Here is a 72,089-nt window from a genome sequence, read left to right as displayed (position 1 = left end):
ATTCTAAGATTCATCCCATCTTTTGAAGAAGAGATCAAGTCACATTCAGTTTTGCAAGTTTAGCTACAGCATATGTAGGCACACCCACACACACGCACACGCATGAATTACGCTCCCCACATGGCCATCTACCTTCTTTCTGACTCCACCTCACATGACCTTCAATCTTTCTGGCTCTTCATTGCAGGCTCAGCTTCCTCCTCAGTCACACTCCAGTCACTGAAATGCCTCCCTACCTCTTGGCAAGTCATCCTGCCTTCCAGTTTGCCTTCCTCAACCATCCTAGAATTTTATGCATACTATTTTTTATCATATTACATCATACTGCACCTTCATTTTCTGTCGTATTACATATTAATTTTTCATCACATTTCTCCTTCTTTCAGTATGACCTCCTGACTCCCTCTAACCTGAAATCCTACCCATTAGCCTCACAGCTGTGTCTGATGAACACTAAGCAAGTGGTACTCTCTTGCTTTCCTTCATTCAAGCAATTTATTCTGAAGAAAAGAAGAAACAGACCTCCTTCCCTCTCTGATCTGCCCACCTTTAGCACAGACACACACACATCAACACAGACACCATGTTCTCCATCAGGCAGAATCCTATTCCAATAACAACACGTGGTGGAAATTTTGCCTTCTAATTAGATCATTTATGCCCGTACTATCCCTTAATACCCCAACAGAATTACTTACTCCTTTCTCTATGTTGCTCTAGCATTTTCTCTCTGTGATTAACATAATACTTATTGAGCATCTATTCATCTATTTATTTCTAGATACTCAGTTATAAATAAGGAATTTGATAAATACTACTGAAACAATTTGCTTTTTCCATAACCCTTTATACTGTTCCAACAAAGTTTGAACTAAAAAACCCTCTGTTTCTCCAAGTAAAAAGTTTCTACATTTTAATGTGATACTCTAGATCAAATTTTTAATCAATAAAGCCTAGGTTGTTATTTTATATTCCTAATATAAATTAAGAATTTATTGTAATTCTTTCATTCTGGGTCTTTCCCTTCTTTATAACTGCAAGAAGAAGTATTCCTGTGCCATTCCTTCACCTGCTTGAGGTTTAGGAATTTTAGAATGTGTCTCCAGAACTCCAGGTACTTCTGAAGGTAAAGTCTTCTTATTGTCCCCTGCTATAACTACTATATAACTTTTCCACTAGCTTAGCTATCAAAAAATATGTAGGGAAAATTGAAGGAAGAGAGAAATAAATAATCGTTATTTTACTTTATTTATTCTCAAGTTCTTATTGAATCTTGAATTTTCCTTTAATGTTTTCATGTTTTGTTTGCTTGTTTAATTCTGAATCAATAGAGCATGAGGTATCCCATTCCTGAAGGAATTCTTTTCTCAGCTTTTATTACCTTATATCTAAAACAATATGCTTCAATTATTCTTCATACCTCATGATTCCAATTTCATTGTGTATTCTCCAATTTTTGCACTAATATGCTTTTTGAAATTAGATATATTGATATTACAATTTCTCTGCTTGATAGTAACTCACCTCTACCTTTCTACCATAGTTTACTTTATTGCCCATTACCTAAGTCTGCTTTCGCTGTATAGGGCACCTTCTCTTGGCAGTATCCTGCCATGAGCAATTCTTTTGGCTAATTCCTAAGCTTCCTGTTTATCAGAACCAGCCAGTTGTCTAAAATTTATTCTAGATGAACTAAACAGGAAGGACATATTAAGCAAATAATGCTAATGTACCACATTTATCAAAGGAAGTTTTGGAGATCTTCTTTCTCCATTTTCTATTATTGCCCCAAATTGAGAGGGGATAATTTTCCAACTTACCTATTTTTTTATTTTTTACCATTTTAATTTTTAAAAACAATTTTTGTGGTTATATAGTAGGTATATATATATTTATGGGGTACATGAGATGTTTTGATACAGGCATGCAATGTGAAATAAGCACATAATGTTTACCTCTTTCAGAAGTTTTCTCATCTTCCTATTCTGAAGCTACCATCTCCAACTCTAAATTCCTGAACCTCTGACCTAGAGCAACATATCTCTGCTTTTGCCTAAAATATTTATCTTTCAAAATGTTGTGTGGAACAAAGAATGATGCTCACATATTCCCTTAGTTGATTGAACAGCCTTCACAGAGAACTAGTGTTTAAGACAAAATTCAATCCCAAGTTGAATTATTTATCAGAGGGTAACAGATAAAAATCTCAGAAATCTATAATTTCAAACTCTCTGAATTTTATGTGGAAATAGCAAACCATTCTGAATGTATTTCAATTTATTTATGAAGTTCAAAAATTAAGAAGGAGAATTCAAAGATTAATGTATAAATGACATATAAATATTAATATTCTTCTAATAGGAAAGATGCTACTAAGATCATTCTCTAGGGTGCTGTTTTGATGTCAACGACAGCACAATGTGCCAGGTGTTTGTTGAGGTTTATGTGTTTGTTTGTTTTTTTGCCATTCAGTGAAGTATTACTCACATGCCACCTCAAATACAGCTTCCTGTGGTGCTGTCTCTATTAGAAAATACTTTTCTCTTTTCTTATGTGAATTGCCCCTCTCAACTCTCAAACTCAAACATAATGCAATATTGCTGCAATGTTGTTTCAGTAACATGAACACGCTCTGAACTTGACAAGTAAGTTTATTCTTCTTAGATCCATGGCAGTTGTGACATTGAAATGTGGCCTGAACTTACTAGACTAGTTTCCTTGAAGTCTTAGAAATGACATTAAACAACAGAAACAACAGGTGGTGAACTATTCTTGTAAGTTTTTTCTGTCACTGGTCCAGATTTTTCCTCTGCCTCATTTACCAGACACACATCTTTCTGAGCCTCCAGGATTGTTATTAGGGCACCTTGCTGTTTATAGGACATTTGGCTTCTGTGTTTTCATACCTGAGCAAATGTTCAGTATGAACCAACAATTTTATTTCCCTTAGGGAAGTTCTATCCTTTAAAGTGTTACCAGTTTTCATTTTAGAAAATCAAAAACAATTTTTTTTCATTATGTAACTCTGCTTGAAATTGAACAAGATAATATATGGTAAAGTGTAGACCCAGATTTATCCTTCAAGTTCTCAAGTCTGTTCCATAAAAGTATTAAGTTATATTTTTACTCTATGGCAAAGAAGAAAATATTTAATTTTTCCTTCACTGGAATAGAAGCAAACTAGAAACTTATTTTCTGCTGTGTCAGTGTAAAGTGGTGATTTTATAAATATGCCTTTTTTCTTGGACTAAATATTTTAGGTCAATTCTAGAAAGAGTGTTCTAAGGCCAAGTTTACAATTTATACCAAACCTAACAAAATGTGAAAATGGTCCAAATACACAGAAACTTTTATAATTGTGCTTATTTATCCAATGTCATGTACACATTCTCAAAAGACAACACAATACAATTTTGGAAGCAAACAGATGATAAGTTTTATATTTACTCAAATGCAAATTAAATCAAACTGCTTTAATGAATTTGAGTTCTTCAATTTTTTATTTAGCTTGCAGACATTCTAATAATGAATAATCATTTTCTTTGAGTCAGATTTGATTAGCCAACTTGTCTTTTCACATCAAACTCACCTTCCTAAAAAATGTTTGCGAACATATGCATACATTATTTACTATTCTTATTTTAATAGCATTATTACATATGTTGTTTAATTTTGACTAATAACAGCATAATAACAGCACTTGAAATTAAAGACACTTTCTTTTAAGATGTTCAAGTCACATAGTTTATTAAATCAGTCTAAACTATACAGTGAGAAGTGGCGGAAAGAGATTACATTAACCCAGGAAGAATAGAGTACAAACAGATGAAAAGTCACATCACCTGAATATTGGGTCACACAGTGCTCACATGAACTGCCTGAATTAGTTCACTTTTTTGTCTTTTTCTCATCTAACTCAGACACATCAACTTTCTCTATTGATGGTATGGTTACAAGAACCAGAGTTAAAGTCTGAGAGCAAAGTTGCCTAATAGATGTGAAATACTTCAGGTCACCTGTTCTATTAGAAAGATGAAAGGGCAATGATGCCTGGCCAATAAGCAACTATGTACTTTATTTGTACTTTTCGGACAGAGGGTCTGTGGGGCCAGATTGGATGTCACCAATAGGTGGCTGATTTTCAATGCAATAAATATTGAGTGCCTCATATACATCATATGCATATTTAGTGAATCATGAATATTTGATGCATATGCAGTCCTTCCATTCTTTGCTATGTATGAGTAATTTTCTCATTTGTTCCACCATTTTTATCTATTCATCACATAGGTACTCACTTCTGTGTCTCACACGCTATTTTCTTCTGTTCTTAGTATCATATATCCTCCTTGTTTTCACCCCCCCATTTCCATAGCAGAATTAGATATTTTTTATATATTCAGTCTACACTATCACTATATTCTAGCCTGCTTCATTCAAAGAAGGTAAAGAAGCAGCATATGTGGTTTTTAGAATTAAAGTGTTTAAGAAAACACAATTAAGCTTTTTAACACTGTTATATGAAGACACAGGTCAAAAAAGACAGTGTGGTATAATCATGAAGAGTATATGCTTATTGGAGTCATCTCTGAGCACTAATCCCTCCACAGTAGATAGCTGTGCAATCTTAGTGAAATTACTCAGCAATTCGGCGTCACCATTTCTTTCTCTTTCTTTCCTTATTTCTTTCTCTTCCTTCCTTCCTTCCTTCTTTCCTTCCCTCCCACCATCCTTCTCTCTCTTTCTCTCTTTCTTTCTTTCTCTCTCTCTTTCTTTCTCTTTCTTTCTTTCAGATAAAGTCTCTCTTCATCATCACTTTATTCTTTCTTTGTTTCATTGAGGTAGAGTCTCTCTCTGTCACCCAAGCTGAAGTGCAGGGCTGCAATCATGGCTCATGGAAGCCTTGACCTCCCGAGCTCAAACAATCCTTCCTCCTTGTCTCCCAAAGTGCTAGGATTATAGGGATGAGCCACACACTTGGCTCACCTTTTCTTTATCTCTAAAGTAGGAATGATAACAAGGCTGCCTGGTACACAGTAAGCACTCAGCAATATTGCTATTATCTTTACTTGACAGTAATTCATTCTACCAATTCACATGATCGATATTGTGATTCATGCATTTGTCACAATCAAGACGAAAGAAATAAGTTTTTATTAAAAATAAATGGTTTAAATATAATTTGGAAATGTTTATTCACAATTAAGAGAAAAAAAACTTTACACAGAAAGCTTGAGAGCATGATTTGGAGACAATACACTATTGTAAAAATCATCTGTCACCCAGCCAGGTGCAGTGGCTCACGCCTGTAATCCCAGCACTTTGGGAGGCCGAGGCGGGCGGATCACAAGGTCAGGAGATCGAGACCATCCTGGCTAACACACTGAAACCCCGTCTCTACTAAAAGTACAAAAAATTAGCCGGGCGTGATGGTGGGCGCCTGTAGCCCCAGCAACTCAGGAGGCTGAGGCAGGAGAAGGGCGTGAATCAGGGAGGCGGAGCTTGCAGTGAGCCGAGATCGCGCCACTGCACTCCAGCTTGGGCAACAGAGCAAGACTCCATCTCAAAAAAAAAAAAAAAAAAAAATCTGTCACCCAAGAAGGTTCTTGAGCTATCTCTGTAAAACATAAGAACTGAAAAAGTAAGCAAGGGCTAAATTGATTAGAGTTCATTAAAATAAAGTCTAAGATATCTCATTGACCCCATATTGGTAGACATTGCCAAACGTTTGCATCTTTATAAAATAGAGAATACAAACATTTCCATTCTGCTGGGAAAAATCTCAAGTTTCTTACTGTGTTTAGTATATCAAACATTACAAATCAGTTTGAGGCAGGGGAGGTGGTGTAGAAGATCCCCAGGTATCCATGAGTTAGGTCAACATCTTTGCACTACATTATATTATTCCTTAAAAAATCATTAGAGCAAAATATTTTAGTACAAATTCTCATTCTCTTTTTCCACAAAAGTCTTCAACATTTGATCAAAACTATGTTAGGATAGCAGCATTTGGAAAATTAATGTATATTATGAATATTATATGAACCAAAGCACAAATAACTAGCCTATGGATATTTAATTTCAGAATGACCTATAGTAACAGTAGCCAACATATTTATTGAAGTTTATTAAATGCACTGGTACTGAATTATTTTAGTTAATGCTAATACAATTCTACAAAGTGGAGATTGGGGTTTCTGAAAGGGCCTAGTAACTTTCCTCTTACTTCCCACATTCTGTACATGCTGATAAGTAAAAATAAAAAAATACAAAGTTGTACTACTAAAGTATCACCTTGAAAAGAGGCCAAATTGAAGTACACAAAGTTTGATCTGAGAAGAAACTAGGCTTATTGACAATAAACCCTAGAGTCAACTGGAAATGCCTTCACAGCTCCTGGATGGAGCATTCTCTACATGGGGTCACTGTCCCCAAGAGGAAAAAGGGAGGAATGATATTCATCCTTACATTTTATTTTCCCCAACTCATCAATCCAATAATTCACTCTTGTACCCACTGGCAAGAGTGAGTAAAGAGACTCCTCAATTTTTCCAAAATGAGTTATAGCCACAGAAAGCTTTTCTTATTTTTTTATTATTATTATTATTATTATTATTATTATTATTATTATTATTATTATTTTGAGACAGAGTCTCACTCTCTCACCCAGGCTGCAGTGCAATGGCGTGATCTCCGCTCACTGCAAGCTCCACCTCCCGGGTTCATGCTATTCTCCTGCCTCAGCCTCCCGAATAGCTGGGACTATAGGCGCCCACCACCACGCCCGGCTAATTTTTTATTTTTATTTTTTAGTGGAGAAGGGGTTTCACCACGTTAGCCAGGATTGTCTGAAACTCCTGACCTCGTGATCTGCCCGCCTCGAACTCCCAAAGTTCTGGGATTACAGGCGTGAGCCACCGCGCCTGGCCAGAAAGCTGTTTTTTTTTTTAAGAGTAGATGACAATATTATTATCCATATTTTTGAAATGATGCCTTAAAGATATTTGGTATTTTGTTTGGGTCACATAATAAATGGAAGGGGTAATTTTCAAATCAAGGGTTTTTGTTTTCTTGATACAAAAAAAAACACTGCTAAATAACATGCTGTACTACCCTTCTAGACACAACTTTAAAAATTTATATACATAACAATAAAATTTGCTAGATATTGTGAGTTCTTACATACATCAAGTCTGCTTCTTCATGTACAACCATAATGATGTTGCATAACTCTGTGAAGCACTATGGCTGCAAAGTGGCAGCTAGTGAAGAATCTGGAAGCTTGTTGCACTTGACCACATAAGTGTAGAAACTTGTAGCCACATAAGGATTGAAGGATTAGCAAAGCACATTGGGTTTTGGCAGCTATGGATTTGTAAAGAATAAACAGCTAACAAGTAGAACTTCCCAATCGCTAAACCTTCATTACATACATATTTCTCAATTTCATAACCAGGAATCCAAACTCTTTCTGCTTACTGGAACACAGGCTCAGAAGATAGGTGTTCATCATTTTTTCACGGAAACATTTTACATGGTCATTTAGGTATAATTGGAATAGAAATAAAAATAAGAACAAAATATATAACTTTAATTCTCTTTCCCTCTCCCACCCCCCCCCCCAAATAAAAACCTGTTTTATGAGTTTCATTAAGTGCTGGATTGGTCATTGTCAACTTGGCATTATCACCACCTGTCTCTTCTAAGATCAGAAACTGTGTTTCCCAGAACCCTTCCCTTGTACATTTTTAAGTTTGAATTTGTCAAAGTGAAGAACATTCATGAGTTTGGGAAGCTCAGCAAATCAGAGCCCATTATTATCAGAGGCCAGAGTGGTTAAATGCAACAAGCTTCCAGATTCTTCACTAGATGCCACTTTGCAATCACAGTGGTTCAGAGTTCCGCAACATCATTATGGTACAAGCATTTCATGCATTCTTCTCCTGCAAAATTTCTTATTCTGCCTCAGTACTAAAAGGCTGATGCCAGGTTGGCTTTTTCCCCAGTAGTACAGCCATAGGTTTTCAGATATTTGCTCCCCTAGCTCTGTCTTAATATAGGACAAAGATTCTTATATTAAGCACCATATTCACATAATACTTAAGCCTCATTTTCCTAACCAGATACAGATATATCATCCAACTGTGTTAATCCTGGAATAAACAAAAAAAAATTGTGAGACAGAAAGCAAAAGCTACTAAGATTTCAGCATGGTACTCACCCAATATACTAACATAGTGCACATAATTTAAGTGTATGTTTTATGAATAAGGCTATGTTGCTTAATTAGTGTATATAAATTAACAGGTATTCACATCTCAATTTTGGAAATGAAATAAATTCACTATTTTCAACGTGTAAAGCGATATTACCTATGGTAATAATTTTTGGTTAGCATATATTTTTACATTTGAGGACAATCCCTTTTTGTGTGAGTATATGAGGGAATTCAGTATAGATACTCTATGAACATTCCTTAATATTATAGATGTCTTGATAGATTTTTTTAAAACTCTACAATAAAGTAATTACTTGTTTAAAAAATTGATCATGATTTTAAAACACAGGACTCAGTTCAAAGATATAATTCTTTGCTCATGGATGTGCCGACTATGCATTAGATAATGATATTTTCATGAACAAAGATGCACAATATTTATAGACTGTGTCAGGAATCTATTCAACCAATATAATTCCATTCACTTTCAGTTCTTGCTTGAATCACGAAGTTCAGAAGTTTTTATTAGCCATCAAAATTACATACTTCATGTTTATTTGGAAGTCAAATGGTACTTATTGAGTTTTAAATGCCACTTATTTGTTACAAGTAAGCTCTTTAACTTTTAGGAACACATATGTTAGCAGGTAGATAATTTGCCTAACTCTATTTTGAAGATCTAAATTGTTTACAAATCGCTCGGCTTTTGTTGACTCATCATTAATAAGCAGAAGTAAAATCTGTCAGCTGGTATTCTTGATTCCCTAATGTTCTTTTGGAGGTGATCATTTGAATAACCAGGTTAGAATTCAGTATGCAGCTGTGTACATAATGAACTGATAGGTTTAGTTTACGCAGTTGATGTTTGTTTTGCTTCAGAGTTCTCCTTAGATACTACGTATGATTCTGTTTTATGATGCTGCCACTGCCAAACCCTATTGATATTTGAATAAATATTTAGTACCAAATTTATTTTTTATATTCAGTGAATACAAAAAAGTGAAGCCAAAGAACTATACGATAAATGATAACTGGAAGTCCATATGCTGTCATTTCTGTCAAATTATATTTAGCATAAAAGCAGTTTCAAATCACATCCTGGCAAAACTCACATATTAAAATATTCCATTTTTAACAACATTGAGTTTGATCTATTTTGCTTTCTGTTACTTCCAATAAAGTTCGACCACTTTATATATCCAGATTGGTTGGACTGTGAAAAAAATGAATAGATTGATTCTGACCAAAATGTCAGGTTACAAGATTATATTCAGTGCTCCATGTGAGTTTGCTTAGGGCTGTCAGCTGAAATTTGCGTAGAGAAGAAAAAGATAAATTTAAATTACATTTATAAATATCAAACATTGAATTGAAGATTTTATTTAAAGTTCTTATTGGGTATTACATTTCTTAGTTTTCATTTCAGTAAAAGTATTTACAAAAATGGTACATTATAAATACTATGAGCTAGATATTATCTGGCTTTCATCTGCTTTCATCGGCAAGCCATTGAATTTAGTGGCCATGGCCTTTGATGCGCATAGACCTGTATTTTAAAGTTATAGTTAAAGAACGAGTCAGGCCGGGTGCAGTGGCTCATGCCTTTAATCCTAGCACTTTGGGAGGCAGAGGTGGGTGGATCACTTGAGGTCAGGAGTTAGAGACAGGCCTGACCAATATGGTGAAACCCCGTCTCTACTAAAAATACAAAATTAGCTGAGTGTGGTGGCGCATGCCTTAATCCCAGATACTTGGGAGGCTGAGGCAGGAGAACTGCTTGAACCCGGGAGGCAGAAGTTGCAGTGAGTCCAGATAGAGTCATTGCCCTCCAGCCTGGGCAACAAGAGCGAAACTCCGTCTCAAAAAAAAAGAACAAGGTCAATCTCTACTCTTTTATTTAATGGGAATGAGATAGTACACATCTTATGTGCAGTGGGGAATGCTTTTGAAATCATAATTTAAACAATTATAATTTAAACAAATTTGTAGTGTAGTAAGGCTAATTGCTACATTTCAAACAAGACCTTTGATAGCACATGTTGAAAATCATTGCAGTTTGTAGCGTTCTTACAATGTACAAAAAGCTTTAATATATTTTGTCTCACATCAGCCTCATAGCAATTCTGTGAGAAAAGCAATAGAATATTGTTTAGCCACATTCTGCTGCGAAGAAATATGTCAATGAAATTAATCAAGTCATTCAAGATCACTACAGTCATGTCAGAGTCTGGATTAGTAGACTGTGCTTAGTCTCTAAGACTCCAGATCTATCCACATATACAGGTCCATTCTGCAATGCACCTGATGGTACAAATTGAAGAAACGACAAAAACCTTTTTAGAAATAAAGAAACCTTTTGAATTGCTTATAAGGAAATCATTACAGGAATTTAATGTGAATTTCAATGAGTGCCTTTTTATTAAATGAGTATTTGTATGTGCTTCTTTTCTTGCATATATAATTACCAATGTATGGAAGACATAATTTACAATATAAAATGAGCATCTCATCTTGCCCTTAATGTCACGAAAACTTTTTTTTTTTACTATACTTTAAGTTTTGGGGTACATGTGCACAACGTGCAGGTTTGTTACATATGTATACATGTGCCATGTTGGTGTGCTGCACCCATTAACTCCTCATTTAGCATTAGGTATATCTCCTAATGCTATCCCTCCCCCCTCCCCCCACCCCACAACAGGCACCGATGTGTGATGTTCCCCTTCCTGTGTCCATGTGTTCTCATTGTTCACTTCCCACCTATGAGTGAGAACACGCAGTGTTTGGTTTTTTGTCCTTGCGATGGTTTGCTGAGAATGATGGTTTCCAGCTTCATCCATGTCCCTACAAAGGAGAGTTCACGAAAACTTTTTAAAGTGAAGCCTCTTCTTATTTTAAAGCAAGCTCTGAGTTTCTGGTTTTAAATCTATGCCATGGAACTCAGAGACAGATGGAGGTCTGATTCTTCGGGTTTTAAAATCCAGTTTAGGGTTGATTTAATCCACCTGATTTGGATTTAAAAACTTAGGTCATAATTTCTTTTTACTTCTGGAAGTTAACAACTGAGATCAGTCGATAGTTATTTTTTCCTAAAGACTGAATGAGTAAATGTTTTCGGGGTGTGTAAGTGTACATAATTTTTTTTTTCCAAAATAAGGTAAGTTTTCCAAAAGGTTTATCAATGACTGTAAGTATTCTTGCACTATTATTGATCAATGACTTATGTATGCTCACTGTCTGCTTCCCTCAGCAGGAAAGAAACATGAAAAAAAAAAATGCCTCTCTGTCTTTTTCACCTTAAAAGTTGCACAAAGGGAAAGGTCAAAATAAGGCCTTTATTTCCTCTGTTAACATTGACTAATCTAGCATGAAAGTACAAATACCAAGTCTACGTGTCTGATAAGATAGTGAGGCAGAACCTAATTAGCTATATTTTAGAAACTCAAAGGAAAGCAGCACTAAAGAATGTTATTTAGTCTATGTCTATATATAATTACCAAATTAAAATTAGTAGCTTTAATTGGTCCTGGAAATCTATACTTTCTGTGTGATACCTTACTTCTGAACTCAAGAAATACATACGCATATACACACTTACACACCGCAGATATTTTCACACGTCCTGGAATCGTCTCATCCCATAAAGAGCTAAGTTACCTCACCTTTGTTTTCCTGGTGTCTCTCCAAGATTTTCTAACAAGGCAATAACAACCATTCCTTATTACCTTGCTTGGATAGCTTATATTCTTCTTGGTACTTATAAAAGCCTATCCAATCTGACAACTATCTTATTAATTTTACAATATATACCACTATATCTTCTATAAGAATATCCTTCAATATGTGCCTTCTCAGAGAATGTACACATCCAAAAGAAATGTCTTTAATGGTGAAAATTCTTCGATATCAAGGCATCAAGGCAATCTGATAAGGGAATTATTAATACTAAGGAACAGATTCTATGAGACTGATCATTCACAGAACTGTATAGCTAAAAGGACCTCAGAAACAATTTTGTCTCTCTTCCTTATCTTAAAGATAAAGAAACTAAAAGTCAGTAATATTTCATGCATTCTTTTCTACAAATATTCATGTTTCCCATATTAGTTCATTCTCAAGCTGCTATGAGGATATATCTCGAGACTGCATAATTTATTTTAAAAAAAGAGGATTAATTGACTCTCAGCTCCACCTGGCTGGGGAGGCCTCGGGAAACATACAGTCATGGTGGAAGGCACCTCTTCACAGTGCAGCGGGAAAGAGAATGAGTGTCAGTAGGGAAAATGCCAGACACTTATAAAACCATCAGATCTCATGAGAAATCACTCACTATCACGAGAACAGCATGGGGGAAACCATCCGCATGATTCAATTACTTCTCACTGGTTCCCTCTCACAACACATTGGGATTATGGGATTGCAATTCAAGATAAGATTTGAGTAGGGACACAGCCAAACCATATCATTACCCATCTATAGGAATTACATAACATAGAAGAAGACCTTGCCTTGATCTGTACTTGGTTACCTATCAGTTGGTCTAGGTCATACATGTTACTTGTCTAGAACTAATTCAAGTCCTTATATATAGAATACAAGATGCTTTACAGGTTACCTTCAAATCTGTCATTACTGGGTACTACCCAACCATGTTCTCCATCTCATCTGCCATCACTGAGTACAACCCAGACATATTCTCTGCATCCATGGAGAACACTTTATACTCAAGGTACAGCAAACTCTTCTCTTTTTTATGTTTTCACAGAATTTGTTCCTCTATTTAAAATGCTAAATCTGGGTGTTTCCACATTCTACCTTCTCTGTAAAACATTTTACAGCTTTGAAAGCAGATGTATTCTTGCTATTCTGCTCCCATAAAACTTGGAAGAAATCTCACTTACAACATGAGTCACATTGACTTGGGGTAACCTGTTTGTTTGTCCCTCTCAGTTTACCAGAGGATTTTCAAACTTAGGGCCATTCCATGTTTATGTCTCTATTGTCCAGCATACTGCTTGGCACATAGTAAGGCTTCATTAAATGTTTTCAAGAACCAATAAACAAGTAAAACCAAGAGGAAAAGCCATGTATTTATAATATAAATCTAGAGAGCTTTCTCTACTGCATTGTGTTGACTTGATTAATCCTAAAATCCATCTTGTGGTGGTTGGGTGTCTTCCCTATGCCAGCCATTAATGTATGAGGCCAATTCATTCTCAGTTTGAACTTCCCTTAACTCAAATGGCATGAATCCAAACCTTTATTCACTTCAATTGGAAAGTTTGGTTTGAATTAAAATGGCTTTATTTATTTATTTATTAAACACACACTTCAATGCCTACTAAGCTCATTTGAGGCAGGAGCAGCTGTCTCAGTGGCTGTTTCTGTTCCAGTTTTATTTCACTGCTCCATGTAGATACATAAGCTTTAGAGAACTACCAAATAGGCATTTCAGACAAGCCAGTGTGGCTCTTCATCATTTTTTCCGTGATTATTTTTTGCATATTTAGTAGTCTAACATAATAATAGTCTAAGTGCAAAAATGCATTTTTTCCTATGGACTGCATTTACTCAATTATCTCAAGTTTGTTACTTGGCCTTATTTCCTATAACTTCAGAGAAACCAATTACTAAGTTATAGAGTATGAAATAAGGACATCGTTACTAGGCATGTTATGATAAATATAAGAATAAGTATTTGCGAATTCCAATTTTAATATAAAATTATTTAATGAAGTCACCTTGATGATTCTTACAGAATTACAGGATTTTCTATTCCAGGAAGGAAACCCTACCACCCCGCCCCCCACCAAAACACCATGCATTTTAAAATAAACAGGTATTTGCAGATAGCATATTTTTCTTGCTAATATGTTGTTAGAACCAAATCCAGAGAAAGTCCATATCGTAACCCCCTCATTTCAGAGAACAGGAAAAATTTAAAGAAAGTAGTGGAACAAGCCAAATAGAATTCATAGCATCAAGAAATTAAGTCAGTGCCAATTTTTTTTTAGCTGAAACAAGAATTAAAAAAAAATCAGTGGACATATGGCTTGGAGACATATGGCACATCATTTTTTACTAAACCTAGAAAAGGAGAAAAAGAATTGTTTCACCCCTCACCTCTCATTTTTCTCTTCTAATTTCAATGAAATATACATGGAAGTAAAATATTTAAATTATTTATCTTTTTAGCACATATGGTGAAAATAATTTTGCATGACAGATTTGGTCAGTTTTTTCTCAAACTCTATTCATTTCAAACATGGCTAGTATTTTTACACTGAACCTGGCAAATATAGGAGTAATTTGGATCTTTTTCCACAGGCTATAAGCCAGCTGGTTCTCTGAAGCCTTCTTTCAAGGTATTTTGATAAGGAGAAATGCTCCATTTTCACAGGTGACTAGTAGTTCTGTCCTTCCATTAGAAATTACCTGCAAATACTATATTTTATCAGGTGTAAAGTGACAATTTTCCCTTTCAATTACAAATCTCAGAATATATTCAGACATGAGGCCGACCAAGAAAGAAATTTAATAACATTTTCATTGTAGAAACAACTGTTTCCCAAAGATCCACATGAAATAAACAAGGTAAACCCACCATTCCCCTATGAAAGTGGTAATTCCCACCAAAGGTAGCATTGAGGCTTTTAATCATACTCTCCAAACCGTTAGGACTCTGTCCTTCTGTAACCAGAAAGTCAGCCTGATATAACTGATGAGAGGAAACTCACAATGAATGTGTTTAGAGTAGCAATTTCATCACAGTCAAGTCGCCAAAGGAGCAGAAACAGGGTTCTCTTTCATCATACCCAATCAAACACATTGGGTATACCCTTGCTTTTCTACCTTTGCCCTACCAGGATGCCTTTTTTCTTTAACCTTTCTTTGTCTATGGTGTAGTTGGACTTGAAAGCACAAGTATAGTTTCATTCTTCCAGTGAAGCCATAACATTTCTGAGAGATGATTATCTTTCTGAACACTTGGGGATACTTATTCTCCTTCATTCCTTTATTTATTTATTTATTTATTTTTGCAATTAGCACATTTACAAACATCATTTAATTATTTAGTTTTCAATTCTCTGAGTATTTACAATTTTTTCAGCTTTTATTAAGATTTAACTAAAGAAGTAGTATATATTTATGATGTACAAAATAATGCTTTGATACATGAATACATTGTGTAATAACTAAAGGTAATGAACACATACATCCCCTCACATATTTATCATGTTTCTGTGGTAAGAACATGTAAAATTTAATCTGTTAGCAATTTTCAAGTACATATTATATTATTATTAACTATAGTCACCATGCTCTGCAATAGATCTCCCAAATTTATTCCTCCTGTCTAACTGAAACTTCGTACCCCCTGACCATCAACTCCCTATTCCCCACCTGCCAATTCCCAGACCCAGGTAATTACCATTCTACTCTCTGCTTCTATGAATTTGACTTTTTAAGATTCTACGTATAAGCAAGATCACGCAGTATTTGTCTTTCTGTACCTGGCTTCTTTCAATAGTATAATGTCCTCCTCCAGGTTCACCCATGTTGTCACAAATGACAGGTTTTTCTTTCTTTTAAAAGCTGATTAGTATGCCATTGGATAGGTAGGGAGGTGGATAGATAGATAGATAGATAGATAGATAGATAATCATATTTTCTTCATTCATTCATCTGGTAATGAACACTTAGGTTGATTTTATATTTTGGCTATCGCGAATAATGCTGCAACGAGCATAAGAGTACAGATATCTCTTCTCTTTTATTCTTGTTTATTCTCTTTACAGACTTCTTGTTCCCCTAACCATATATCAAAGCCTGTTATATTCTTCTTTATGTCTGTAGTACTCAGAACAGAGTCCTACACACAGTAGATAATTATGAACAATATTTTTTTCAACAATTCCTCTTTGAAGCAGTATTGCATGACGGTTAACAGCAGAGCTCTGAAATCTTATTGCTTAAGTTTGAAACCTGGCAACACCATTTATTCACTGTGTAACCTTGGGCAAATTAATTTTCATGCACCTAAGTTTCCTCATCTATAAAGTGAATATAATAATCACAGATTCTTCTCAGGGTTCTGGTGAGAATCAAATGAGTCAATACATAAATAGTGCCTAGCACTAAGTAAATGTTTTATAAGAGTTAGAAACTACAAAGTTAGAAATTACAAAACAAAAGGAACAGCTTCTGTATGAAGCTGTGATATATATCTGGCACTGTACTGAGCCCTATACATATATTATCTCATATAATTTCCAGAAAAGTATGATGAGCTTGATATTATCAGGATTTTAATGGTGAAAACATTGATGATAAGAGGACACAGAAAATAAGGGAGTAAATAGTAGAATTGGGATTAGAATCCAGATATGCTTGCCAAAAATAAAGACTTTTTCCTGTAATACACTTTTATCTATGAGTATATATTGGTTATTTTGCTTTAAAGTTTGTAGAGCCTTTTACATATGTCATTTCAAGTGAACTTCATAATGATGTTGGGGTAATCATAGTATTATTATTTTTATTTACTGATGAGAAAATAGATGCTGGAGAAAACAAGTTTGTTTAAGCTCAAAACTCAAATTATGTATTTCGAAGACAAGATTGTGAACCAAGTATCTCAACTGCCAATCCAGTGGTCTCTCCACCACATTAGGCAGGATGATGCCTCTATCTCTTTGTATATTATCTGTGAGCGCTGCTCTCCTCTTTATTTAATGAGTGTGAGAACTTTATATTTCCCTTGAGAACATCTTACCTGAATTGTGTAATGTTGCCATAAATGGCTGATTTTCTTCTCTTAGGTCACATGGAGGCAAACTATTACTACAGTGCTTAGTTTGGCATGTTTCAAAGCTCCTTAAAGCCTGCGGTTTGCAAATCACAGAAGACCCAAAACTTTGTGCAAGAATGACCATCTATTTCTTTCTAACTGCACACATTCCAGGTAATATATCCAGACCTCATTGTCAGAAGCAGTTTTTAAATGCCAACTATATCAATCACGCCTATGTCCTGTTTGCAGAACTGTTATATCCATTAAGGTAGATACAAAACAAGCAACATTATATTTTTAAATCTATAAAGCAAATAAAAAATTTGTGTACAATTACTTAAACATTTTTAGAAGCAAAAAAGAACATTTTATATTACTAACTGAAAATCTATTTTAAGTAATAATTAATCATGGTACTTAGCAGTAAAGTTGTTTTTAGAAATAAATCTATAATATTAAATTCATATATTTTTCTTCTAACAAAAATGATGAGAAAATGCTATTGAACTTTTTTTGTTTTCTGTTTTTGAGATGGAGTTTTGCTCTTGTTGCCCAGGCTGAAGTTTAGTGGCACAATCTCAGTTCACTGCAACCTCCACCTCCTGGGTTCAAATGATTCTCCTGCCTCAGCCTCCTGACAAATCAGCTGCCTGAGCCTCTGATTTCTGTCCCTAATGTAGCTGGGATTACAGGTGTGCACCACTGCCCCTAGCTAATTTTGTATTTTTAGTAGAGACGTGGTTTCACCATGTTGACCAGGCTGGTCTCGAACTCCTGACCTCAGGTGATCTGACCACTTCGGCTTCCCAAAGTGCTGGGATTACAGGCATGTGCCACTGCTCCCGGCACTATTTAACTTTTAACAATTTCTTTCTTGATTTTATCATCTTGACTACTAATAACCTCCAGTGTACATTAATTTATTCATATTTCTGTATCTTTATTTTATTTGCCAACTCATCCCAAAGTCAGTTTTATTCATTTGACCAGTGATTAATAGGTTATTTGTTACCATCTTTAAGCGGGTATATGTAATATAAAAATTCTTGCTCAGGAAATGCAAAGATGACTATAATTTTTTCTTATTACCATCATAAGAGTTGTATATGGTGGCATAAAAAGAATAATACAAATTGTAACTGCATTATGAATATTGATCCAAGAGTTAATGATTGAACCTTTCACTTAGATAGCTGTTCTCTGAACTCTCCTCAGAAATACCAACTACAGTTACAATCCCATTAGCATTAGTTTCATATAGTTCTATAATTTTTGTGTAAGAGCTATGTATAGTTTTTCAATTTGTTTCATTTTTGTACATATACCCAAGCCAAAATAATATGTAATGAACTAATTCAGATAGACATTCCCAGATACAGTAATAATTCTTTACCTTTATATCCAGCAATGTCCTTCTTCCAAAAATCCTCTTAGTGCAACAGTTATTGTATATTCAGAGATCTTGAATACTTTAAAACCTCTAGTGTCCAGCCAATTTTTCCTCACTCAATTAACCTTATCATCTCCCACGAAGTGTGGATACTCGAGTTGAATAATAAAATAGAATACATACTAAACTCCGTCATACAAAATGTGTAGCATTTCAAATTGGACTAAAAATAAACTTTCTGTAGTCTATACCAACAAAGTTAGCTAATTAAACACCAAATATTTACAAATGTATCATCTTGAAGATTAACCAGGATTCCAGAGCTTGTAGTTCTCCTTTTTCACAGATGGGATCAGTGGAACCACACGACTTGCTCAGCATGGCTTTCATGCCTGGGTATTAATTTGACCTAAAGGCAAATGTCATTGAGTAGCTCTAGTCCCATGCTCCTGTTAATCTGAGGTCTGCCATTGATATTTACTGTTGAATAAAACCAGAACCAGACAGCAGTAAAACTGTAGTAGTAAAGTGGAGAAAAACCAGATTTTATTCAGGAACTATTGCCATGGGGAAAAGCGACCTCAGCATGGAACTAGTCTCAATTCCAAACACAGCAAAGACAAGTGGGGATGCATAGCCAAGGAGCAGGTTGGAGGTAGGGTGATTGTGTAGTAGAAAATCACCACTCACAGCAAACATCCAGAGTAAGAGGAGATTCTGGATAAACTGGTTGAAAGGATTCTAGCTGAAGGCAGGCCAGGATGATCAGATACAAAGGGTAGGTAGGAAAGAGGAATTTGACCAGATATTAGGGTAGGAGATTCTCACTAAACTGACTTAGCAAAATTCTTGTTAAAATTATGTTATGCAAAGATGAACATAGAAGGCCAAAGATCAAAGAATGTGATTAATGTTTGGTCAAGGAGAGAGCCGTTGTCAGCACTCTATTAACTTGACAAGACCTTCACATGAGTAACAGGGCAACTTAGCTTTCCTATGTTTAGTTCCCCTGGAGGGAGTACTGTCCTATCATGAAAAATCAGGGATTAGGCTGCTTACTAATAGAAATTCATTTTAAATGTCTTCCTGAGAAGACGGACTTTCCTGAGAAGTAGATCCCAGGCAAGATGTATGTAAAAGTGTTTATTGAGCAGGTGATCCTAGTAAACCCCAGTAGGAAGTGGGGAGTAAAGGAAGGGAAGAAAGAGAATAAACAGTACTTTATCAAAGGATACCCCTGTGGGTGCTGGAGCTTGGTCCTCATGGGAGCCCTTTGGAGACTATGTAGCAAGAGAGCCAGAGTATTTACCCACTAACTCTGGTAAATCATTGGTTGAGAGCTGTCCTGTGGAATGGTCAATTCCTGATATTTCAATCCTGCCATATGCATCAATAGAATGGCCTCCAGTGGCCTTAGCAAACCCTCAAAGATCCTCTGTTGTTTTGAATAGGAAGCCATTGGCCTATAGAAATATAGTGGGTGCCCAGAAGATATGATGAAGCACTGATAGAGTCTACAGTATTTTTAAACTATTGTCTTTCTTTTATATACTCTGTTCTGAGATTCACCTGCTTATAGTAGAAACTCGGTATTTCCTTGTGTGCAATTAATGGCAACTATCAGCCTAGTCTGTAGCAGCCTGTTGTGGCACTACATTTTTTAAAGACAGGCTTGTTGAGGTATATTTTACATGTAGTAAAATTTACTTCAATTGTAATATGTCCAGTGTTATAATTTTGGCAATCACATATAATCATGTAACCATGATACAGTTAAGATATAGAATATTTCTATCAGCCCCAAAAATATGCTTCTTTGTATTCAATCTCTTTTTCCCACACCCTGACCATAGAAACTATTGATTTGATTTTTGTCCCCATAGTTTTGCCTTTTCCAGAATGTCATATAAATGGAATCACTCAACACATAGTATTTTGAGTCTGGCCTCTTGCACTTAGCATAATGCTTTCAAGAGTCATTCATGTTGTTGCCTGTAACATTAGTCTGTTCTTCTTTATCACTGGAAAGTATTTAATCACATGAATGTACTAAATTTGTTTATTCATTCAATAGTTAGTGGATATTTGTGGCCATTTCCACTTTGGAGGAAGTTGCTATTGCATTTAACTAACAGAGATGAAAAGGAAAAAATAACTTTACTGATGTCATTTCAAGCATGTGATCAAGGTTTACTTCGTGAGTAATTTCATGTTGATACCATATACCCCCCAATATAACGTGCCAAGGACACTTCACCTCTATGATCTTGTTCACAAAAATGCATACCCCTATCTAATCATGACAAAATATCAGACAAACTAAAATTTAAGAACATTCTACAAAATGTTTGACTTCAAAACTCTCAAGGTCATGAAAAACAAACAAAAAAAGAGTCTAAAAAAAGAGTTACAGACTGAAGGAGACTAAGAAAATATAATGACCAGAAGATCAAACCACACCCCTTCTATTGTCCAAAGGGAAGGGCATATCACTCAGATCAGGCCAATTGCTCTCTTTCTTTTGGAAAATTAAATTTAGAAAAATACGGTATGAGATCTGAACTAAAAGATTTCCAATAAGAAGGCTCCAGACTAGACTGTTCATTGGTAATGCTGAAGACACCACAGATGCCCTGGCTCCAGTCCTTACCACACTTTGATTGCTTATTTACTTCATTCTTCAATTCCGTGAGCCATTCTGTATTAGTTTAATAAATTATCTTTTTTGCTATAGTTACCCAGATTTATTTGTGGTTTTCACCTGAAGAACCCAAATGCCTACAGAAATTTTCAGAAATCCTCCAAAGTAAAACTTTAATAGAAACATATGTAACCCAAGTGTCAGCTGGGATTTTGTCACCCCTTGAGCACTACTTTATTGTTCCCAGGCCCATTACCTGCCATGTGGAATAAAAAAAAACTGGCTTCAAGATTTCCCTAAGTTTACAGGGAGCCAGAGTTTTTATTCCAACCTTTGGCTATGACCTCTGATTTACCTTTGTAATGTCTTTTCATTCATTCATTCATTCAGATATGAAACTCATTCCATTTATTTTTTTAATTTATATTAGACCAGCCTGTTATATAAAGTATGTGTATATGTCAAAGACATTATTACTAAAAGTGATGAAAAAATTATAGGGGTTACAGTACAGCAACTCAACTTAAAAGCTTGTCATAATGATTTTGAGTACTAAAGGGCCCTAAGATATTTCTCCATTTTATTCCCTGCCTTCTGCCTTGTCTGGCAATAGGACACCCTATTTCCTTTCTGCCCTCCTCTCTTCTCTCTTCTTTCACCCCTACTGGCACCCACCAATTTTCCTCAAATTTCCATTCATTTCTGAAAGAAGAGTTTGGTAACTCCTCTCATGTCTTGCTCCTTAGTGACACAGTGATTCTCATTACCTCATCTGCCCACAGTGGTTCCCTACTCACTAGTAGTTTATCAAAACCAGGTACTTTGTTGTTTTTCTTTTGTTTGTTTGTTTTCTTGTTTTTGTTTTGAGATGGAGTTTCACTCTTGTTGCCCTCAAGGGTGATCTCAGCTTACCGCAACCACCACCTCCTGGGTTCAAGCGCTTCTCCTGCCTCAGCCTCCCGAGTAGCTGGGATTACAGTCATGCGCCACCACGCCCGGCTAATTTTTGGTTTTTTATTAAGGTAGAGAGGAGGTTTCTCCATGTTGATCAGTCTGGTGTTGAACTCCCGACCTCAGGTGATCTGCCCGCCTCGGCCTCCCAAAGTGCTGGGATTACAAGCGTGAGCCACCGCGCCCGGCCAGATAACCAGGTACTTTCTTAAGAGGAAATGATTTTTGTTATTCGATCTCGGCTCACCGCAAGCTCTGCATCCCGGGTTCAAGCAATTCTCCTGCCTCAGCGTCCCGAGTAGCTGGGATTACAGGAGCCCGCCATCACACCCGGCTAATTTTTTGTATTTTTATTAGAGACGGAGTTTCGCCATTTTGGGCGGGCTGGTCTCAAACACCTCAGCTGATCCACCCGCCTCGGCTCCCAAAGTGCTGGGATTACAGGCATGAGCCACCGTGCCCAGCCTAATTTGGGTTTCTTTATTAATTAATCTTGAAAGTGACATTTTGGTTTATCTTTGTCTAGGCGAATACTTTTCAAAACTAACAGAAAATTAAATATTTTGAAAGAGCATTTTCTATCTCCAAATAAGTTAAAACATACTGCTAAAAAATTACAGTGTCTGTCCTATCTTAAGCTCTGTGTCTAAAGCATACACAAGTCTGTCTCATAAAATAGAATGTTAAACATTTATTAGATTTTTCCTTGAAGCATGAAATTTACATTCATCTCCAAGATTTTTTTTTAACTGCTAGACTTGTTTTGATGAAAAAAGTTTTCTCCTGTTTCCCTCATTTTTGCAATATTCATACACTTGAATTTTCAATGTAGGCATTTTTGAAAAAGCCAATTTATTTCATCTCAGTCAATTGGACACAATGCATCATCAGTTCTCCTAGAGTAGGATTTTGGTTTTTTATCACTGAATTAATCCTTGGAGAACTGAAGTGCCAACCTAAACTTGAGGCTTTCATCTCAACAGTATATTCAACCAAAACAGTAGCTGCAAGAGGTTTCAATACAGAAATATTGAACTTCACTGCATTCATAAATGCCTATCTAAAATATAATTTATTGCTGAATACCTAGTCTCTTGCCCATTATTACCTTTTCAACACACACTGATTCATGTGCGATCTCTGAAGTAATAAGTCTTAAATAGATAAAGAAGTGTACTTTCTCTCACCTTCCCACTTGTAAACTTATAAATGTAGACTCATGCTATCAAGTCATTTGAATGGAATTATAATGTCTTCAGAAAGCATTCACTATGAATTTAAATGCCACTCATATTTTAAAATAAATACTGCTTAACACTTGACCATATGAACATGCTTTCAGTGTAACACTGCTCAACTTTTGACCAAACTAAATAACTTGAGCTTTGGTTCAGATTCCTTATTTAACATTCAATGCTTTCTACAATCTGGTGCCAACATAACTTTTCAGGTTTATTTCCTATAATTCTCGTGAATTGAAAATTAGTTCTGTTTAAACTGGTCTGTTTGTGATCCTCTAAACACCTTGAAGTTTCTCACAACCTGCTTTTATCCTTACATTTCTTCCATCTGAATAGTCCACTTTCCTCTCTTTACCTTAATTAAATTTTATACATACTCCAAGACCTAAGTCTATTTCCACTTCTTTGGATTGTTTTTATTTTATCATCTAAGGTGAAGTGATCTCAACTTTTCCCAAAATCATGTAAATATTACGTCCATTTAAATAAACATTGTTTTTGTCTGTTGTTATATTACTTGAAATAGTTTGGGAAGATTTTCACCATATTTAGTTGTTAAGTCTGTGATGTGATACTGTAGGCTAGATGCCCTATGCAAGCTTAGGACTTTAGGAAAACCTTTCCTAAGGGCTAGGCTGTCATCCTTCAGAGAACCAGAAACTGAAGCACTGATTTGCACTCACTCTGGAGGATATGTGAAATCTGCTCTAACTTCTAGGCTGTGTGCCATAAGACAATTAACTATGGATGGAAGAAGAACTCGGGAATACCTTACAGAGAGAGGCAGTCATTCCTCTGGACAGCTGCAATGGAAGTAAAACAAAGTTCTTGTCTATAGGATGTCATTGGTGTTAAGATCATTGGGAGAGAAAACGTATCAAAATTTCAAATACGGTTTTAAATTTTCAAATCCAAACTGAAAAATATAGATGCTCTGAATTGCAGACAGAAGGTAGTAATTGAGCTCTTTCTCACATGGACAACTCTGTGCAGCATGTTTCAAAATGGGGGAAATTTTTTATTTGACCTTAGTTGATATTGAGAAGGTCAAAAGTGATTTATGTGTTTTCCACTTACACAGATACTATATTAAAATATTGCTTGTATTTTTGTCTTGAATAATTAATGTATACTCTTACTCAACTTCTGATGGCCCCCCATGTTACTCTTCGAATATATTATACATTGTTGAGCGGTCATTTTTTCTGCGCTCTCAGACAGCAGTGATTGAACTTTATAGGTCTGTAGTTTCATTGACTAGTAAAAGTATGTCGATTAGGAAAATATCTAGTTCAAGAAAGAATTAAATATATATTGGTTTGGGAAAGCATAAGAAAAAATCTCTTTATTTATTCATTCATTCATTCTACAAAGACATTAACTGCTTGTCATATGCCAGGAACTCTACTAAGAACTGAGATAATTTTTATAACTTGTGTTGTCCTACCTCAATTTCCTCATCTGTTAAATGAAGATATTACTAGTGATTACTATTCTATGAGTTTCTATTGTGGTTGTAACAGATTTCCACAAATGTAGTGGCTGAAACAATGCAAATTTATTATCTTACAAGCTCTATAAGTCAGAAGTCCAACGTGGGTCTCATGGGGCTAAAATCAAGTTAAGGTTTCAGCAGGGATACATTATTTTCTAGAGCCTCTGGAGGGAATCTATTTCCTTCTCTTTCAAGTTATTAGCAGAATTCAGTTCCTTACGATGTAGAATTGAGACTTCCATTTCCTACTTTGCTTCTAGCTGTGGGTTATTCCCAGCTTCTAGAAGCAAGTGCATTCCTTGCCTCATGGACCACCTCCTCCATCTTCAAAGTTAGTCATTTGAGTTGAGTCCCTACTGTCTCTTCTGTAGTTGCATCTGTCTGACTTGCTTTTCTGCTTTTCTCTTCCACTTTTAAAGACCCACCCAGATAATCCAAGATAATCTGCCTTTATAAAGTCTTTAACCTTAACTTCAACTGCAAAATCCCTTCTACCATGCAAGGTAACACAGTCACCAGTTACAGGAATTATGGGATGTGGGTATCTTTGGTTATCCATTATTTAGCCTTCTACAACCTCCTACGTTTATTATGAATATAAGTTGTATTTATTCCTTAAGGCACTCATACCATGGCATGGCAGACATGAATTGTTCAGCAACTGCCAGTTATCTACTGCAGTGGTTGCTGCTGTTACCATTACTATGATGTACCTTCAAACAGGCCATATATTGAAAAAAAAATAACTGTAATGAAATAAAAATAATTGAAACCTATAAAAAATAATCTAACTGTATATTTCAGGGCTAGATGAGCTTTAAACTAATCTATTTTGCAATAACCCACAAAGGCAGATATTTAACCAAAATGTTTTATCAGTGTTTAACCATAATATATGAACTGGTTTTCTCCCTGTTTTTCCTTCAGTCTGAAAGAGGAAACACTGTCATTGGCATTGATTAAGAATGGATATTTCTCAATAAGAATTCATAACTATTATTATTAGGCTATTAAAGTGGTCAAGAAACATAATAGTCAGCAAACATCATAAAATTATCCATGTGCTCCTTGGGTATGTTCCAATATTAGACTCTATATAAAGACAGGGAACAAGAATTTGACCTAAGGAGCAAGAATCTTAGTAATAAAGATCAGATAGTTTTTCCAAAAACCAAAAGCTATTCATAGAAAAACAGTAAATAAAAATATTTTCTTCTTAGTTTTGTGAAAAATACAGGATCACTCTCACAAAGTCATAATAAAAATTTTAATACTTAGATTAGCTTTTGTGGAAACTAGAATATAGTTATGACAATTTTTAGCCTTGTTTTACAGGAAAAAAAGGACTAAGAAGGTTAAGTGAAGTTTCTGAGATTAACTCTAAGTCAATGCTACCACAAGAAATGGGTGAAACAATAGATATTTCTACCTCTTATCAGTTGCCTAACTTGCACAATCTCATCCCCTTAGTGAGAAGGCCATTAGCCTCTGCCCAAACTTGCCCATATTTATAGATTGACTGAAAAGATGAGGTGGCAATTCAGTCAATAACCTTTGACACAAATTCAGACAAATCTTATGCTCCTCACAATGACAAATTACTCTAGAAAATTAACTGTCGAAAGTGCAGCAATATGATGAAGATTGATTATTTTACTCTTGCAAGTCTGCTTTGAGTTAGAGTAACAGCCTCATTTAAACACAGATGGCACTTATAGGAAAGGACAGATCAAGTCCTCATATCAGCTGAAAAGAAGATGAATTTTCATGGGATAACAAGGATGATGATTCTTTTTCCCAGAGAAGGAGCTTGTGTTTCGTGAGTACCTCTTTAAGATTATCTTTCACAGTCTCTGCAAAGAGGAAGATCATATTTTTAAACATTTTGCCACCACTTCTGAATAAGCCACATAAAGGTAATTTTAGCCACAGGCTTCAACTTTTGTAAAAAGGAGAGTTTGAGAAATTTTCCTTTAACTTTATATATTTTACTGATACCATAAAATTAATTTAAATATTTGAAATTGCATGCAGTATTTTCATAAAAGACATAGAAAGCTATATACTAGAGTTAAACTTTTTTCCCAAATGGTATATATAATAGCATATAAGCTAAAGTCTATGAGAAACTTGAGTGTTTCCTTGAAATTCGAGTGGGCATATGGAAAGGGATATTAATCATTTCAAACAAAAGATCAGTAAAACTGTCTTTTCAAAAATTTTCACAATCTATTATTTATTTTATTTCACATTAATACTTTATACTACCAAAAGCCTTATAATAAATTCTTTTATAGAGGAACTATTTGAGAATTTTACAGCATCCCCCTAAAAAGTAACTGTAAGCTCACTTAAGTATCACAAAAGCAGATCTGAAGTTACTTCTCTAAGGGAATGCTTCCCACTGTATGTTTGCCCCATCAGAGGCCTGCAAGCAAACAGAGAAAGAACAGGAAAAGGAGCAAATGGAACCATGTTACTGCAGAGGCAAAAAGTAAAAAAAAAAAAACAACCTTGTATCATGGAGGGTTGCTTGGAAGAGGATCTTGAGCTGGGAGAAAAGCCGGGGGGTGATGAACTACAGACAAATGACATCAGAAGGATACTGCAGAACTGGATGTGGTGGAGAAGAGCTTTTAAGAGAAATAAGCAATTCGTAAGCAGCAAACTCTTAAGATAAGCAAACAGGGCATTATTGCCGCCCTGTGCAGGCTAACTACTAACCAAAGGAGTCGGATCTTATCAATCGCAGTCTTCCAACAAGAGAAGAAAATACAGCAGCAATCATCAGAATGCATGGGTTTGTGTAGTTAAAATACCTGGACACAATACCTCCTCTGGGAGATTTCTGACTGGGTTGTTTTGGCAGAATGTGGTATTAGCAGAATGTGGTATTAGCAGAATGTGGTATTACCATATGGATGGTATGATGTACAGCTATTAAAAAACGAATATAAGGCTGGGTGCAGTGGCTCATGCTTGTAATTCCAGCACTTTGGGAGGCCGAGGCAGCAGATCACCAGGTCGGGAGATTGAGACCATCCTGGCTAACACAGTGAACTCCCCCGTCTCTACTAAAAAATATATTTTAAAAAATTAGCTGGGTATGGTGACTTGTACCTCTAGTCCCAGCTACTAGAGAGGCTGAGGCAGGAGTATCGCTTGAACCTGGGAGGCGGAGGTTGCAGTGAACTGAGATCACGCCACTGCACTCCAGCCTGGGAGACAGAGTGAGACTGTGTCAAAAAAACAAAAACAAAAACCAAACAAAAATAAAAACAACAACAACAAAAATGAACATACTGTGATGATTACTAACCATACTGGAAGAAATTATCAAAAATCTAGCAATTTTCACCTTTTTATTTGATTATCCTTTATTATCAAATCAAATGTGATGATAAAAGATAGTGCAATATGGTAAAGAAAGAGAGAGAGACGGAAAAAAGGAAGGAAGGAGAGAGAGAAAAAAAAGAAAAAAAGGAGAAAGAGAGAAAGAAAAAGAGGAAAAAGAGAAAGAAAAAGAAAAAGGAAAGAAGAAAGGAAGGGAGGGAGGGAGGAAGGAAGGAAGGGAGGGAGAGAGGGAAGGAAGGAAGAAGAGAAAGAGAGAAAAAAGAAAAAAGAAAGAGGAGAGAGAGAAAGAAAAAGGAAAAAGAGAAAGAAAAAAGAAAAAGGAAAGAAGGAAGGAAGGGAGGGAAGAAGGGAAGGAAGGAAAGAATGAAGGCGTGGAGGGAAGGAGGGAGGGAGGGAGAGAGGGAGGAAGGAAGGAAAGGAAGGAGGGAGGGAGGGAAGGAAGGAAGGAAAGAATGAAGGCGTGGAGGGAAGGAGGGAGGGAGGGAGAGAGGGAGGAAGGAAGGAAAGGAAGGAGGGAGGGAGGGAGGGAAGGAAGGAAAGAATGAAGGCGTGGAGGGAAGGAGGGAGGGAGGGAGAGAGGGAGGAAGGAAGGAAAGGAAGGAGGGAGGGAGGGAGGGAAGGAAGGAAGGAAAGAATGAAGGCGTGGAGGGAAGGAGGGAGGGAGGGAGAGAGGGAGGAAGGAAGGAAAGGAAGGAGGGAGGGAGGGAGGGAAGGAAGGAAGGAAGGAAAGAAAAAAAATCACTTGGTTAGTTTTACAAACCAGAGAATCTCAAGCTTATTGCCTGGAGATTCTGATTCAGTAAGTCCAAATCAGGGTTCCAGTATTTTCTACAGAGGCTGTGATTGACTCTTATCACTTGGCATGTCTGCTAAACACTGGTGTAGTTATGTCTGAGAGTCAGACAGATGCAGTTCTTGCAAATAGCAGTTTCATTATCTGGAAAAAAAAAAAAGCCTTTGGTTTGTTCCTCAATTCTCTGATTTGAAGAATGGAACTAAACATAGTACTTGTCTTAAATTAGGTAATTTATGCAGAATATTTGGCCCATTACTGGAATAAACATAATACAATATTGTCATGCTGATCATGTTATTGATGATAGAACACTACTACCTCTCCGAGTTTCTCTATAGGAATGTCCTATTCGCCACTTCCAAGACCCAATGAGAGAACCAAGTTTCAGCAAAGCCACCTTAGCAGATACTGCCCCAAACATCTGCTCCCTGCAGGCACTTGGTCTCTGTTACAGAGTTACAGAGTTGCAGCCAAAAGTAAAATGGGCCTTTGGGCCTGAGAACGACCACATACCAAGAGCTGCATTGATGTTAGAAGAGAGAGAGCACACGGAGATTCAGCTATAAGAGATTACAATACAAGAAGGACTTATTATTATATTAGGGCTCCAGCCTGAAGTCAGACACTTACCTGTTGTATCTTCTCCTACCTTTCACCACTGACTCACCTTTGTCTGTTAAAATCCCATTTTATTGAGGGATTGTAATGCTGTTCTTTATCCATTGTAATTTATTCTCCCACAGTGAATCTTTTTAGAAGACATTTAGCTATATAGCACATCAATACCAGTAAGTTCAATGCTAAGGACCAAAAATTCCAATATTTACAACTGGCAAATTTACATGTCATTGGAACTATAACAAATTATTTGCCTTACAAAATAATTCGTCCAAGGAGCCCTTTGAGTAACACGTGCCTCATGGCTTTTAAAAAGTATTTTGCTTTACAAAAAAATTACAGTTACTTTGATTTTTCTTTTTTCACACAGATATTGTGTGAATTAAAACCCAGAAGGCTATCAAGGCCCAGACCTCATCATGACCAACTTAGCTGGTGGCACATATTATTTTTTAAAATAAGATTCCTGTTACCATTGTCAACTGCAGGTTGAAGCCAAGTTTGTACTACAGGTTGTCTGGAGACAAATGTAGGCAATGATGAAATCTGTCAAAAGACAAAATTACAACACACTTACTTTAAAAATCTTAATTGGCTTCTGTTTGTGATTTTAGATTCAGATTGTACCTCATTCTATAAAGTAGAATGAGTGTTCTGATGTGCTGAGAAGAAGTTAGCTTTACAAAAAGTGCTGAAACAGAAACAGGAAACAAAGAGCAGACTGATCATTCCAAAGTTACTTTCGTGTAAAGACTAAAGTGGAGGGAACTTTCCTATCATGCCAACTCAAACTAGCACATTTGGGGATTTGACTGTTATCTCTTTCTCCTGACTTCTTGGAAAGTCAGATAAACAACTTAGTTTCAGCTTGGTGGCATGGAGCTTTAGTATGAGATACTACATTTTGGTTTGGTCTGTCAGGCCTGGTGCAGCTCACACTAAACCAACGGTCTTCTATAAATTGTATTTAACAACTCAGAAGATTATAAATGTTAAACAAGATGTGGAAATTAAATGAGCATATTAAATAAGATAATGTATATAAAATAGATGTACACAGACCTTAACACATAGTGAAAATGCAGCAGTTTCTCAATAAATGTTTGTTAGGCAAACATTAGGAATTTTGTAAAAGAAAAAATAAAAATGTTCAATTAAAGTGGTAGATTGAGAATATATATTTATCTGTACTTTCTCCCAAAACCTCACTCATATAAAAATAAATAGAAAGTGACTTTAAAAAAGGTGGCACAAAATGCTCAAAGCAATGAGAATGGGATAAAGGTCACCCTGATATCTTAGATGGAAAACAAGTCAGTGTTTGAGAACTGATTTAACAGATCAAAGAAGGCCAATCCTTAGCTGGCAGGGGTAAATCCAAGAAACATTCAGATTTGATCACAAAACCACAGAAGACATTTATACATCTGAATAAGGAAGTGAAGTCTGGGCTGAAAATACAAGGATTGGTTAAAAAAAGTTAAAGTTACTATTAGATCTTACAGTGTTTTTATAACATGGTGGCAAATTTTTTGTGAGTCCTCCCATCAAGAAATGAGATCTGTGTGCCCTCTACTTGAATTTGGGCAGGTTTGTGGCTGCTTCCACAAAGAAATTTTAGCAGGAGTGATGTCATGTGACTTCTGATACTGGATTGTGAAAGACCACACAGCTGTTGCCTTACATTCCAGAACACTTGCTTTTGGAGCCATGTAAGGTGTTCAACAACCCTGATACCACCATGATAGGGAGACCACAGGTAAGCATCCTCACTGACAGTTTCAGCTGAGTCATTCTTCGGAGATCCCAGTCACGGCCATAACTGAAGAAAGCATTTAGGAATTGGATTGTCCAGCTGTTCTGTCCCCTTGTCATTCAAGTCACCTCTGGTCATTATGCCACCTGCACTGAAGCCACAAACATTACAGAAAGAAGAAAGCCTTTCATGTTTCACTCATTCTCGATTCTTCACACACAAAATTTGTGAGCATAATAGTTTTTGCTTTTTATTGCTAAATTTGGGAGAAAAAATAGAGTTGTTATGCAGCAATATATAACTAAAATGGAGGTCCACATAAGGCAAAAACCTCACAGAACTCTTCTCTGTGCTGGGCAGCTGCCCTTTTCCAAACCCCAGCAGTTTACTAAAGGGTAAAACAGGGTCTGGATAGCAGAGGGAGATGACAGGCACATCTGAGAGCAGAAGTATAGCATTAAAAACCCGGTGTGCATGAAAATGTATCTACTAAATCTTAATGCTGCCAATTTTCTCACCTCACTGGGCACACACAAAGCTGGCAGGTGACGTGCAGCTTCCAGGCTTTATCTTGGAAGAAAAAGGCAAAGCAAACAAACAGGGAAGAAAAAATTATCAAAACAGTAAATACCTAGGGATATAAAAACTTAGAAAACAAATGAAAGCCTCATTATCATATGCAGAGAGAAAAGATGACATATTCACAAAATAGGAGAGATGCTAAAAATAACATTATAAAATCTTTTAAGTCTTAGAAATAACACAGCAGAAATAAAAACATTAATAGAAGGGCTTGAAAATAAAGTGTAAAAATTATCTAAGAAGAATAGGCAAAAGAATATAAGTGGAAAGTTAGATTAAGACAATTTAAAAATGTTCTCAGTGGTCCAAAATTTTAAAATTATAAATTTCCAAAGAAATGAGAAAATCAAAACAGAATCAACCCAAGAAACTACTCAAACTGAGTGCATGTTATAAAAGATCCCAAAGCATGTCTAGCCCAATAGACACAGACAGAACCATCAATAAGTTCCAACATTGTGAAAATTAAGAGCACCAGAAACAAATAAAAAATCTGAAGAAATTTCAGAGACAGAGAGAGAGAGAGAGAGAGGAGAGAGAGAGTAAGATAAAGTGAAAATTGGTCTATATAAGGGATTCAGAGTTCAAAATAACAGTTAACTTCTCAGTGGAAATATTGTATATTAGCTATTTATTGCTGCATAACAAATTATACCCAAAGTTAGCAGCTTAAAAAAAAAACCCACATTTATCATTTCACAATTCCTATGGGTCAGGAAGTGGGAGTGACTTGGCTGGATGCTTCTGACTCATTATGATTGGGGCTGTAGTCATCTCAAGGGTCAAATGGAGGAGGGTCTGCTCCCAAGCACACCCATGTGCTTGTTATATGGTCTCAAGTCCTGGCTGGCTGTTGACTGCAGGCATTAGTTCCTTGCCAAAAGTGCCTCTCCATAGAGCAGCTCAAAGCACGGCAGCTGGCTTCCTTCTAAGAAAGACAGAGAGAAAGAATGCCCCAAACAGAAGCCATGGACTTTCAGTCTAGTGTCAGAGGTGGCATCCCACCACTTTTGCCATGTTCTATTCATTAAAACTGAATAACTAAATCGAGTTCACACACATGAGGAGAGGACTACAAAGGTGAATACCAGGAGGTGAGGATCACTTGGGACCATTTTAGAGGCTGCCTGAGAATACAATTGAACAATACTTTAGAATTCAGAAGGAATAAATTTGTCCAAGCCAGCATTCTGTACCCAAACTAGTTACTATAGAACAACTGGATTTTCTATTTGCAAGGTCTCAAATTTTATCTTCTACACAATTTTCCTGTGTCATAGATGCTGTGTGCACCACCCACATCCTACACATTCCCCAGCTTCTGGAAATATTATTTGCTGACTGCTAACAGTTATGTCCTTCGTTGGGATTACTCTTGACTGAAGGAGGCATGTCCCCACCCCCAGGACAGCCTTCATCCAGGGACTGATCAAGGAGAAAGGATACAAATACTAAGCCATCTATCTATCCTCAATGTACAATAACTCTGAAGGGCCATTTCAGCTCTAGAGCTTCCTTTAGATTCAGCTGAGACCTATGTTCTGTGCTGTACTTTAATTTCTCTTTCTATCCACCACCCATGTCTTCACAAGTGTTCCTTAGAGCATTCCTGAATAATCTTTCTGCATATAAATGTTCTTCTTGAGACAATTTCTGAGGAACTCAACTAAAAACAACTGTTAACAGAAATGATTGAGGAAGCAGAGTCTAAAAATGAGAGTTTAGAGCTAGATCATCACCAGCTGGCTGGCAACAAGAGCTTTATCATGAACATGGGTGGTAATTGGACTGATGAGAGCAACTGGCATATTATAGCTGTGAAATTTTTAAAGCATTCATTGATTGTAAAGTGAGTTGGGAAATCAATGAAAGAAAATGTACCAGCAAGTGCACTATCTCAGGCATTTGATAGGTTCTGGAGGAGTACTTGTTATGAAGAAAATGCAATAGGATGGCATTTGCTCATGCTATTATTGCACTGAAGAAAGACAATGAAGGCTGGGTGTGGTGGCTCACACCCACAATCCCAGCTCTTTGGGAGGCCAAGGCAGGTGGATTACCTGAGGCCAGGAGTTCGAGACCAGCCAGGCCAACATGGTGAAACCCTATCTCTACTAAAAATACAAAAATTAGCCAGGTGTAGTGGCACCCACCTGTAATCCCAGCTACTCAATAGGCTGAGGCAGGAGAATTGCTTGAACCTGGGAGGTGGAGGTTGCAGTGAGCCAAGACACCCTACTGCACTCCAGCCTGGGTGACAGAGTGAGACTCTCTCTCTCAAAAAAAAAAAGAAAAAAGAAAAGATAATGAGGTTCTCATCTGCTGATATCAGTGGCAAAAAATGGTCAGAATCAGATTTAAGACTTATTAGCAAAGCAGAGCTCCAAAGACAGTCATCACATCAACTCTGGCAATTGTGCTATGTAAAAATTAGGGCCCAAGTTGAGAAAGAGTGAAATTTTAAAACTTTGGGTAAAGATAGGTTGCATAAAACAGTCAAGAATCTTGAGAATTCACATTCCCCTGAAACGAAACTTCTAGGCTTTCAAAAGTGACTCACTCCTCCCCATTAGTAGTCATCCATCTCCCATTATTTTTTAAGACGATGCAGAGGCCCCTGCTTTGTAAAAACACACATATCCCTTTCAAAATCTGCCTCCACTTCTCCTAGCTACCAGAAAAAAATTAGGGCAAATCCACAGTGCAATTCATGCACAATATAATCCAGAAAGATGCTGGCCCATTAACCGAGGAAAAGTACTAGACCAAAGGATCTCTAGAATATAACAAACACATGTCAGCAAATCCCACAATAATATATATGGTTGAGGAATCAGAGAGGGCTGGATCAAGGTGGATTATGTATAAAGATGAATATAAAGAACTTATTGATATAGGGACACTCTTGCCCTTTATTAAAATGTGATACAAGTGAAGGAAGACCAAACTCAGTTAGTAAATGGGTCAGTTAGTATATGAGTACAATAACTAATCTTAATTTAATTAAAAACTAATATATTGCAGATATAGGACAGAGCCACTCAGAATGGCCCTAAAAACTGTAATGTTGGCAATCATTTCAGCAAAAAAGCTTTTGGCCCTGCACCTGTTATTCTACATTGTTTGGAAAAAGAAATTTTCCAAGGCAAAAACATGCATACATTCACGGTACAAAATGACTTGATTTCTTGGTCAGAGTTTGGAAAGAGAAAAAATAGCAAATAAGAAACAAAGAGTTCTAGAAGAGGCATGTGAATGGACCTATCGGAGTGGTCATGAAGCGCAAAAATCTTTGTATCATATGTCAATACTCCTCAGAGAATATCTACCATGGAAACGGCACTAAACAACCAAGTAGATACAATGGTTTAGCTAATTGACTACGTGATTCAGGTAGTCTCTGTCATTGAACATCCCCATCTTGTAAAAATAGTGGCAAAGATGGGGACTATTCATTGGCCCAGTAACATGAGGTTCCACCCACCAAGGCTAATCTGCCTAAACGAAGACCAATTCTGAGTACCCATATAGTGATGTCTCTTGAACCATTCAATTGGTTGGCAAGTTAATTTCACAAGACTCTTCACTCTAAAAGGACAGCTATTCATCTTGAATGAAATAAACACATACTCTACATATGCATTTTGTTTTCTTTCTTATAGAATATCAGCCATTCCCTCAGGGATGATGAACTAGGATACTCATGATATGACTGATGCATGTGTTCTACAAAATGAAAAATTAAATCAAGAAAAAGGAGCTCATAGGATTCAGTGACCACAGGTTCCAACAAAAGAGAAAAATGAAGAAAATCCCTGGGTCATTTTTGATTAAGAAAAATTAAAAATGACCATTGTGCAGCCATCCTAAAGAGTTATAAATCCAAAATGATGTAAAACTCAAGCCTCAGAAGAGAAATATGTCTTCAGGAAAATTAAAATGACATGAAGACTATGTATAACATGGCCAATGTTTTTGATAAAATGTTATGAACAAAAACAGGTTACAAAGTAGTGTGCATGTGTGTGTGCATGTGTGCATGCATGTGTGCATGTGTGTGTGCATGTGTGCATGCATGTGTGCATGTGTGTATTATTCTAAACTATAAAAATTTATGGAAACTTATTTATTAGAAAAATGTTGGCAAGAAATATATTAAAACAAATAATTCTCCACATAACTTTTTCTAATGATTTTGTGAATTTATGCCTTACCTTATTCTTAAGTAGATTTGGTGAGTTCAGCTCACTATAACATTTTTATATATTATTTCTAATTTTTACTCTAATTCAGCCATGTGGAAATTAATTTTATTCTTGCCTGTTTTCAAGTATAACCAATGTCTCTGAGGGGTTAAATAACTTGTTGAAATTCACCCAAGGGCCTAAGTCATACTCAAAACCAGAAAAGTAGTTTTGTTCAGTGATTAGAAGTGATTTCTACTTACATTTTTCAAATTTTCAAAAATATGGTTATGTTGATTTTATAGTGAAAATAAGTTTGTAAAATAAGGAAAAATGGACTCATGAGATATTCAATACATATTCATGAATTTTCAAGTGGATAAATCACAGAACAATTGTCATTCAAGTTCCCCTGGTTCTATTTTTAAAATACATGGTTAAATTTTATGCTAGGAAATTGTGTTGTTAGCCTAAATCATCCATACAATTTCAAGCAAATATGTCATTTTCACTCCTTAATCTATTAACTATGAATTGTTGTGTTTAGCAACTTAGCTATCTACACTTTAAAGCTGTCTGAAAAAAACTTGCATAAATAGTGTAGTTTTTAAGTAATACATAGAGTTTTCTGTAATAGTAGAACAAAAAGCTTTTCAAGTAAAAGAGGAAAATATTGTCATAATAAAGAATGTCACATCTCTCAGTTTCATTGGTAAGTTTTGGGTCTTCCCTTCTTACTTTTAATAATGTGCTCTATGGACACTTTAGACATACATAAGAAATTAAAATGGCTTTATAATTTCTGTGTAAGTAACTTCATTCATTAAAAAAAAATACTGAATGTATTCACTGAGAGATGAAACAATACAAGAGCTGGGATGAAATAGAGAACATCCTGAGGCAGAAGCCAATGCCATAACCCTGTCATTCCTTCCTCTTCAAAACTATAAATGCATCTTATGGGGAAAGAAAGGTAAAACTTTTTAAAGACTATGCATCATAATTGGGTTTACTTACTATATTAAGACTCCAAAATGTTCTTATAGCCAGGTATTGAACCTTAATAAAGTAACTTTTTTTCATTTTAGCCACTCAAAATAACAAAAGGTAAGTACTCGACAGTCTAAATCAGATTCATTTCTGTTATTTAAGTGACTGGAGATTATTAATTTAGTAAATGGAACGAGTATCTCTTGCATAATGTCATGTACAAAAACACATGTTGGGGTTTAAGTGGTCCTCATAACTATTACTCTTCCCCCTAAATGAAGGTCGGAACTAACAGAGAGATAGGCATAAGAGTTACGCATATGGAGATCAAGATATCACATTCATTACCAATAAAGCCAGTGTTGAAAAATATGAGTTAGAATGAGTGCTAATGTAGCTAGCTAGTGTTTTTTCCCATAATTACAGGAGCAAGTAAGGGAACAAAGAGAAACCAAATGTGTTACTCAAATGGAAGATCGAGTCGCATGGAAACATAAGAAAGGCAAGATGGTCCCTTCCAAACACTTTGCCCTGAGCACTTACACATGATCAAAAACCTACAAGACATAACCACCTCATGAGATATAGTTAGTGATATGAGTGAGGAAAATTATAGCTCATTAATTGACTAATATGTTTGTGTCCTACCTACATTGAAAAGTTTTGGTGACATAAATCTTCAAATTTTAAGCATATTTTAGAAATAATGACTAAAAGCAAATGAAAAGTGAAGGATAACTGGATAACTAATGATTTGGAGGAACGAGAGGTCACTGCTTGCTGGACGCTTGGGGCCAGTGCTCCCAAAGAACACTTGTTCCCCAAGTTAGATTTAGAAAAATCAGTGGAATGCAAAGAGTGAGAAAAGAAGTGAAGAAGATTTTTCAGGTAGAAAAAATAGGTACAGGTAAAACCACAAGGGTATATTAATAAAAATTATATTTTGAGAAAATGGGTAGGCCTTCTAAGTCAGAGGAAAGGGGTCACATTGTGATGAAAATGGAATATGCAGAATAAAAGTCTGGAACTGGACCATTGAAGAACTTAATGGTTTTAAGAGGTGTGCTTTGTATATACAGAAGAAAGCTAGTGAAAGTTTTTGAGCAAAGTTATAACATAAAAATAGTATTTTAGGGGATAAAATAAACTAGGAACAAATGACCAAATGAATCAGAAGAAAATCAAGTTTGGAGAGGAGAGAGAGAAAAGAACAAATGCTTCTTTTAGCTCTATTCACTCTTATTATTTTCCCAGTCTTAGACATCTAAATCTACTGTGATAGATTAAAGGCATGTGTGTGTATTCTGCAGTTAAATTATTTTCAGTTCTAAAAATTTATATCAGAAGCTGTTTTTCTTTCATCATTTAAGTTTGTTTTAGTTGATATATTTATTTTCAACATTTTAAAATTGAATTCTGAAAATAGTAGGGAAAGGCCAAAAAGATGCCGACACAAAAGCCTCTTCTTTGATTATTTTCCCTTTTCCTTTTATCTCATATTTTATTCTACTTAAAAAATAGTCTCTTAAAAGACATTTATTGGAAAGTATCTGGCTGCATGTGTGTGCATTGGCCTTGTTCTCTATCACAGTGAGATGGCATCATGAGGAAGTGGATGGTGGATGGTGCCGAATTGAAGATAAAAGAGGCAGACATTTCCCCAGGACAGTACAGGTAAGAAAAATGGAAGGATTGGTAGGCAGAGCTGGACTCTCATCCCATAAATGGAACCAAGAAATGAAGCAGTAGAAACACTAACATGTAAAGCACAGCATGAGAAGATGCACCTCAAACAGAATTGTCCTGAGGAAAGTGTTCTGCAGTGACAAGAAGGCAAGAAGGAAGGGAATGGCATTGCTCAGGGCCACTAAGCAATAATATCAGGAAGTGATATTATCATCATAAACAGCAATAAAAATTTACTGAAAGATTACTACATTTAAGGCTCTGAGCTAAACACTTTAGAATGCATTATCTCTTTTAATTCTCAAAACAATTTTATAAGCTCAATTCAACTGTTATAATGTACTTTATAGCTGAGAAAAAATTGATGCTCAAAAGGGTTATATCATGCACAAAAGTCAAGCTACTCATAAACACAGCAAATATTTGAACCATGACAGTTCTTCCAGAATTTAAGCCACTATCATTATACTTCTTTAGAGACCACAATTCTTAAAATGAGAAAGAAGAAAATACGAAGTTTTCAGAGATTATGTTATCATGAATTAGGTGGTAGAAATTAGTGAAACTTTGACTTGATGTTTGTTGCTTCTTTAAGGTAGCCCTATCGTATTCCTAACCTTACTAGCTGATGGCCTGAGAAATATCCCTTATATTGAAATTATTTAATCATTCACCTTGTTCTATAGAGTAGGAAACATGCTCTTTCAGAAAAAAAATACTGCTATTCAAAAAATGTGAAATAAAAATACAAATAATAGGAAATTAAAATGTATTTTTAATTATTTTTTATTGTGTGTATTCCACAATCAAGTTCTCTGTGGTTTTCTAACCTTTATGAAGAATATCAGTATTATCAGATCTCATAGTTTTTCTTGACACATCTGAATACCAGATTTGTAATGCAGTTGATTAGTTTTGACACAGATGAAATAGATAAAATCAATTTTCTTATTCTTTGATTCATTTCACATTTCCTAAATACCTACTCAGTGCCTAGCAGAATGGAATATAGAGTGGAATTTGTAGCAGAGTGGGAGAACAAACACAAATTTTAAAAGTGCTCACACAGTAGTATTTATACACGAAATGGAGGGATATAATCATAAAATTGTCATTGAAAGTGCAAGAATAGAGATTTTCCAAGAGTGTTAAGGAAGAATTAAGGAGAAACTCCTAACCCAGCCTCAAATGGTGAAGAACAGATTTTGGGTGGCTGAGTTGAGCACTATGAAACATTAGGTTGTAACCAGATAAAGAGGGTACACTCTCTAAATGGGTATTTCTTCAGTCTCAGTCACATTATCAGCAACATCCTGCCTCCCCCTGCTTGCTGGTCTATACTGCAAATACTCTCCCCAGTAATGTCATACATTTCTAGAACTTTAATCATTGCCTTTATTGTAATTTCCTAAACCTATATTTCCATCCAAGATCCTCTCCTTTGCTCTAGATCTACATATTCAGCTGTCTTCTACAACTTCCATTCAGATAGGCCACATATACTTCTATTGCAATGTGTTTTACCTTTTCAATGTATACATGTTACTCAAATGTGCTCTTTCTCTTTTATTCTTTATTACAAAGAATGGCCCATCAAACACCAAGTGACTCAAGCCAGGGATGGATGAGTCACTCAAGATTCCTTACTCCCTCATCCAATTAATCATCATCTTTTCCTCATGTATCTTAAAAGTTTGCCTTTGTGTTGTGATCACTCCACAGAGGCAAGATGGAACCTTACCCCAAATTTGGTTCGCATGTCAAGACTGATGACAACACACACATACCAAGAGGATATGAAACATTTTATTATTTAAATAATATGGCTTTCTGGGGATATAAGGGCAGGAATCCCAAGCTGGTTTAAAAATAACTTGAGAGAACAGCAAAGGATGCTGCTTGGGATTTTCTTTATTGTGGTTAGCGTCTGGGATCAGGATGGTGGTTGCAGTGTATGCACAAGGGCTCGTGTGATTTGAATTACCTACCAGAGACAAAGGAGAAAGCACTAGACTTTCTTATCACTTTCCCAAATGTTGGACACAAGGGAAAGGTAAGCATAAAAGCTGTCAGACATCAAACTTTTGATGGCATTATGACATGCCAGCATCATCTCTCATTTGCTCTATTTTCATAGCCTTCCAGTGTCTCACTTTCTCTTATCCATGTGATCTGCCAGTTCAACTTCCACCCTCAGGCTCATACACTTGCAAACCGATGGTGATGCCATAACTCTGTGAAAGATTCTTCAGTGGCTGTGCGTCAATCAGCAGTAATTCCCAAATGTTCTCATTGACAATTTGGAGACTGAATCCTGGGGGTGGGGATTACTCAGAATGGTTCACCATAAAACCTAAATATTTTTAAAATCTATCATTTATCATAAATATCATGTAGATTTAGTCTTCTACAACAGATAGTGTTAGGAGTTTTAACATAAAAAAAAACTTCCACGTGTCAATTTTAAAATATACTAAAATATTATAGTTCCCTTATGTTTTCTAGGAGGAGTTACACATTGATCCAGTAGCTTTTAGTCTTAACCAGGCATACCCTCAGGACACATATATTTAACTTTGAGAGTCATAACCTTACACAACAAAATGCAGACTTCTGTTTAATGTAGCAGGCCTTTCACTATTTTAACCCATATCTACTCTCAGATCCTATCACCATGGCCCACCCTTCCAAACCACACGCCACTGTTGTAACACACTCTCCCTGCTGGTGTAACAATTGTGACCCACACGTTTCACCCCTCTATGCCTTCACGTGGTTCCCACTGTATGGAGTGTCCTGTGTCCACCCTTCAGTAGATACATCTCCTCCTGCCCTTATATACCCAGAAAGCCCTATTATTTAAGTCATAAAACTTTTCATACCCTCTTGATTTGTGTGTGGTGTCATCGGTCTTGACATCTAAACCAAATTTTGGGTAGGAGTCCATCCTGCTTCTGCTGGGTGATTACAACACAACGTAAGGTACAACATAAGGTAAACATTTAGTATATAGAAGGAAAAGAAGATGATTAATTGGATGAGGAAATAAGGCAGAGGGTGGAATCATGAATGATTCATCTATTTCTGGCTTGAGTCACTTGCTGTATGATGGGCCATTCTGGGCAGTAAGGAATAGAAGAGGAAGAGCACATTTGAGTAGCATGTACACACTGAAAATTTTAAACAAATTGCAATAAAAGTACCTGTGGGATATCCAAATGGAAGTTGTAGAAGACAACTGAATGTCTAGATCTAGAGCACAGGAGAGAATCTTGGGTGGAGCAACAGATTTAGGAAATTACATTATAGACAGTAATTAAAGTCCTGGAAATGTATGGCACTAGGGAGAGTATTTGCAGTACAGTGACCACTGAGCTGAGGTATACTCAATCCTTCATAGAAAGGATTTTAGTCCCTCTTTGAAGTGTTCCCCCTAGGTTTTCTCTGAACATTAAACATATTTAGATTGTATTAAGTACTATAGTCTGAATATTTATGTCCCTCCAAAATTTGCATGTTGAAATCCTAACCCCTAAGGTTGTGGAAGTAGAAGGTGGGGCCCTTGGGAGGTGATTCGCTTATGAGAGCTCCACCCTCATAAATGGAAAAGTGCCCTTATAAAAGTGGCCGCAGGGAAAGCCCTCACCCAATCCACCATGTGACTTTAGAGTGAGAAGGTTCCTGTCTATGAGGAATGGGTTCTCACCAGAGGCCGAATCTGCTAGCTTCTTGATCTTGGACTTTACAGGCTCCAGAAATGTGGGAAATATGTTACTGTTGGTTATAACCTACCAGTTTATGGTATTTTGTATGGCAGCCTTAATGAACTAAGATAGTATGGATCTTTCTGTGAGTGTGATTTTTGCCTGTCTATCTTCCTACAAGTTTTCATGGACAAGGATGGCATATATTCAACTTCATGAGCTGGCTCTGAGCCTGCTGTACAGTGGGTACTCTGTATGCTTTGTTGAGTGAAGGAAGAAATATTTTTGAAGTGACATTTATGATAGTAACTGTTGCAACCCTTTCTTTTAAATGCTGTAAAAGAAACCTCTCTAGTAATAATATGGTCAGAATTCTCAATTTTACCTCATATAAAACGTGACTTTAAAATAGTTAAAATTATAGGCTGTATTCATTTTAAGAGCATTATAAGAGATTCTTAAAGAGGAAAAAAATAACAGTAAAAAAAGGATCAAAAGAACAGCACGAAAAGGAAGTAAAATTTTAAAAAGAAGCCTAGAGAAAAAGAAAAGTGAGAGAGTACCCCCCCATCCTCCCCCACACCCCCACCCCCCCCCATATACACACATACACAAACTCTCTCTGTGAAAGCTCCCAAGTGAAAAGCAGATGTAGGGAAATTCACACAATATCTCAAGGCTGTCTAGAAATGGAAGAGGAAAGAGAATTTACACAAATCATAAGACAATGACTGTGGCAGAAGAGGAGCCAGAAAATTTAAATGTGAAGCAGGCCCATGAAATATAACTATATTTGCTGATAAGGGGACAGTGGGCTTCAGGTGGGCAGTAAGATAAGTTGAATGCATTATTATGTGTGTGTGTGTGATGTGAATAAGTAAAAGCTGAGCTTTTTACTACTGAGGATAAGTCATAAGTTGCTAAATTTTTATTAGAGTAGATTTGTGCAGTGTATTTCCCATCACTGGACCATTAACATTGTGAACTCAAGGACATTTTTCTTCTACAAGCCCCTTCATGCACAGAGTGATAATAAAAATAACAAAAAGAATGAAAAGAAAATAAGAATCAAAATAATAATATAACATTTTTGAATCATGGATGCTCCAGAAACTCAGTTGTATTAGGAAAATTCTATATATATTGTTAGTGTTTGTTTTGTTTTGTTTTGTTTTAATGTCACAGAGTGATTCCTATTTTGAGCACCACCGTACTCATTTGGGAGGAAACTGTTTTAGTCTTTTTAGATATTTCTTCCAGTCTAACACCAGAGGATCAAGAATCTAATAAAGTGTCAAGGAGTGAAGGGAGAGGAAAGGAAAGCCCGTGAATGTCAGTCATCGGTTCCCACACTTGGCATCTGAGATACCCACCATCCTGCACCTAAGTCAGTTCCTAGTCTGACAGCTCAGAGGAACCCTCTGCTCTTAGATGTGCAGCGCTCTCCTTTCTATAGCTGACCACAATAATTTTCTTTTAGACCCAAGGGGAATCCTTCTACTTTCAGATTATGTGTCAAAATATCTTGTCTGTACCCTGAATTTTCTCTTCCCTCTGGGAAAAAAGAAAACAAGAAGTCAGGAGAACTATGACTACTTCCTTTAGTTCTTAAAGCAATAAACATTGTGTTAGATGATGACCGGCCAGTAAACTATGAGGGAGAAAAAGATTATCATCTCACAAGTTATTATATCAAAAAATACCTTGCCACATAGTTATTGTTACTTGCATGCTTACTATATGCCGGCCACTGAGATAATCACTTCATGCTTGCTAGCGTGTTCGGTGGTATTGTTTATGAACAAAATCTCTTCTATTGAACGAGAAAAAATTACCAGGAGTAGTTAGTAGAGATAATATGGTTTACATTTATTGAATTCAAATACAAGTGTACAGAGAAAGGTCACCCACAAATTGAGGAAAGGCAGAGAGAGCAAGGAGAAGGAGAAGAATGTTTGCAGGAGTATAGCAAATTGAAGGCATAGTTAAAATGTGAACAAGCTGAGCCAAGGCCATAGCAAAGGCTGAAGTAAGAACAAACCACACTTAATAGTTCCAGAAAATGGAAGAGTTCAGAATACACCACCCAACATGACTGCTTTGGCATACTGGTTATGTTGAGCTGAAGGCACTTGAGAAACAGCAGATGCAGGAAGGGCTCTCTGACCTCCCCTTTTCTGCCTAAAAGCAGGTCATAAAATGTTCCATGAGAAAGGTGATTCCTGTAGGAGGAAGAAGACATTCTTATCACCAGAGTCTGGAATTCAATATCATAATGAACCTGTACAAACAAACCTACCAAAACAACCTTTCTCTTCCATTAGTTTTCCCCATATATGCCGTTTTAACTGTCCCACACTTTGCTACCACTAGCCCAAAGCTCTTCATCTTGTCACGTCATCACAATTTATTGTTCTTTGTGTAAAAATGTATATAAGCTTTTGGCTTCTGTGGGTCTTCATTTTTCTTTTGAAGATCCCTGTGTACATGTAAAAATATTATATATTAAAGATGTCTGCCTTTCTCCTGTTAATTTGTATTATATCAGTTTAATTATGGGGCCAGTCACAGAACCTGAAAGAGTAAAAAGAAGTTTTTTGTCCCCTGCAATAACAGGGATCTCTCCTTATACAAATGATGTAGTGGGAAAAGTTATATGTCAATTAAGTCAACAGAAACCAGTAAAAAGAGTATTTTGTAAAAACATGCAGTTCAGATAGTTAAAACTTGGGACAGAATCTGGGATGAACTTTTTAGAGAATTGTTTTCCCCTTACAAAGAACAATATAAGTAAAGAAAGAATTGGAGTTATTAACAAGGAAAGTAAATTAGTTGTTTAATAGGAAACTTCTCCTCTTTTGGAGACCTGTTTTGTCTACTGATGTACATTTTAATAGGCCATGTTCATAAATTAAATGTTTCCTGGGTCCACACTTCTTTGATGTCCTTTCTGTTGCTATTACTGCAAGGAAGAAAGCCCTGAAGGCAAAAGGAAATTGGGTTAATACATTATATGAAATAAGTGTATTTGACTTTCACAACAGGCTCTATGAGTTCTTAATTTTCCCATTTCATAAAAAGTTAAAGTAAAAAGTAGAAAAATGATGTAATTTGGCCTGTTGAGAAAAATGTGGTATTGCATAAAAATTTAAAACTTTGATGTGAAATTCTTGGAGGACTAAGGTAAACATTAGGCTATGGACAAAATATACTTCTCTGTATGTTGAACACTTATTTTCACCTTTCTCATTACTGAAGGTACAAAACATGTCAATAATTAATAAAATTTGTTTTAGAACTCTCCCTTTCTGAACTAAAATGGGGACGAGGCATGATTCTGGTCATTAAAATGGAAATCAAAGACTGTAAGAGATCTCTGGGAAAGTTTGGTTCTTCCTCTTTATATCTACTTATTTTTCGTCTTGCCTGGAATATGCAGTGAAAGTATGGAGGAGAAATAATATCAAAGCAGAATGACAAATAGAACCTAGCCCACTAATGACATTTAAAAAAAAAAACCAGCTATATCATCCCAAGCCTCTCTCTGAATTTTGTGTTATGTGGGAAAAGAAAAAAAACGAAACTCTTTCCTTAAACCACCACAGTTAGTTTTCTGTTATAGTTGCCAAAGCCACTCTTACCTATTAAGGGACTTTATATCTGGAAGGGAGTTTTGCAAATTCTGAAAATGAGGAAATGGCTTAATGATGGTGTGAGACTTTGGGCATCACAAGCTGGAAAACTAGCAACCTTTGTTATATAACAGAAAACATCAACCTGTTGCCTGCCAAATGCAGTAGGAAGCCACAGTAAGCAAAATCGAGAGTGTTGCAGTGTGCTGGTCTCTTCTTGCTGCCTTCAGCAAAGTCCTGAAGGAGTGGGCTGAGCTTTGGTTTATGCTATGTAGCTGGCAGGCAGCAATGAAGACAACACAGCTTTGCTAAGGAAAAAAGACAGCCTTTTAAGTAGGAGCTTTCAGAGGTGAAAAGAGGCAATGCCTTAAAATGAGGTGGTTGTGAGAGATGGCTGCAGAGAGACAGACTAAGCAAAAGATGAAGCAGGAGCGCCTGCCTTTCCCTAGTAACTTCCTGGAAATGTCTCGTTCTGTGGCCAAGATAATGTAAACTGTACCGTATCCTCACCAAAGTCTATTGTTTAACTGGCTTTCAGTAAAAAATATTCTTAATTATGTTTAAAGATATGAGCATAGCACAAAAGCAGATAGGTGAGTAGGAGAATTATATGCTTAAAAACTATATCCTGATACAAGTATTAGCAGTGGTTTTTGTGCATAGGATTGACCACACTCAAATGAAAACAAACAAACAAAAAAGCTTGCCGAGGAAACTGTACTGCCATAGAGTCTCCAGGCTTGAGTGGCCACAGCCAGGATCATTCAATTTCTAAACTATACTTGGACTCCCTGGGATTGACTTAGGAAGCTTTGCATCCCTAATAGCATCATATTATTCAATATCCATCGTTTTTCTGGCTCTGTAGGACAATGTCCAAGGGGATTCTCTCAAAAAGGCAGAAACGGGGCTGCAAAATTGACTAATTAGGAAACATGCTTCGTTACCAGAGCAAGGTACTTTCCCGCTTTTTTCCAAGGATTCTATATTTTCTATTTGCCAATGTCTGTGTTCTTTTTCTTTCTTAATTTTTGAGTGGAAATGCATGTTATTGTCACCTTATTCATCCTCCTGCCTGTTGAATTTATTGAGAGAGGATGTCTTAGTCCATTTAGGCTGCTATAATGGAACTGTAAAGTTTATACACAACAGGAAGTTATTGCTCCCATTTTTGGAGGCAGGAAAGTATAAGATCAAAGCACCAGCAGATTTAATGTCTGCTGAGAGTCCATTCCTCACAGATAGTACCTTCTATGTGTCCCCACATGGTGGAAGGACCAAACAGACTTTCTCAATCCTCTTGTATAAGGGCACTAACACCATTTATGAAGACAGATCCCTCATGATCTAATCACCTCCTAAAGGCCCCATGTGTTAATACTATTATACTGGGTATTAGGTTCCAACATGTGAATTTGAGAGAGATACCAACATTCAGACAATTGCAGAGGATAACTGGCCTTCAGTGTCTAGGTTTCTGGACCATGAGAAACCACAGCTAGAGATGATGAAGAGAAATTCAAAGCACTAAATAATCCTTGATTCTGAAGGGAATGCAGAAACCAAAAGAAACTTAAGAGGTGGGTAAATGTATGTGATATACAATGCAATGGATGTATATAGATGCTGGTCAATCAAGATAAACAGAGGCAGACACTGCTAGTAGCTTACCCAATACAAAATCTTCCCCATTCCTTACTCACAGAACCTCTATTCTGTTCAAGGAAGCGTGTGCCCATCTAAAATCTATATTCCACATCTACCTTTGTTATGAAGTAAGGTCACGCAATGATGATCTGGACCAATAAGAGCTGAGAAATAAGGCACTAAAAAGTTCTGTGGAAATTTTTATTTCCTACTATTGTTATTATCCCTCCCTCTAGGCTGCTTTCCTCTGCTTCTTCCTGCCTAGAAATCTACCATGAGATGTGAAGTGAGCAGCAATCATTCAACCTTGAGAATTAAATTAGAAAGCTAGAATGAACTTGGGCATTGACATTAATGATCTGGTGAAGTTGTGAAGTTGCTATACCTGCTCTAATCTCCCTAACTCTGCATTTCTTATGTGGAAAAATTAAACTGCTATTTTGTTAAGTCACTATAATCATGTTTCTTTCTTTCCTTTTTTTTTTTTTTTTTTTTTTTGAGACAGAGTCTTGCTGTCGCCCAGGCTGGAGTGCAGCGGCCCGATCTCTACTCACTGAAGCCTCCATCTCCCCAGTTTGAGTGATTCTCGTGCCTCAGCTCCCCGAGTAGCTGAGACTATAGGCACCTGCCACCCACCCCGCCTGGCTAATTTTTGTATTTTTAGTACGGACAGGGTTTTACCAGGTTGGCCAGGCTTGTCTTGAACTCCTGACCCAAGGTGATCCGCTGCCTAGGCCTCCCAAAGTGCTGGGATTACAGGTGTGGGCCACCACACTCGGCCGTGTTTCTATTCCATGTAGCTGAATGCAATCCTTACTAGTTAACCTTGGATGTAGTAAAAGTTGTGGATGTCAGTGGAGAACTTGACTTTGTAGAGGGTAAAGATTGATCATCCACAGATAGAACAAATGTTTCTATAGGATATCATAATATAAGATCAGCTTAGAGATAGGGAACTCGCAAGGGTTGCTTGTGTGTCTGGAAGAATGAGAAATGGAAAAATGCAGAAAAGTTAAACAAGGGAATTCAGTAGGGCAACAAGAGTGCTTCAAATTAAGATAAATGAAAGTAGAAAAAAAAGAGAAATTATGAAATGGTTGTCTAAAATGTATGAAAAAGAACTTCAGGGAATATAAATACAGTTACTTGTGTTAGGTTGGCTTAGCTACCTTGCTCCAATTAGATAACACATTGACATTAGAATCTAAAATAAAATTATGAGCTCTACCCAGTCTGTATCTAAATGTGAGGGATAGGGTACCTCCAGCATATCTAGGTTCCCAGTCATTGATGGCTGTCACATTTCAAGGTCTTTTCTTGTTTTTGACTTAGTGTCCCGTAAACAAGGTCTTCAGCTGCTCTTAGTTCAGTCTTACAGAAATGCAGAGGATGGAGATAAGTTCATAAATAAAACAAAAATGCCAATCAACACTTGAAAGACATATCAGAAAACAACTAATAAAAATGTTTCCAAAAAGCATCATTTATTATAAAAATAGAGTTTTAGAAGTAAATAAAATATTTAAAAATTCTGTAAGTACCAATGTTATTTAATTTGTTAAATTTTATCTTAGTTACTATAGACATGGTTTCAGAGGAAGTCTATATATTTCAGAAGATCATGGAAAGATGTCAAGTATTTTTTGAAACCATACATGAATGATTAATTTTTAGAGCATGTAAACTAGAGGTCAATGCTGAAGAGCTTCTATGCAATTTTAAGATCTGATCTTGAAGATTTTAAGATCAAGTTTTTTCCATATGTGTGTGTGTGTGTGTGTGTAGAATTTGTGTATTATTCTATAATATTTTAGCAAAATCCATTTTGTTGAAATGGTAGCTTACTATGATAAACATAATAGTTGTAGATAAAGTTATGTCTTTTAAGATAAAAATTTAGATCAAAGAAGAACCCAACAGTTGAGAACGATTTTCTTTATCTAATTTTGCTTTCTGTGCCTCCTAATTGAGCAGTGGTAGGGAAGAGGTGTGAACCGTGTGTTGCAGGGGTAGGAAGGGCAATGACATTTTGAGATACCAGAAAAGAGAGAACTGCATAATACAAAGTAAAAATAAAGCTGAAAAATGTCAAACAGACAAAGATACTAAACCTCATTTGCTTCAGCTTGTCAAACTCAATTTCATCTACTACATGTAAAAAATCTTTTGAAAAATAATTAAATTCAAGAGGCTGCAAGGTCTAAAATGATTCCTGAAGTTACCAGATTTCTTAATAAAAATTTCAAGGGGTATGGATGTATCTGGGTGGCACAGAAAGCTCAAGCTTTATATCTGGATTAACAAAGTACTACAAAAGTAGCAAGAGAGGCCTCTCCTCACACAGTCACTACAGTACCAAAGAATAATTGAAACTATGAATGGAGGACAGGGATGGAGTAAGGTTTAAAGCCATCACTTTTCTACTTATAATTTTATTGTATTAAGAGATCAATTCCAAGAAACTGATGTTTTTCAAGGAAGTTGACTACTTTGTTTCCTAGAAATCTTTTTTTTTTAATTTCTGTTGCGATAAACACAGTGATAAAGGAAAAGGTCACACAGAAAGAAAAGGTTGGTCACATTGAAAATAATATTTAATTCCCTCATAGATTTGCTTAGAAAGGGCCCTACTTGGTAATGATGTGTAGCAACATAGAAAAGACAGTAGATTCATTACAGCTGCATAAAGCAATATTTCTCAAGCTGAGATATTTGGACAAATGGTCATATTGGTTATTAAATATTTAAAATATTTAATTTTGGTTGGTAAATAGCTTGTGTTCCATGTCCCCTGAGTAGTCTCCTGCTAATTTAGTTGTGAAGTCTTGGAATTTCTGGTGAGACAGGGTCTACCCAAACCAAAGGATATTGGTTTTCTTCACAGAAATGTGTTTCCTGCTCCCCAAATCTTGTGCTCACATAGATAATACTGCCCAAAGCAGAAGTATTGTGTTTTTTGTTTTGGTTTTTGACACAAAAAAAGCTTTATAGACTAGCAAGACCACTCACCTGTTCTGAAAACCAGCTATGTGCCTGTCTGACCATCAATTATATATGACTAGCACAAAATTACCACAGAGCCATTCTAATAATTTTCTGCAAGATTGAATGATGCGTCTTTTCTGGCTAGAACACACTTGACAGCCCCAGCTTCGGGCCTTTCTGGGGACGATGGCTGCAATACTTTGTAACTGAGCAATACCCTTTGATTACATTGCACATATTTATATGTGAATTTTTAGGAGTAAATTATACCAAGTAATTGCCAAGAATGAGAAGAGTTATTTTCTAATGCTTAGTAAATAAGTCTGGCTTCCAGTAGATAGGCAATTCCAAATGCTGAAATGGCAATTGTCCTGCTCTCCTACTGAATTATTCTGGTGGTTATAAAGACAAAACTCATTTGCTCAATTTAACAAACATGGACTTGGCAGAAAATAGATCGCACATTCAAAAGGTTTACAAGAAGATAGTTTCATGAAGAGAGTATTTACAAATATGTTTGCACAAGGATAAGAGAAATAATAAGGGACGATAAAGTACACTGGGACTAGAAGGAGCAAGGGACAATTACTTCCCCTAGACCTGAAGGGGTAAATGGGGGAACAATGTTACCAGAGCTCAGCAGGACACAGGGCTATGAAAAAAGAGTCAACCACGGGTCTGTGGCTGTGGCTGGCATAGAAGGAGTCAGAAAAATAAACCCCCACATCTGACTTTCTACTAGATTCTCAATCTTCAATCAGTCTAAACACAACTGGAAGCCAAAAGGCAAATGGACACAGGTGATGCAGCCCATAGATTGCTCTGCAGGAGCCCAAATTTGGGCATCAGTGAGCAGCAAACAAACCTGGAGGGGAAAACAGAGAAGTGCGCTAGTCATTTGTTTTCTCTCGGATTCTCAGGCTGCTGATAGATAAGCAGAAGTCATCGAGTAGGACTTCCCAGTAAAGTTCTTTTGGAGTGTTACTCAGCAGGCAGGTGAATTTTGCCTTCCCAGTCTTTTTAATTTCTTGCTGAATTATAGATGTGACGGCGGGCTTTGCAGCCATTGTTTTTCAACCATGAGTTAATCTTAAGCTAGAAGCTACTAGCTAATAATGTCAAAGCAAAAAAAAAAGTATAAATTTTGAATATTGTCAATACCATGAGGCCATGATATCCTTGATCTGATATTAACACAGGGAACTGCATTTTCCAAACTTTCTAGCTATCTTCCTACTATCTATGTCTGCTTCTTGAGAATAAGTGGGCAGAGATGGAAGGATTAAAGAAAATCAAGTCACGCTGTCTTCCCCCATCTCTCTCTGCCTCAGACATTACATCTAGCAGTGACTTTGTGTTCTCCACGGCCCGGCTATCACTGGGCAGTCCTTTTCACCACACCTCTATCTCCCACAGGGTAGGGAAAAGCAGGACAAGGCAGTAATTCCATTTCAGTTTCAGTTACAATTCCAGAATTTAGGGATGAGGCACTGCTACCTCCTATGTCCCTCCAGCCTAGGGATGGTGGCAGCTTCCTGCTGTTTCTACTGCTCATGTTTCATGTTTGTCTGTGTAGATTCTCAGGTCCTCCATCACCTGCATATCCAATTACCAGTATTAAATTTCCTGTATTTGCAATGCCAGGAGTCATTTCTGCTTCTGATAGAACTCTGATAAAATTCTGGGTTAATTTGTAATTGAAAGATATTTTCAGACATACACTTTTACTTCCTAAGTAATTTAATAAGTTGAAAGTATTATCTGACATCACAAAAAACAATATAGGAAATAACAATATTGTACTATATTTTCTGAGGCTAATAAGAAAAGAATAAAGGCAAAATTAAATGAAACCAAGTATTTATGTCACCTATAAATGAAGTAATAAGCATACGATATGGAGCTATGAAGAAAACCTTAAGAGTAGTTCAAATAGATGAAAATGGTGGGAAAATTGAGTCATTCTGGGGCATAAATGGCAGCAGATGCATAAAAATGTTAAAAAAAAAAAACCTAACACTTTGCAGTCACTATCATATTCACATTTCAAATAGGTATATTGTTCAGAGTCTACTTTTCTCATGCCAGACTTTCATCATATATGGGAATTAGATATAGTGGTAGATGATCCACAAAATACAGCATTAGGCAGCAAAGAGAACCGATGACCAATTAGTAGGTTAATAATGAAGTCTTTGCAGTCCTTCATGTCCTCATAATGGTATTTTGAAATATGGAGAGAATAAAAAATATATTTCAATACTGGAATTTCTAGCATGTAAAATGAGAGAAACTGGAATGGATGTAGAAAATTATAAAATTTTATATAATTTATAATTTTATGTATATTCCTATCAAATATATATAACTATAGAAAATAATAACAATTGTAAAGTTATAAGCATATATATTTGGATATATGCTTATCAAATATATGTAAAATTTTATAGATTCACTTGTCAAAAAATGATATCCTCAAGATGCTCCTGGAAACAAGGATGGCTGCTGATAGATAAGCAGAAGTCATTGAGTGGGACTTCCCAGTAAAGCTCTTTTGGGGTGTTACTCAGTAGGCAGGTGAATTTTGCCTTCCTAATCTTTTTAATTTCTTACTGAATTATAGATGTGATGGCTGGCTTTGCAGCCATTGTTTTTCAACCATGAGTTAATCTTAAGCTAGAAGCTACTAGCTAATAATGTCAAAGCAAATAAAAAGTATAAACTTCAAATATTGTCGATACCATGAGGCCACAATAACAGCCATCAAAAACTGAAATTTGGACTTAATTACATCAGAGGAAACAAATCTCTGTTCTATTTAAATTAGTAATATTCAGGCTTATTGTTCATATAGATAAATACAATTACTAGTTGATATTAGCCACTTTTATCTCCAGAGAGACATCACAAAAATATGAGACTAGTTTCAAACTCTACTCAGAAAGTTAGAGAAGGATCAAATAAATGAAAAAATGTTCTTTTTTTTCTATGAAAGTGAAGTCATGATTGCAAAAGTCTCAATTATTTTCTCAAATAATGTATACATAAGGCAAAATTCCAATGAAAAGAGAAGATATTTTTAACTTGAGAGAAATTATTTCCAAAATTAATTTGAGAGAAAAAATTAAAAGGAAATAGGTAAGAAAAAACTTAAAAATATGTAATAAGAGGTTCTTACTCTCTTGTAAATTAAAATAACTGACATGTAATATAAATCTATAATACATAAGCATGGTGATACTGGTAAATTGACCTACCATTGAACAGCGCTGTTCTAAAACAGATTCAAGTATATATGTCTTTAATTGATTATAAAGGATCTCCTCCATGGAAAAACAAATAAAAATTACAGTGTTATAATATCTTACTATGATCTTAGAATTTCTCGTAACTACTATCCTGAGTCTGTTTCCATTTGGACATCATTTAAGACAGACCATTTGGATACCAGTTTAGTTAAATCTAGCCTTGGTGAATATATATATATATGCATATATATATATATGCATATATATATATGCATATATATATATATATATATATGCATATATATATATATATATATATATATATATATTTGAGATGAAGTCTTGCTCTGTCCCCCAGGCTGGAGTGCAGTGGCATGATCTCAGCTCACTGCAACCTCCATCTCCAAGGTTCAAGCGATTCTCCTGCCTCAGCCTCCTGAGTAGCTGGGATTACAGTAGTGTGCCACCATACCCACCTAATTTTTATTTTTAGTAGAGATGGGGTTTCACCATATTGGCCAGGCTGGTCTGGAACTCCTGACCTCAGGTGATATGCCAGCCTCAGTCTCCAAAAGCACTAGGATTACAGGTGAGAGCCACCATGCCCGGCCTGGTGCACCCATATTTTTGAATCAAGAGCATTGACATACATGTTGAAACAGAAACACAACCCTATAATATGAAGTCTGTCCCTACCAACTTCCACTTGTAGAAACAGAACATTATCTCTTTTAAACAAGTACTGCCGGGAAAACTTCTCTTCACTAAGAACTGGGTCAAGGAGAGCTACTTCCATCAGAGGCTGTTCAAAATATCACTCTCCAAGGAGATATAATTTGAAAAAGGCAACAAATTTGGGTACTAAACAGGCATGATACTAACTAGTTACACAATCTACAACTTTGAAGCCAATTCATCAGCTATGGGTTAAGAATGCATTTCATGCATACAGAAAACCTCAAAGTTCAGGGTCATCTCTTGCCTAAGAGTGGATGCCCAAGGGTTGTTAATAAGAATGAATGCACCAACATTAACTTAGGGCAGAGTGCCACACTTTGTGAGTAAAAAATTTTGATTCCAATATTTCTGCAGAACTTGCAAAGTCTAAATATCAGAAAAAATGTTCCAAACCACAAACTTACTCTGAAAAAAGAACAAGGAAAGTGAATGGAATTAAACACAGAGGCAAATTACTGATGATGTTATTTGGATAAATTCAAACACTTCACAAAGGTACACAAAATGTCTGCTCATTGTTTTCCCTGTTGCAAAATAAATATGTATAGGCAAAGATAATTAATTTTATACGATCTTCAGAAATTGCTATTGATTCTTTCAAAGTGAGTTATTTAGAATTTACAATATCAATACCACCCTAGAAGAGAACTTTTGCCTTTATCTCTAGAGCAATATTTACAAGCTGAAATACCAGTTTTAAGCACACAGATAAATATCTGAGTACCTGAGTGTCAATACTTAGGGACAATATTAGAAAACTCTAGTGGGCAGACTCTGATTATTCTACTGTTTTGCCAGTGTAAAATTACAACTTTTAATACCGATTTGTAGAAATTTTCCTCTTGAGAATTTTGTGGTTATAAACTAAGGAAAAGGAATTATATCACCATGAAATTCAGAGGAAGAAAAAGAACACCATGTTAATACTTGCATATAGAGCATATTAGTTTGCTAGGGTTGCTGTAAACAAATTACCACAATCTCAAAGCAACAAAAATTTATTATATCACAGTTCTGAAAGGTAGAAGTGAAGAATCAAGGTGATATCAGGGCGTGCTCTCTCTGATGGCTCCAGGGGAGAATCCTTCCTTGATTCTTCCAGTTTTTTCTGTTCTCTGGCAATCCTTGGCATTTGTTGGTCTGTAGATGCATCTCCCTGGTCACAAGGCCATCTTCTCCCTGTGTGTCTTCACATTGTATTTCTTCTGGGAGTGTCTGCTTCTGTGTCCAAATTCCTCCTTTTTATAAAGACACCAGTCATATTGGATTAGGACCTATCCTAACGACCTCATTTGTAATTGGATTATCTTTGTAAAGACCCTATTTCCAACTAAGGTAGCACTCTGAAGTTCTGGAGATAAAGGACTTTAACAGACCTTTTTGGGGAAACACAATTCAACATATACCATAGACTGAGCACGAACAGCATATTTATTTTTAATTTAAAATAAAAGATAACACGAGGAAGATAAATACCCCAAGGGGTTTTCATCATCAAGATCCTGCATTATATTTTAACATACCAAATGGAAATGCTTGAGTCTTTCAGTGAATAATATTAGATCAATGCAAAAGTTAATCACAATTTCTGCAATTACTTTTAATGACAAAAAGTATGATTTAAAGAATGAGGTATGTCTTCAATGTCAGTACAGAAAGTATTTACCTCACTTCTGTGAGCACTATTCTGAAATTATCATTTCAAGTTATTGAAAATGAGCCCAAATCGACAAAGTGAATTTAACAAAGTTAAGTGAAAATTATGCACTTTAATCCAAAAATCAACTACAGAAATGTGCGAGCTGAGTGACAGAAAGCAGTTATAGTTACTTTGAAAAGAACTTAAAAGTTCTGCAACTACAAATTCAGTATAAGACAACAGGGTCTGGTAAATACAATGTTTTAAACAAATGCACATTAAACTAATTCATTAAAAATATTAGGACATAACATTGGAACTGAATGTCAATAACTGTGTATTACATCAAAAAATGAGTACCACCTCTATTCCCACATCTCTGTTATATGCTACAGAGAATGCAAAGGGGAGGAAGACTGATATTTACCCAAAGAGATAATAATCATTGTGGGATAGAGTGGGGTGCTGGGAAGTAGAGTGAGGTGTCAAGTACACAGTAGTAAGAATACAAGGTAGAATTAGGATGCGTAGTGTAAGAGAGAAAAAAGCGCAATGTGAATTTAAAAGAATGCATTCATAAGGCAATTTGGAAAAAATTAGGATATATTATATGAAAGACCTCTGTGCTTAGAACTCACTTATTGCTAAAAGGTTTCCTTTACCCTAAAATAAATTAGCCCACCTCCTAATTCTTTTTTACAGTACTATAGCATCATATATGTAACATTTTTAAACAAATCGTCATTGAAATATTATTTGAGTACTTCCTATGTGCTGTGATTAAAACAGTAGTTAATATGACAGAAACATATTTTAGTGAGAAAGAATAATATTAAACAAGCACTTCTAAATGTAATGAATATGCAGGACATTTTGAGGAAAAGAACAGGAAGACATCATCCAGTCTGAGGTAACAACAGGCTTCACCATCAAGTGGAGTAATAGTGATTAAGTGGTAGGATAAACTCCTGAAAGTCTTAATAAAAATTTGCTTGGAGTGGTGTTACTGGGAATAAGTAACCAGGAAGGATGAGGTGATCACACAGGGGAATGTCTGGACTTGGTTGTGACAATGGAAGTGAATATTTGAAGTAAGGAATTATTCAGGGTCCTGCCAGGAAACAGAAGGAATACTAAAATTAAATAACTTTAAACTAATTATTTGCAAAAACTAATACAGGAACTATTTACGAGGTATAGGTAGGCTTTAGGGAAACCAACAACAAGTAGTACAGTATCTGAGGACTAGAAACAGAGGGAAGCTATTATCACACTGTGCCTGGAGGAACAAAGAGACAGATATCTAAATGAAGATGGCTGAGTAAAAGGATCTGCAGTCATCGATAGAGGAATAAAGCCAACCTTAGAGGAATAACACCAACCTAAAGTGACCCCATAGAGCAGGAACCAGAGGAATTAGAACTCCACCTTCCTCTTCTCTGATCTACTGTATTAGTCTGTTCTCATGATGGTAATAAAGACATACCTGAGACTGGGTAATTTATAAAGGAAAGAGGTTTAGTTGACTCATAGTTCCATATGGCTGCAGAGGCCTCACAGTCATGGTGGAAGGTAAATGAGGAGCAAAGTCTCTTCATACATGGTGGCAGCCAAGAGAGCACATTTGCAAGGAAACTCCCCTTTTTAAAACCATTAGATCTCGTGAGATTTATTCATTCTCCTGAGAACAGCACGGGAAAGACCCATCCCCATGATTCAATTACCTCCCAGCAGGTCCCTCACACATTACGTGGGTATTATTACAATTCAAGGTGAGATCTGGGTGGGGACACAGCCAAACCACATTATTCCACAATGGCCCCTCCCAAATATCATTTCCTCACATTTCAAAACTAATCACGCTTTCCCAACAGTCCTCCAAAGGCTTAACTGATTTCAGCATTAACTCAAAAGTTCATAGTCCACAGTCTCATCTGAGACAAGGCAAATCCCTTCTGCTTATGAGCCTGTAAAATCAAAAGTAAGTTAGTTACTTCCTAGATACAATGGAAATACAGGCATTGGGTAAACACACCCATTCCAATTGGGAAAAATTGGCCAAAACGAAGGGGATACAAGCCCCATACAAGTCTGAAATCCAATGGGGTAGTCAAATATTAAAGCTCCAAAATGACCTCCTTTGACTCCATGTCTCACATCCAGGTCACACTAATGCAATAGGTGGGTTCCTAGGGTCTTGGGCAACTCCACCCCTGTTGCTTTGCAGTGTACAGCCCCCCTTCTGGGGGGCTTTCACAGGCTGGCGTTGAGTGTTTGTAGCTTTTCCAGGCACACAGTGCAAGTATATCTACCATTCTGGGGTTTAGGGGACAGTGACCCTCTTCTCACAGGCCCACTAGGCAGTGCTCCATTGGGGACCATGTCTGGGGGCTTGCATCCCACATTTCTCTTCTGCACTACGCTAGCAGAGGCTTTCTATGAGGGCTCCACCCCTGCAGCACACCTCTGTCTGGACATCCAGGCATTTTCATACATTCTCTGAAATGTAGGCAGAGGTTCACAAACCTCAGTTGTTGTCTTCTGTGCACCTGCAGGCTCAATACCATGTGAAAGCTGCCAATGCTTAAGGCTTGCTCCCTCTGAAGCCATGGCCCAAGCTGTACCAAGGCCCCTTTTAGCCACAGTTGAAGCAGCTGGGACACAGGGCACCAAGTCTCTAGGCTGCACACAGCAGGGGAGCCCTGGATGGAGCCCAGGAAACCGTATTTTCCTCCTGACCTCTAGGCCTGTGATGGGAGGGGCTGCCACAAAGGTCTCTGGGTTGCCCTGGAGACATTTTCTCCATTGCCTTGGTGATTAACATTTTGGCTCCTCATTACTTATGTAAATTTCTGAAGCCAGCTTGAATTTCTCCTCAGAAAATGGGTTTTTCTTTTCTATTGCATGGTCAGGCTGTCAATTTTTCAAACTTTTATGTTCTGCTTCCCTTTTAAACGTTAAGTTCCAATTTCAAAAGATCCAATTCCATCTTTGTGAATACATAAAACTGCTTCTAACAGTATTCAAGTCAACTTTTGAACATTTTGCTATCTGGAAATTTCTTCTGACAGATGCCCTAAATCATCTCTCTCAAGTTCAACATTCCACAACTCTCTAGGGCAGGGGCAAAATACCACCAGTCTTTCTGCTAAAACATAGCAAGAGTCACCTTTGCTTCAGTTCCCAACAAGTTCCTCATCTCTGTCTGAGACCACCTCACCCTGGACTTTATTGTCCATATCATGATCAGCATTTTGGTCAAAGCCATTTAACAAGTCTGTAGGAGGCTCCAAACTTTCCCACATCTTCCTGTCTTCTTCTAAGCCCTCCAAACTCTTCCACCGTCTGCCTGTTACCCAGTTCTAAAGTCACTTTCACATTTTCAGGTATTTTTACAGTAGCATCCCACTCTACTGGTACTAATTTACTATATTATTCTGTTCTCACACTGTTAATAAAGACATATCCAAGACTGGATAATTTATAAAGGAGAGAGGCTTAATTTACTCACAGTTCCACGTGGCTGTGGAAACCTCACAATCATGGTGTTAGGTTAATGAGGAGCAAAGCCTCGTCTTACATGGCAGCAAGCAAGAGAGCACGTGTGCAGCAGAACCCCCTTTATAAAACCATCAGATCTCGTCAGACTTGTTGACTATCACAAGGAAAACATAGTAAAACATGCCCTCATGATTCAATTTCCTTCCACCAGGTCCCTCCCAGGACAGGTGAGAATTATTACAATTCAAGGTGAGATTTGGGTGGGGACACAGCCAAACCATATCATCTCCTGTCAATGCCTGCTGTCATCCAAAAAGTAAAGGAACCCATGGATGCAGTTCATATTGATTCACCTCCTAGGGTACAGAAAATTGGACAGTGATGAAGAGTGATTGTGGAGCGACAGTGATCTGTCCACTATGAAGTAATAGAAGAAAAGATGTTTTGCTGTATAGAGATCAATATTCTTGAAAAATGCAGGCACTAGATAAGGAAGATGAGAGGCAACTGATGTTAAAGGACTTTACACAGTGCCTCAAGCACATTAAGTACTCAATTAGTGTAACCTATTGTTATTAACATTATAATTGTTATTATCATTTTAAAATAAGATTGCCATTGCCGGAAATGAGATGTTAAAGCAACTAGACATGTCATCTGGCTGGGTGTCTCCCAGAATGTTATTAGGGATTTATATAGATATAAAGCCTGATTGTGGAGCTAAAGTTTCCAGTGAATGAAGAAATATTAACAGAACAGAGTAGGTAACCAAAATGAGGGCAAGTCAGTGGTAGAGCCGGATGGACGAGTCTCAAAAAAGCAGAGATTTGCATAAGATGAGCCTTGGAAATCTGGTAAGAGTTTAGCTGGTAGAGATAATCAGGCAGACAAAGCAGCATATAAATTAGAAGAAACAAATGGATCCAAATTACAGACGTGCGTAAGATGCAGAAATGTGAACTAACCCATTCTGGATGAATCATAGAATGCGAATAGGAAAAACTAGAGGGGGGTAACATTCATGCAGTTCATTCCCCTGTTTTGCTGGGCTTTTAGTACCAATGTAAGGAATATTAACTTGGAAATGGAAAGCCTTTGAATGATTTTGAGAAAGATAGCAATGTGATGAGGGTAAAATAAATTGCCTTAAGTGTAATCTGGAAGGAAGATTAGTTAGAATAATTACAGAAGAGACGATACACAGAATGAACCTTGATGAACTTGCAGAAATCAGACAGATGTTAAAGGGAGAGGATTCCACACGGAGAGAACAGCATGTACAAAGGCACAGGGATGAGAATTATGACATTGAATTAGGGCAGGAATTTTCAAGCTTGGTACTAGTGATATTTTGGGTCAGATAATTATTTGTTCTGTGCTGTTCATTTTGGGATGTTTGCGGTATCTCTGGCCTCTACCAAATAGATGCCAGTAGTACTCCCTTTTCAAGTTACAACAACAACAACAAAATGGCTCTAAACATTACCTGTGTTCCCTGTGGATCCAGAGTGGGGAAAATACCCTGTGGTCGAGAACCACTGAATTAGAGGAAATGCACATATTTAATGGAACCACAAAAGAAATTTTAGCAATGGATTGCCTAGAAATAGAGCTAGAAAAACAGAGATAGATAAAATATTGTAGCTTGCTTTGTTGAATATGTCTTATTTTATCCTGCTGATTAGAAGAAAAGCAGAAGATTTGTATTTTAGAAAGATTACATTGAAGGTGTGAAGGAGCAGTCTGTTGTCGGGGAGGCTGGTTAGAGGAAATTCCAGGAGTCCAGTTATGGTGGTGTCACTGAATATTTAAAGGGAGGAACTGGAGAAATAAAGGAGGTTGAGGAGATTGAAATAATAAAATATGGGCACCTGGAGCATTTGTATAAGAAAATAATGGAGGAGTCAAGAAATTCTGATTTCTAGCTTGGGTAACTGAGTGGATGAAAGTACCATGTACAAAGTGTGTTCTGCTGGCCTGATAAGGAATAAGGAATAAAATGATGAATTCATTTTTGGTTAGGTTTAATTAGATTAAACCAAGTACAGCTGACCAATAGGCGAATAGATCCATATATGTTTGTCTTGAATACGTAGACTTAGAAACCAACAGTATCAAGAAGTGTTTATAATTAATCAAGATGAGGGCAAGATACAAAGCTTAGAGAGAAATATTACTGAAGGAGCAAGTGGAAGAAGAAAACCTGGCAAAAGTGTTTCAAAATGAGTGCTCTACAAGACTAGAGGAAAAAGTCAAAGGAAGTGATGATTTCAAGAATATTGACATAGGAGGCTGAGGTGGGAGGATCACTTGAAGCCAGGAGTTCAAGACTAGCCTGGACATTTCTACAAAAAACAAAAAATTATTATTCAAGTATAATGGCATATGCCTATAGTCCCAGCTCCTTGGGAGGAGCAGGAGGATCCCTTCAGCCTAAGAGTTCAAGGCTGCAGTGAACTATGATCACAACACTGCATTGAAACCTTGGCAACCAAGAAAGCCTCTGTCTCTAAAATAAATAAATAAATAAACATATAAATACATAAATAAATGTTGATGTAATAATATTTTCAAATAATCAGTAAGACAAGTATCACAAAGGTAGGATTTTGCAGCAAAGCCATTGGTGACCTTGACAAAGTTATTTTACTGAGAGAGGCAAACAGAGGGAATTAGAAGTGAGATTAGGAAAATGGAGTGTAGACTATTATTTCCACATGTATATATTTGAAAGCTAAAATGAAAGAAAATGAGTAAAAGAAAATGTGGACAACTAAAGAAAGGGTAATAAGTATTTATAAGAAAGTGGAAGACAGAGTATAAGGGAAGAAATTTGACTGGTCAGATGAGAGGCATCTGTTCCTCTAGGACAAGGAAGGAGGGGACATAAAAATATGCAGAGGCTGGGTGCAGTGGCTCACGCCTATAATCCCAACACCTTGGGAGGCCGAGGTGGGCGGATCACCCGAGATCAGGAATTCCAGATCAGCCCGGCCAACATGGTGAAACTCCGTCTGTACTAAAAATACAAAAATTAGCCGGGTATGGTGGCACGTGCCTGTAATCCCCGCTACTCAGGAAGTTGAGGCAGGAGAATCACTTGAACCTGGGAGGCAGAGCTTGCAGTGAGCCGAGATCACGCCACTGTACTCCAGCCTGGGCGACAAGAGCAAGACTTCATCTCAAAAAAAAAAAAAAAAAAATTGCGAATAACCAGGGGCTTGAAAAGCAAATACTTTTACACCTTCAATTTTATTTTATTTTACTTACTCCTTTAGTTTTATTTTTCTGTAAAGGAAGACACTAGATAATCTTCTAAAAGTAATAGTAAATGTGGATTATATAAGGAACACAATAAAACGTGATTTTGAAATTGTTCTGGAAAATAAGAAAGAAAATTGTTTCAGCACAGTAAATCACAGTAAATACAGACTCAAGCTTTGTTGGAGAACATTGAGAGCTGATATAAATTTGTTGACAATGAAGTCACAGTGACATAATTTTGTGTAGTTAAATGGATTTTATCAGTGTTTCCCAACATTTCTGACATAGGAACAGAAAAGACAACCAGCTGGATTAATAAAGTTGTCTTTTTGATTGTTTTCCTTTAAAGTAGGAACAAAGGGAAGGGGATAAAACAGTTGACTCTAGTGAGAAATTGCTTGATTAGATAGTTCTTGGAAGAAAGGCTAGATTGTAAAGCAATGTAAGAAGAAAAAATACAAAAAAAAAGGGTAGATATATTGGGAAAAAGTGAATTTCTAAAATTACTGGATTTCTTGACTCCTGAAAGACTAGGAAAATTGAAGTGCTATGAATCATCCTGGTGGATATTCCCCCAAAAATATGTCTGGAATACAGGAAAGACAAAAAGTTGTTGACATAAGAATTATCTACATATTTTTAACAATTAATGTTTTATGGGTGGATAAAATTATGAGAGAGAATGAGAAAGCACAAACCAGTGAAGGTTAATGTTAAGGGGAAACGCCTGTTAATTTCAAATGACAAAAATACAAATGACACAGAATAAATCTTTTTTTCATCAACATTTTGGATCTTGGTCTTTTGTTCCAGATGCAATATAAGATATTGAGCTGAAAAATTAAAGAACGGGGTAAGAGGAAGAAAAAGAACTAGCAGAAGAAGAAAAGAAACTAGCAGGGGAAGCAACATAATTCTATATTACAAAAGGGGAAAACAAGTATTTCTCAGAGGCGGAATTAGCAAACAATACTGAGGAAGTTATTTGTGCTGTTCACGAACATTTTGTTCTCTACTCTTGGGCACATGGTAAGATAGTACTTAACGCTCCCCTCCCTTTAATTCAAGAAAAGTCAACTGACTTACTTTAGCTAATAAAATGTGAAAAGAAGTAATGTGTCACTTCCAGGTGGAAGCTTTAAATGCAAGAACATGCTATACTCAATGACAATATTCCAGAAAAAAATCTGTTCTATCAGTCAGAGTCCAGAAGTGAGAAGAGCATAGATAGATCAGATATCCCAGCTGGCCCCCACTGGACATGGAGTGTGAAAATTATGCCTTTGTTTTGTTTAAACCATTGAGATTTTGTGTTGTTTGTTATGCAGCACAGCCTAGTCTAGCCTAAATATAATAAATGAAATGCAAGCAAGGGGTCAAGAAGAATGAGACAAAAAAAAAAAAGTCCTAGGATATGATACCTATGCCAACATTTTTTTCAATGATATCTATTACTTGTCAAAACTAAGACAAACTTTATACCAAGGGCTTTATATTTCCACCTTTCTTTGGTATTTAAATTTTTCATTGTATTATATTACTTCTCGAAGTTTGTCTAGTCTCAAGTTTGATAGTAAAATACTTTGCTATTGCTGAAAGTTTTCCTCCTTTTATCCTCTAACATATTGTTGTTGCTGTAATTTATGGCAGCTGAAATGAAGTATGTTGACATAGAGAAACTCTTCAAATTTGGAAACTACTCTATAAATGGAATGAAATTACAAGAGAATAAGTAGCTCACCAATGAATGTGTTGAAGGTGAAGCTTGATGACCTTTTATGAGTAGGAATACTACCATTTACTAAATACCTATTATGTGTTAGATAATATATTGGGTGCTTTATTGATGCCATTTTATTTTATATGCATGGCAGTCTTGAGGAGTAGATATAATTAATTTTACTACTGTGAAAGTGTACATAAATTATCTAATGTCAAATAGCTAGTAAGTGGCTAAGCCTGGATTCAACCCTAATACAGATAGTACCAAAACATGTATTCTTACGTCAGAAAAAGGAAGTATGGGCTGAATGTTCATTTTAGTTCTTACAATCAATATGATTTCTTTTTTATTTGACCACATTCATGTCACTGTAGAAGACAATTCTTTGATTTTGCAGCTCAATATTGTATATAGAATCTGGAACAAGATACCAACACCCAACACGTTTTTACAATAAAATTTCTGTTGTCCTAAGCCCTTTTCTTAGGAAAAAAATAACATGAGTTTTTATTTTTTGTTCAAGGTAAAATAATAATTTTCTTTTATAACCTGAATGAAAAACAGTACCAGAAATTCTTCTGCACCCTGTGAGTTTGAGTGATCTAAAATTTCACCATAGGTGTCTCTCAAATGAGATTAACTACTTGCAGGTAATAATGAAGGCACTGTTGAAATAATTTAAATGATTGAATGAAGGATTTGAGAGAGAAAGTCATTGTAAGGCATATAATTTTCTTTTTCTCTTCTCGGATGCATGAATATAATTCCTTGAATATAAAAGGAGAGGAAAAAAAGTATAGTACCTTGAAATTTCCCATATGAAACTTAGTACTATTTCAATGGCAAAAATACCCTGCAGCAAACACTTTTTTCATATAGCATCCTTCCTGTTATGTTATTTTTGGAAGATAATGATTTATCAGAAAATGTCTACAGTATGGAGCCTAAATAAATCAAGTTAGCTGGACGTTAAGGAGCTATAATAATCAAATAAAAGGTAAACTCATTAACTTTTGTCATCATTGCTTCAGCCTAACCCAGGGATTCTCAAAGTGTTGTCCCTGCACCAGCAACATAAGCAGCAACTGGGAACTCATCAGAAATGCAAAATTGTGGGCTCCTAACCCAGACTGCTTGATTCAAAAACTCTAGGGATAGAGTCCAGCAACCTGTGTTTTAACAAGCCCTCCGGCAGATGCTGATACAGCTAAATATTTTTTGTTGTTAATTTTTGTGAGTACTATATATATGTGTGTGTGTATATATATATAATATAGTATGTATAGTATATATATTGAGTATATATAGTATATATTAAATATATAGAGAGTATATATATATTCAAGATGTATATTAATTATATCTACTCCTTAATTAATATCAATATGTTAATTATAGCTACTCCTCAAGACTTCCATGCATGTAAAATAAAATGGCATATATAAATATGCATATATATATATATATTCAATGGCATATATATATATTCAAGCATTTGTACTTTGGATCACAAACCATTCAATTATACTTTTAAGTTATTTTAAAATTTACAATTAAATTATTTTGACTATAGTCACTTTGTTGTGCTATCAAATACTAGGTATTATTTATTCTTTCAAAGTGTTTTTGTACCCATTAACCACCCGCATTTCCACCCCACCACCCAATACCCTTCCCAGCTTCTGGAAACCATCCTTCTATTCTCTAGCTCCATGTGTTTAATTATTTTGATGTTATATCCCACAAATAAATGAGAATATGTGATGCTTGTCTTTCTATACCTGGATTATTTAGCTTAACAGGATAACCTGTAGTTCCATCCATACTGTTGCAAATAACAAGACCTCATTCTGTTTTATAGCTGAATAGTACCTTATTGTGCATAAGTCCATATTTTTTATCCGTTTATCTGTTGGTGGACACTTAGGTTGCTCCAAAACCTTGGCTATTTTGAACAGTGCTGCAATAAACATGGGAGTACGGTAGTTTTTCCATATTCTGATTTCCCTTCTTTGGGGTATATACATACCAGTGGGATTGCTGGATCATATGGTAGTTCTATTTTTAGTTTTTGCAGAGCCTCCAAACTGTTCTCCATAGTAGCTGGTTGTACTAATTGACATTCCTACCAACAGTGTTTGAGGGTTCTGTTTTCTTCACCTCCTCGTCAACATTTGTTATAGCTGGAATTTTAACTGGGGTAAGATGATATCTCATTGTAGTTTTGATTTGCATTTCTCAGATGGTCAGTGATGTTGAGCACATTTTCATATGCCTGTTTGTCCTGTGTATGTCTACTTTTGAGAACTGTCTATGCAAATCGTTTTCCATTTTTTGATTGAATTTTTAGTTTTCCTATAGACTGGTCTGAGCTCCTTATATATTCCGGTTATTAATCCCTGTCAGATGGGTAGCTTGCAAATATTATCTCCCATTCTATGGGTTATCACTTCACTTTGTTGAATGTATCCTTTGCTTTGCAGAAGCTTTTTAACTTAGTGTTATCCCATTTGTCCATTTTTGCTTTGGCTGCCTGTGCTTGTGAATTATTACTGAAGAAATTTTTGCCCAGACCAATGTCCTGGAGAGTTTTTTGAATGTTTTCTTGAGTAGTTTTATAGTTGGAGGTCTTAGATTTAAACCTTTAATTCATTTATATTTGATTTTTTGGTGAGAGATGGGGATCAGGCTTCATTCTTTTGTATAAGGATATTCAGTTTTCCCAGCACCATTTATTAAAGAGACTCCAATGTATGTTCTTGGCACCTTTGTTGAAAATGAGTTCACTGTAAGTGTATGCAGCTAAAATTTGAGAACCACTGACCTAATCCATGACTAATACTTGGACAAATGTATATCCTATTCTCAGCCTTCATTTTTAACACTAATTCTTAAACTGGCTAAATATTAGAATAATCTCCAAGTCCTTTTGAAAAATATCAATGCCCAGACCCACCCCAAGCAAAGTGGGTCAGCATTACCCAAATGGCTTTGAGAGCCAGTGGGAACTGAGATCCACTAACTTATGGCAGCATATGACACGGTGAAAAGAGTTTTGATCACAGTTTCAGTCAAAGTGGGTCAGAGTACTGATCCAAATTTTAATTGATGGTATATATTTAGGCAAGTCACAAAATCGTAAGTTTCTGAGTTTCTTCATTACAGAATTTTGCTAGTGCCCAATGGTTTAAATTATGTGAAAATGCATTGCAAATTCTAAAATGTTGCTATTCAAGAGTGGTTCAAGGAGGGCAACACTTGGTCTTGGTCAGGATGGTCTTGATTAGAACAGTAGAGCTTCCAGCCCTACCAGAAACTTGAGGGAAACAGAATCCACATTTTAAAGTAATTTGTCTTTCATATACACATTAATGTTTGGGTAACACTCTTCTAAAGCATGAGGACAATATAAGTCATATGACAATATACAAAAAGGAAAACAGTATTTCCTATAACTCAAATTATGCTTAGCTTTAAATGATTGTGGGGTTACAAGTGGGGGGGATTAAAAATGAGTATTTATGCTTCACATTTTCACTTAAGCTGTCTATTTGAAACTGAAAACAGAAAGACTCAGTAAGCCTGTTTGTTCAGCAAAGACAGAAATGATTACCGCTCCCCTCAGGGTTTGCAGGGTTGCCAAAAATTTAAGAGCAACTTACCTATCAGACTCTGTTTCTTACAGATATTGTTCCACATATTTTAGGAGGCATAGAATCAGGTGGTTGCTATTCAAATACTGGGAAAAAGAGGGTAATAAGATGATTAACAACCTGGAATAGCAAACACCTACAGGAAAATACTTGTCAGTAAATACACATGTACATTATTACTATTATTATTATTACTGTGGAGTATCATAAACAGACATACAAATTTAAATCAACAAATTATAAATAAATGTCATGGTAATGACATGTCCAAAATGAGTTTTAAACAAAGATACAGAAAACAATGCCTCATAGAGTTAGTTTGGCATAATGAGTTTGATTTCCTTCATCAGGTACCCCTTGTTGTTTAATCAAGTACAATTATTAAGGCACAGAGTATTTTTTCTTGTAATACCATTTCTGTATTCTTCTGCTTTTTGGAGGAAGTAATAAACTGCTGGGCGAACAGTAAGTACAATAAATACCCTCATACACTTCAGCTCATCTGTTGGATAAAGTATATCAACTTACCAGGATTGTTTTATTTGAATTTATTGTCTGTAAGGATGAAAAGCCATAATAAAGTTGGATAAATGGACCCCATTGGCACATAAATAACTGCTCAACCAAGAAAGCTATGGAAAAAATAAGTTTGTTTTCCACCATCTGGTGCATCAGAGAATATTATCAAAGCAGCAGTAGGTGGTGGTGGGAAAACATCCATTTCATTTCCATCCTTGAGAAAACAATAGCATTTGGAAAACACATTCTCTTGCTGGGCCATCTAGCTAAATACTATGCAACCTAAAAGGTTTTATATTTCTAATGTGTTTCCACTTTAGTGATTCCCATCGTGTTATAGGTGGGGAAAGTGCCAGACTGGTAAACCTGCCATCTAAAATGTCCTGTTTTCCTATATATCAGAAACAGCACCGTCATAAATAGAGCAGAAAACTCCAATGCTGGGGTCTAGACTGGTAGAAAGTGACCGAACGAAGCTCGAGTAGGATCAATTACATTCTGAGAGAACTGAGAGAGCTAGCACCACAAAATTTAAACCACATTAACCTCCATATCACTTAAATCATCTTACATAAAGTTCTCAAATTTAAGTACTCATACTTTGATTAATCCATTTTTTCTTATATAATTTATTCATTCCAAACATTTTAATTTAGCACTTCTAAGTCTCAGGCATTTTGAAATCTCATCATGTTTATGATTTTTTTTTCTTGCTGAACAAATCTGTTTCCTTCACCAGACTCTGTTCCTTATAGACATTTTTTCTTATAGTTTCATTGGCATAGAATCAAGTTTCCAAACACATTACAATTTAATTTTTTAACTTGTTCTATTTTATGTACTTTTAGGCCTCATTCTGATGAATGTAGAAAACTTAATGAAATCATTTTTACGTGAAAGCTTGAATGGAGGGTCAAGATGGGGAAGGAAACATGCTTGTTCATGTCTCAAATTAATAGCTCACATTTGGAAACTATCTACATCCAATTATTCCAAACATTTCCGGTTCTGTTTTCAAATGCTTATGGTGACCAGCATCTTAGTTAGTAGAGAGTCCACTGAATGAAAGATTGCTGTAAAGACAGAGGTTCTATTCTAGAATCTGGTGTTAATGATGTAAAATATTTCACTTTATTTCAGTTTTCACAAGTACGAAACACTTCAATAGATCTGATAAAATCTATGTTTCCCTCATTTCTAAAGGTCTATGAATACATATTTTCCAAAATCCTTTGAAAGTTCTTTTATATGCTTATAAATTAAATTCAACTCTGGGAAATAGAAGAAAAATATGTCAGCAAAAGCCTTACAAGTGGCCATACAACTGACAACTTACATTAATTAAGGACTTACCAGGAGCCAGGCTCTGTGCTGAGCACTTTATATAGATTATCTTGCTTTCTAATCACAAAAGCTCTATCTTTATTTCACATGTGAGAAAACTGTGGCTCAAAGAAATTAACTGTTTCTTGTTTCATAGCTGCTAAGAGGTAGTGCTATGGTTTGAAACCAATCAGTTTTCAGAGCTTATACTATAAATCACATTCTACACCTGTTTTGTGCCATCCAAAAATATTTTTTCAAATATATTCAAGTCTGTGTTATAATATTTTTATGCATATTACTGTAATTTTTATTATGTAATCTCTAAAGTAAGACCCTACAAAAATTATAGTTGTTTCAATCTGCTAGCTTATGAATGATCTTTTCAAACAATAAGTTATCTACTCATGAAGTAGTTTATCTAGTATTCAATGGTGCCTGATATTTCCAGAAAGTGACTTTTGGTCTTGAAGAATAATCTATTGAATCAGGTAACACAGATATAATTCAAAATATAAACTCACAGAAGCTAGTTCCAGAATCTATATTGTGCCTTACAATGGGGCACATTTCAATGTTACTTATTAATTGTAGGGCTAGAGCCAAAATACAATAGGATGATATTATCCAAATACTAGAGAAAATAGCTATCATATTGGCAAAATGAAAAAATATCCTGTGTTTGTGGATTGAAGAAAAATTATTAAAATGTCCATACTACTCAAAGCAATCTACAGATTCAATGAAATCTCTATAAAAATTCCAAAGGTAATTTTTACAGAAATAAAAAAAATCCCAAAATTTATATGGAAACACAAAAGACCTCAAATAGTCTAATTTTTAGCCAAAAGAACAAGGCTGGAGGCATCACACTACCTGAATTCAAAATATATTACAAAGCTATAGTAATAAGAATAGTATGATACTGGAATAAGAACAGTATGATACTGGAATAAAAACAGACATACAGGCCAACAGAACAGAATAAAAAGCCCCAAAATAAATTCATACATTTACAGTCAACTAATCTTCAACAAAGGTACAAAGAGCACACAATGGAGACAGGATCAATGGAGAAAGAATAGTCTCTTCAATAATTAGTGTTAGGAAAATGGAATATCCACAGGCAGACAAATGAACTTGGACTTTTATCTCACACCATAAACAAATACAAATGCAAGATGAATTAAAGACTTGAATGTAAGACATAAAATTATAAAACTACTATAAAAGAAAAGCTTCTCGACATTAATTTGCGCAATGATTTTTTGGATATGACATAAAAAGTATAGGCAGCAAAAGCAGAAATAGAAAAATGGATTACATCAAACCATAAAGTTCCTTCACAGCAAAGAAAGTAACCAATAGAGTGAAGAGAGAACCTGAAAAATGGGAGAAAATATTTGCAAACCATGTATCTGATAAGGGGTTAGAAAACAAAATGTATAAGGAACTCAAACAACTCAACAGCAAGAAAACAAATATTCTGATTAAAATTGGGCAAACGACCTGAATAGACATTTCTCAAAAGAAGACATACAAATAAATGGTGAATAGGTATATGAAAAAAATATGTCCAACATCACTAACAATGAAGGAATATAAATTAAAACCATAATTAATATCACCTTACACCTGTTAAGATGACTGTTATCAAAAATACAAAAGATAAATGTTGATGTGGGTGCAGAGAAAAGGGAAGGCTTACATAATATTGGTGGGAATGTAAATGGGTACAGCCATATGGAAAATATGGAGAATCCCTCAATAAATTAAAAATAGAACTACTATATGTTCCAGCAATCCCACTTCTGGAT

The 72,089-nt window shown here is 36.0% G+C and overlaps 1 long non-coding RNA gene across 1 annotated transcript; it reads right to left on the bottom strand.

The window, feature by feature from the left end:
- Nucleotides 1–44,248: 44,248 nt before the first annotated feature.
- On the bottom strand, nt 44,249–70,035 carry LOC129058960 (uncharacterized). The gene is made up of 4 exons (XR_008524470.1): nt 69,914–70,035; nt 68,440–68,516; nt 48,941–49,050; nt 44,249–44,622 (listed from the first exon to the last, which is right to left on the bottom strand). It is a non-coding gene; the product is annotated as an uncharacterized LOC129058960 (long non-coding RNA).
- Between the last annotated feature and the right edge of the window lie 2,054 nt (nt 70,036–72,089).

This window comes from Pongo abelii, chromosome 3 (assembly GCF_028885655.2).
Source record: "Pongo abelii isolate AG06213 chromosome 3, NHGRI_mPonAbe1-v2.0_pri, whole genome shotgun sequence".
Taxonomy (NCBI): Eukaryota; Metazoa; Chordata; class Mammalia; order Primates; family Hominidae; genus Pongo; species Pongo abelii.
This window is presented reverse-complemented; position numbering and strand designations above follow the sequence as displayed.